This window comes from Coptis chinensis, chromosome 2 (genome assembly GCF_015680905.1).
Source record: "Coptis chinensis isolate HL-2020 chromosome 2, ASM1568090v1, whole genome shotgun sequence".
In the NCBI taxonomy this organism is placed as follows: Eukaryota; Viridiplantae; Streptophyta; class Magnoliopsida; order Ranunculales; family Ranunculaceae; genus Coptis; species Coptis chinensis.
In genome coordinates, this window is record NC_141457.1 from 49,456,292 (window position 1) to 49,528,380 (window position 72,089).

The 72,089-nt window shown below is 38.1% G+C and overlaps 3 protein-coding genes and 1 long non-coding RNA gene across 4 annotated transcripts; 1 reads left to right on the forward strand and 3 right to left on the reverse strand.

Annotated features, from left to right (window-relative positions):
- The first annotated feature begins 29,909 nt into the window (after window positions 1-29,909).
- LOC147516381 (uncharacterized) lies at window positions 29,910-31,008 on the forward strand. The gene is given in 3 exon segments (XM_086593247.1): window positions 29,910-29,936; window positions 30,149-30,346; window positions 30,348-31,008. Coding segments are annotated over 3 exon segments (642 nt in total). The 3' UTR covers window positions 30,765-31,008.
- A 7,965-nt stretch (window positions 31,009-38,973) lies between these two features.
- Window positions 38,974-39,489, reverse strand: LOC147516382 (uncharacterized). Its single transcript, XM_086593248.1, has one exon. It carries the CDS (start codon window positions 39,487-39,489, stop codon window positions 38,974-38,976), a length of 516 nt encoding a protein of 171 aa, XP_086449374.1.
- A 2,451-nt stretch (window positions 39,490-41,940) lies between these two features.
- On the reverse strand, window positions 41,941-42,837 carry LOC147516383 (uncharacterized). The gene has a single exon (XM_086593249.1). The coding sequence runs from the start codon at window positions 42,835-42,837 to the stop codon at window positions 41,941-41,943; it is 897 nt and encodes a 298-aa protein (XP_086449375.1).
- A 5,609-nt stretch (window positions 42,838-48,446) lies between these two features.
- Window positions 48,447-49,882, reverse strand: LOC147516384 (uncharacterized). Its single transcript, XR_015213646.1, has 2 exons — window positions 48,966-49,882; window positions 48,447-48,594 (listed from the first exon to the last, which is right to left on the reverse strand). It is a non-coding gene; the product is annotated as an uncharacterized LOC147516384 (long non-coding RNA).
- Window positions 49,883-72,089: the final 22,207 nt, after the last annotated feature.

Sequence of the window (72,089 nt, forward strand, 5' to 3'; positions counted from 1 at the left end):
ACCATTTTGGGGTAGGATATAAAGTCTACCTTATTTGTCCTAAACAAATAATTAGAAATCAATAACAAAAGTTTAGACTAATTTAGCAATAACATGAGCATCATTAACCCTCCACAAAAGGAAGGTTTTAGGTCATGATCATTGGATGGATAGTTCAGACTACTTTAAACTATAATGTATTAAGAACAAGAGAAGTAGAAAAGTAATCAGTGCTGATTTACCTAAAATATGAAGAGTTTATTCAAGAAACTAAAGTGTTCTTAGTGTTACAAGAGAAGAATTCTAGAACTTGGAAAAGAAAACATGAAAGTGAAAGTGCAAAAATGAGAGAAAAATGAAAAGTGAATGAAAATGTGGCTAAGCTCTTCACTCCCCAAATCAGCCCACACTTAAGCTTTTCCCCCCCCATTGAAATCACCTCCCACATTTATTACAAACCTATCTTCAAAACCAAATCATGCCAAAATTACACTATTTTGGATAACCATGCATTTAACCACATGCAAGGTGTCCATTTGTGCTAATCAATAATTTGGTACTTTTGTCTTGACATGCTCCATGATTGATGACTCATCTCTTCTTGTGGGCCCATAAGGTGGGTCCACGTGCTATGTCCATTGGTGGGCCCAGATGTCAATTTCTGCAAATTCTGTCCTGAGGTAGAGCTAGTCGTATTGATCATCTGGACAACTTACTTGCCGAAACCAGAGTCCAAGTTCAAGAGATATGAGCTCCGAAAGTTGAAGCTTTTGTTCCCCGACTTTATTAAGCTTCACATGACTGATTTGGAAGACTTCAGATATACATTGTTCCCGTGCTTTAGTACAAGTTTAACCAATATTTTCATGTCTAGTGCAAAAACCTGCAAAAGTATGAAAATATAATTATTTCATGATTATTAAACACATAATTAACCAAATTGATATGTCTCTATGGGGTTTAATATTACAGTTTTGGGTGCTTATCATCTAGGACGATGTGCTCTCCTACGTGAGTAAGTTTTATTCTTGCTAATACTAGTAGTGCTTGAACGCAGTATCATGCACTCTTAGCAAGACCCAAAAACTATCCTAACATGCACAAACGGTGCAATGTATGCTCAAGCAACCAAAATTCGTTTTTGCAAGTATGGAGTTTTGAAAACTTTGCTTTGGTCTATATTTTACTATGCCCTGTTCAAGGGAACAATTGGGCGCGATACTAGGATGGCTCTACTACACGTCTAAGAAGAGTAGGTGGTCACTTCACCAAGTGGTGTGCTAACAAGAATCTCACTCACGATGAATCTTGGGTAGGGGAGTGAGGAAGGTAGTTGGTCCATCGGAATCTGGTAACTGATTACTCTAAATACTCGTGGCTATATTTTTGTCTTTTTTTGGAAAAGCATGACTACTTTGGGTTCTAGTTGATTGATTTTAATTTATTTTTTTGGTGTAGGGCTTCAAGAATCAAGCAACATCAAATTTACCTACATTGGGGAATGACTTCCCAATGGTTGTTATGTGGCTCGGATTCAACCTTATGCGCGAATGTAAATTGCAGTGCGGAAATTAAATTTCAAACAATCACGTAAGCATGCTTGAACACACAAGGTATTCTCTTACTTGGGCTTCGAGGAGGTTTAGAATTTACCTCTCAAGCCAAGCTTACACGCTGCTTGAGGAGAAGGCGACGTCGGTTGGCACGTGATCTGAGAATCCGGCCCAACCTTTCGAGCTTTACCCTGTTTTAAGTTACAATAAAGGTCCACTTAAAAATCCCACAAGTTGGGTTTTTGATAATTAAACAACTTTGCCTTCAAGGGCCCAAAGCTTAAAACTAAACTAATTATATGTTAATCTAATAGATTAACTATAGTTAATTAGACTTAGAGTGTTGATTACCAAGTTGATTCAAAGTGTGTGAGCTATGATTCACAATTTGCCTCACATACTTGAACTTCCCAAGGCAATGAAAACTCTAATATCTTGGTAAGTATACAACTTCAACCAAGTTCAACTCATGTTCATCTACAAAAATCAATCAAAAACTATTTTTCCTAATTCTTTTTCGTTTTTCTTTTTATCTCTAACTATTACAAACAAGTTCCACTGGTTTATCCTTCTTTATTACAAAATCCAGGCTCTTAGATCAACTCAACATCGAAAAACATCTGGATCTAGAAAAAACTGGACTCCAGTGTGCTGAGGTGGCTAGGCGGCGCACAATGCCTAGTGCGGTTGCCCTTGCTTCGGCCAAGTTGCGTCGTCTTCTGGCAGCAATTTTAGCTCCTCTCCATATTTTCATTTATGAACCTGTTATTGCAAAAAAGTAAGTCAGTAGAGAAAAATAACGCAATAAAACAATGAAAAAAAAAAAAAAAAAAAAAAAAGGAAAAAGATGATAAGGATGCTTCCCTCCTTAGATGCTCAACCAAGCATTCTCTCTCTTTCAATCCATGACGGTGGTGCCATTTAAAGGTGTAGATAGTGTTAGTAACTTCAAAACATTGTAAGAAGTGAGGTTCATCCTAGATTGTTTAGAGTTTGAATGGTTGGGAGTTGAAGAAAGGAAGGTAGGATCTTAGTTAGGACAAGTTTTTGGTTCTAAGCTATAAAGAACATTAAAAACTAAAGTTGTTTTGAAGATTGGAAAGACATAAACTTGAAAGCAAATAAAAGAAAATGATTGATTGAATAAATAACACAAAGAAATAGATTGATTGATTGATTGAAAATGTAAAAACAAGAACAAGATTGAATTGAAAAACAAGAAAGTAAATGACTTCATTGAAAAACTAGACAAGAAAATAAATCCTACATGACACTAGATTAACTCTATGTGCATTCTCTCTCCCTAACTTTTAGATTATATACCCCTACTTTTGCCTTTTACTGATTTGCCCTTCTCCAGTACATTTGAGACACCTCACACTTCACACCTCACACTTCACTTTATGTTTTTGCTTTTCCTTTTGCTTTTTGATTTCTTCTTGACCAAGATAGGTTTTAGAGAAAGCCATATTTTGAGATAAGGGCCTCCATTTCTGGTTTTCTGAGTTGAGGCTTTTACCTTTGACTTTGACATTTGACTTTGACCGCTGACTTTGACTTTTTTCAACACTTTTTCATAGCAACTTCTAGTCTTCATAATAAGCATGATTAAGACTCCTTTTGGTGCTAAGAAGCAGCTATTATGATAAGTGGTCTGAATTTCTCTATAACCTGAAAAAAGTAATAAAAGCTATGAGTTGTCTTTTCATTAAGCGTAAGAAGGGATGTACTACAGTAATATAAGGGTAATAAAACGCACATTTGGGAGCTGATCAGTTACACCACCCACTAGTGTTTGATAATTAATAATTATGCTTAGATTGATGAACACTAGATATATGATGCGTGAATAGTAAATTATGGTGGGAAAATAGTAGATAAATACTCTCTAAATCATGTGAGATAAAGGGGAGTAGTCATGTTCACCAAACTCTAATTCGTACACTACTTGGATGCGTATCTAGATTGCAAATATGCTTCACTAATAAGAGTCAAAACAGTAGATATGAGGTGAAAATAATGAATTTAAATGATGAATAAAGGTATTAGAAGGGGTTTAATCTGCCACGTGATTTGATTGACTATTAATTAGTATCGAATCGCTTGTATTGATCCCTAGTGAAGACCAAGTCCTCTCGGATCGAGATTTCACTAGTAAGAGAGTGTAGCTCTACCATAAATCTTTTTGGTGGTGGCTCTATACTATAGTTCTCCATTATGAGCTTTATCTCTAGTTACTCATAACGAAGAACTTGATGTTCTTTTATGCAACACAATAAAAACTACTAACTACTCATCCTCACATGGCTTCATAAACCTCCTCTAATTGAGGTTTAGCCTAGTGTCATAGGAATCATTATACTAAAGCAATAAGAATGAGACATAATTGAAAGGACAATAATTAAAATTAAACTAAAGCTTTTGATTGATTGGGAATTAATGGTGGCTACAATTGCTAAACCTAATTATAAACTAAAAAAAACATAAACCTAAATTAAACTAAGGGTTTGCTAGAAGAGGTAAAGAAGGAGATGCAGTATTTAGCCTTAACCCTCTTTATATAGGAGAGGGTTAAGGTTACATTTTCGTGCATGAGCCAAAAAAGGGGACTTTGGGTCTCTAAAGTGAGCCCAAAGTCCATTAGGTTAAGTCTAAAAGGGCCACAACTATTGAAAATTACTTCTGTACCATTTTCGTTCACTGTTATAGCTTTGATTGGAGCAAGTCTAGGTCCATTGGAAAGATGATTCGGAGCCGGTCGTTTTGACATAAAGTAGGCCTAATTCTGAGGCCCGAGTCCAAAACTATGGCCTGTTGAAGTTCTATTAACTTTTCTGTCCTTTTTCTACCCGGATTGACTTTGACTTCCCAGGACTGAGCTTGAAAAAGGCTTTTCTCCATGATTCTTGGGCTTTAAATGTAGAACTTCCTTGGAAATTATCTTGACTCATTTTCCATGCAAAAGTGGTGTTTTATTCACCTAATCAACTTCAAGTCTTGAAATGCACAAAAACACGTAAACAGTACTAACTCTTATTTATTATAAACATAATTGGCTTAAATAGAGTACTATTAAGGGGTTTAAACTGCACTTTTGGGTGCTTATCAATGTCCAATCAGATAAACCCTCCTATTACGTCTTACACAGTAAATCCCCCAACACACATAACTGAAGCCACAGTCTGACTGGATTGGGTTCAATAAAGAGCCGACATGAAAATTGCCTAAGATAACTTGTTATGGTTTGTTTACAAACTTAGCTTTAAAAATCACTGATTTTGGGTACGAGTATCTTATAACATCTCTACATAGTTTTTAAAACTTGAGGATATAAAAATAAAAATTATAGGCTTCGGAGTAACCAAAATGATGCCGGATCAACGTATAATTTTATTCACTTGTAGAAACCCTCTATACGATTAGAGATACATTTAGATTGAGAAAAACAATTACTATAACACACACAAACACATTTCATATGTGCCAGTTTAGATAGTTGTTTACGTACTTTACATTTAGCACTTTTTAGTGTAATAATAATCATGCGTGCATGTTAGATTTCCTACATTATGTATATGTTTTCAAAAATAAATACAAAAACTCAAAAATTTCATAGTAGAATAATTACGTAGCTTACTAGTTAGATAACCCATTTATTTCTTGTTCTATATCAAACAACCCACGCTTCAAACTTATTTGGGGGTGGTACATTTTCATCACGAAGAACAGAGTACAGGTGTACTACCATTTTTGCTCATGTTTTTATGGCAATCTCTTTCCTTAGCTCTTCAAACTTTGAGGACAAAACATATTTCTATTTATGGGTGGTATAGTAACATTTTGCAAAAACTAGGCATTTCTTCTATTAGTTATAGTAGTATATTTCTTCCTTTCTTAAAAAAAATTCGAAAAAGACCACAAATATTTTTTTGTTTAGTATTAAAAGTCTTAACTTGTTTTCTTTTTCTATGATGAATAAATAGTCTAGAAATTTCATTATAGCAATAGAGTAAGGATTTGTTCTTCTAACTTAGACTAATATACGTACAATAGTTTATGCATCTTTTCATGAATGACATGCATAAGCATTTGATTGTATATAGTAGTGAGTTTACGAGACCAAGGTTAGAACAATTATGTTCCATATCCTGTGAGAATCTAGCCAAAAGCCTCATCTGAATGATTTTTGAGTGATGACACAAAGGATGCCCGGAAAGAAAGACCACACGTCCACTTGCTTGATCACCACGCCATATCCTAGGAGAGAATTTAGGTCCTTTGTGGATCGATATAGCCAAATAAACGTTAAAAATCCAAAAAGATAGTTTTTCCTCTAGTTACCACTTTTGAGCCTTCACAAATTTCTAAAACCCTTTTTATTCTTCGCCATCAATCCCTGACCCGTTATAACACATAATAAAAAGCTTACCTAGCTGACGAGTTGAGAATTGGATGAGTATAAGAAAAAGAAAAGAGAAGACCTCGTACAAAAACATAACATTTAGTTGCTTCGAAAGGAAAGAAAAGAAAAAAAAGACCCATCGAAAAAACCAAAACTCCAAAAAAATCAAAGGAGTCAAAAATTAAATCTCCTAAAAGTTCAAAATCAAAAGGAGTCGATATCAAAAACAAAAATAAAAAGAAACAAAAGCAAAGTTAGAACTCCTAAAATTGAAAATCATATGGAGGCAAAGGGCTAAAGAATGAATCACAATTCAGAAGCAAAGAACAAAACGAGGTTCTTCTCTACGTACAAGTATCTTGAAGACCCAATTTCTCAACTCATTAGATTTTGTTTTTCCCTTCCTTTTTCTTTCTAAACCATCATCCTAGCCCCATAACTCCAAATAAAAGACCTCTAGCTCGATTAGGAATAAGATGGTGTGATAGTAAGTGGCAAGTGTGATCAATCGACCCCAGTTTTCTTTTGACGTCATTCGTGTATGTGAGGAATATAAATGCCCACTGCATTTGAGAGAACGAAACTTGAGTGAATCTATCATGGAGTTTGTGTTTTAACACATCCCTGTGAGAACTCACCTTAAGGACGCTCTCCAAAAGTTTTGGAAACGACTCTGCTTTTGTATTTCATTGCTTATGTTTACATAATTATCTTTAGATAATTTAATTACTGTAAATATGTTCTTCTAAGTTCAAAGGAGCTTGTCCTGATTTCCCACTAATGAGATGTATAGACTTCTAAGAATAAATAAGGAGACAAGACCCTTTGTACTAGATAGAGGAAGTTTGTGAGTACTTTCTCTGGAAAACTCTCACGAGGCTTAAGCTCATTCATTAGGGAATTCCTAATGGTTTAAGGCCTTGTTGCATATGGTCAATGCAATCGCACTCCGCGAAACAAGAATTGGATAATAAATCGCACATTTATGATCTTAGTTTTCTATCTTATCTTTGCTTGAGGACAAGCAAAATTCTATTTAGGGGGTGGTTGATCAGCTCCTAAATGTGCATTTTATTACCTTTACATTACTACATTACAGCCCTTCTTACACATAATAAACAGACAATTCATATCTTTTACTATCTTTTATAGGTTACATGCCATTTCAGACCACCTATCATAAAAGATGCATATTAGCGCCAAAAGAAGCTTTATTAACGCTTTTTAGGAAGACTCAAGCTACTTTGAAAAAGTACTGGAAAAAGTCAAAAGTCAAAGAACTCAAACCCAGAAAACTGAAGGTCATGTCCTTAATTCAGAAGACTGGAGATGGATGGCCTTGTCACAAAAGAAGACTTGCTCAAGAAGATAGAGAAAAAGCAAAAGCAAAAGCATAAAGGAAAAGTAAAAAACAACATTGTGAGGTGTCTTGATTGTAGAGGGAGAGGGCAAATCAGTCATTGTAAAAGTAGGAGTATAAAAACAAAAAGTAAGGAGAGAAAACATTTTCCAATTTTTGGTTTGACAACCCAAAAATTGAGATCAACTTATAATGCTTTCTTAGGTAGATTTATTTTATTGCATTTTAATTTCTTGTATTGTTATTTCATTATTTCAATCTATCTTGTTTTATTGTTTTCTTGTTTTCAATCTTTCATTTCATTAAATTCAATCTTGTTTTCAATACTAGTTGTTTTCAATCTTTTCATTCCAATCAACTTGTCTCTACACTTCTTGGTATTCAATATCAAGAATATTAGTTGCACTCATTGAAGTTATCAATGAGTGTAACTTGGTGATAAAGCTATCTCCTTAATTTCCTCTTCATTCTTAATATTTTAATCCTACAAACTTCGTGTTTTCAATGCTTTCCTTTATTTAAACACTAGTCTTTCCATACTCATTAGGAATAGAAGAAAAATATGAATAGAAAAAGTTAAAAAGTTGTTGTTTTCACTTATCAATCATTCCTCTCATCTTAAGATTTAGGATGAACTTCAATCACAAATCACAACATCAAATACTCACCACTTTCTACTACTTCACGTCCTGACTGTATGAGTCAACATCAAATTCATAAGCACCAAAAGAAAGAAATTTGTGCACTTCATCGTCAGGAAAAGAGCTTGTTAAATACTCTTGTGCTAGACTGTCAACCATGCTAATCTCACTATTAGTGTAGCATCTGGAATTTGTTTCATTAATTTGGAAACATTTAGCTCGATAGAAAGATTTCCAAAAGACATAGTCATGGAACCATCCCGACAGTTTATGAGGGCATTTGCAGTTGCCAGGAAAGAACGCCCTAAGATGATATGAATGGAGTCACAGATAACTTCTGTATCCAGAATGACAAAATCGACTGGATAGTAAAAGTTTTTGACCTTTATGAGGACGGTTTCCACAATACCTTTGGGATACTTGATGGAGCGATCGACTAACTGCAGAGTCATGTTGGTAGGTTTGAGCTTATGCAAACCTAGTTGTTTGAACAGATAATATGGAAGTAAGTTCACACTGGCTCCTAGGTCTAGTAGCACAGCAACAATATACTTGTCTCCTAATGTGCATAAAATGGTGGGTCTACATGGGTCCTTGTATTTGACAATACCATTGGTTTCAGTAATGGAAGGGAACTGTTCGGTGAGGAACGCTTGTTGAGGAACATTAGTTCTCCTTCTAGTGGTGCACATATCTTTCAGAAACTTTGCATGTTTTGCCAATTGTTTGAGGGCATCGAGAAATGGTAAGTTGATGGTCAAATTCTTGAAAGTTTCTCTAATCTCATCAAAATTTTCATTAGGTTTGTTCTTTGCCAAACGTGTAGGAAACAGTGCCTTTGGTCAGAATTTGCCATATGGATCAACTTGCTCGTTTCCCTGTGTTGTGGATGGTGACTTGGTTAGAATTGGTGCTTCACACGTAGGTTCAACATCAGAAGCAGGTATATTCAAAGTTTCAGCTGCATTTGGTTGAATGTCCGACATACGTATTTGATTCTCTACGGTTTTGCCAGATCGAAGAGTGGTGATTGCATTCACCTCACCCTGGGGTGGATTACTTATACCTGGTGCATTGTTGATTTCAAAAGGCAGTGTTTCCAGGCTTAGGGTTTGGAACTGCTTGTCCAAGAAACACGCCTTTCTGACTCTTATCCTGTGCTAAAAGTTGAAGAGATTGCTGGATAAGCGTCAGGATTTGAGAATGTTGATTCATGTAAGCTAGGAAAGTCTCACTCGTCTTATCAGTGGAATGTTGCATAGGTGGTGCAACAGGAACTAGTTCACGGTTATTGTTAATAGCCGTAACTTTGATTGACTGGAACAAGGTTGCGGTTGTTTTGGTAGTTAGGATTTGAATTGCTTGGAAGCTGATTTTAACCTTGTTAGTACTACTGATTATTCCCTTGACGGTATGGAGTATAGTTGGTGGATGTTCTAACAGGCAAATTGACGAAACCTGGAGGACCATCTATTGTGTATTTGGTCGCCAAGCGAAGTTCGGATTCTGTCTCCAAGGTGTATTAGGGATGTTGAAAGCACAAGCTTCTTTAGATAGTTCTGAAGTGGAATCGTATAACAAGGGACAGTAAGCATCAGGATGGTCAAGACTTAGGCAAAGAAGACATGGGGAAGTGTTAACGTTTATGACATGTTTTGGTTTTTGATCGTTCACTTGAAGTGTGAGAGCATCAACCTTCTTAGTTAGGGATTCGATCAGGGTTTTTAATTCTGGATCAGATTTTACCTCAAACACAGATGTAGCTTTGGGAATCTGTGTTACCCAAATGGGTACCTCTTGTTGCTTGTTTTTCAAGAAAAGTGTATTACTCAGTAGCTCCTTTGTCCATGAAATAACCACCGTTCATGATATCAAGAGTTTCTTTTTGATGATCAGATAGACCATTAAAGAATGAATGGACAAGGACAGCGGTGTTGAGCTGATGATGGGGACATTCTAAAAGAAGATTGGTAAATCGAGTCCATGCTTCCGTAAAGGATTCATAAGGATGTTGGCGAAAGAATTGGATCTTCTAAAGCATTTCAATAGTTTTCTTCTAAGTGTAGAATTTGATCATGAATAACTGCACGAGTTTAGCCCATGTGTCGAGAGATTGTGGCATTTGACCTGCTAGCCAAATTGAAGCTTTATCAGCTAAGGTGAAAGGAAACAACCTTAGTAAGACTTGTTCATTGGAGACGGATGGATGTTGGAAAATGGTGGCTATATGCTGAATCCTACGAAAGTGATTATATGGCTTCTCATGGTCTAAACCATGATAAACAGGTAAAAATCCAAAAACGTTTGGCGGGATTCAAAAATCACCCTCAATGTCCTCGAGTTTGATGCAGGAAGAATGTCTTTCCTGTAAGGCAGTATAGAAGTATGTCCGGAAGGGGCTTCTCAGCTGGAGGAATTTCGTTTGCCATAACTAAGGGAGTTAATGGCGAATGTGGATTTTTGATGATGTATATTAACGGATGAAAAACTTTGTTGAGGTGATAACTTACGCAATTGTTTATCGTATTTTCTCCTACGATAAGTATGTTCAAATTCCTTACTATGACCAGGCCTTAATCTCATGCAAGCACAAAGTTTTAATCTGCGGCATAAAAGGAACGATTTTTTACATGTATTTTATCATTGACGTAAACATTAGAATTGAACAACGTAGGCCTCAACTGCTGCTAAAGATAGCAATAAAGCTAGGAATACGTGTGCATATACCAACAGTCAGGTCACAAGAGAGATATGAGGGAGGGTTTTCGTGCAAGCACTGTCATGTCGGGTTGAAAATAACCACTTTGAAAACCTGAGAATCACATAAAATAACTATTATGTAGGGCAAATACTTCTTGAGTTAATAACAAAAATTAATTTAATTAATCAACCCGTCAGCACCCTCCACACCGAGAAGTAGTAAGCCACGATAGTGTGGACGTTTACCATTCTACATTCATGGAAATACTTTTGGAATTAACTTAAAAATCAATTAATTAACCCGTCAGCACCCTACACACCGAGATGTAGCAAGCCACGATAGTATGCACGTTTACCATATCTACATTCGTGTAGAGGGGTTTTTCCTATTAGTTATACTTCTCATCAACTTAACAGCACACCACTCGTTAGAGTGGACACATGCCATCTACACAAGTAAAACTAAAATGCTGACCTTCTTTGGTCCTACAAATAATAGCAGTGACTCCGATGGGGAGGATACCATTACTTGCATCTAAGTGTATACCATTACTCAACTTCGTAGTCCATTATTTGTAATGAATCCTGTCAGATGGCGAAGTGAATCCATACATTAATAATTTCATATAGTTGTCCTTAAGAAGTTTGTTCTGGTAATCCGTAATTAGACTCATCCGATATGGAGGAAGGAACTAAAACCGACGCGCAAGTATAATTACATCACCAACAAACCAGTAATGGAGACCGTGGGATTTGTACGAAACCAAATTCCCGATCCCACTTATTTATTTAGATCTGAGGATCTTTCTATTTACTGGTCAGGCCTATGTCCATGTTATCTATTATTCATGTGGGATTAGTTTTTAACAAACATCCAAAAATAAAAACATGCATATAGAATAAGCAAATATGAACAATAAAATGGAAAATAAATTCCCAACTGTTATGGCCCATATTCATTGCTCCATCTTGTTCGCCGAATTCTTTTAGTTGCCTTCGCAAAATCCGACGGGTAATTTTTGTGCTTTATGTGAATGACATCTTACTCATTGGAAAGTGTTGTCAGACATAAGGGTATGGTTATCAAAGCAATTCGATATGAAGGACTTGGGAGAAGCGGGTCACATCCTTGGGATCAAAATTATAAAAGATTGCAAGAAAAGGATGTTGTGCTTATCTCAGGCTACCTATATTGATACTGTGTTGATTCATTCTAACATGCAAAACTCCAAGAAAGGTTTCTTGCCTTTCAAGCATGGAGTTCTCTATCAAAGAATATGTGTCCCAAGACACCAAAAGAGATAGAAGACATGAAAGCGGCTCCTTATGCTTCAGCTGTAGGAAGCTTAACGTACGCCATGTTATGCACGAGGCTAAACATCTGCTTTGCCGTTGGCATGGTTAGCAGATATCAGAAGAACCCAGGTCATGGGCACTGGACTACGGTAAAACATATTCTGAAGTATCTGAAAAGTATTGAGGATTAAATGTTAGTATACCATGCAGATAGTTTGGTTCCCTTAGGGTATACAGTCCACACTATCGTGAACTCCAAAAGTATTTCCACGAATGTAGAATGGTAAATGTCCACACTATCGTGGCTTACTACTTCTCGGTGTGGAGGGTGCTGAAGGTCAGATAGGGACAAGAGTAAGTCTATCTCAGGTTGTGTGTTTACCTTGTGAGGTGGAGCCATAGTATGGAGGAGTGTCAAGCAGAAATGCTTGTCTGACTCCACCATGGAAGCTGAATATGTGGTAGACACTAAGGCAGCCAAAGAATCAGTTTTGGGTCAGGAACTTCTTGTAAGCAAGTAAACACATTGAGTGCAAGTACGACCTAGAAAAGAGGAGATGTTTATGTTACCAAGATAGCATCAGAAGATAACCTAGCTGACCCCTTGACAGGCATGTTGAGGGGATGGGAATCAGATGTTTGGCAGCATAGCTTTAAATATAAGTGGGAGATTTGTTAGTAGTATATTAAAAAGCAATGCTTTGAGTATAAGTGGGAGATTGATAGGGTTATATACTAAAAGCATTACTTTTGTATTAACTCTAATTCTTTATATTTTGAATGAGAATCATATGGGCAAATGTTATGCATATTATATATGTTATTAGTTATATGCATGTGTCTAATACTTTATGTTGTAGATGAAATGGTGTGAACACACAGAAGATCATATTATCAGTACCTTATAAAGTATAAGTAATCCTTCACAACCTAGATGGATTTGGACAAACCATTGGTACAGTTGTAGTATAATCTGGTATTAGTCTATCTTGACTATAGGATTATACTAGCACACTTTGTGTATATTGAACAGGACCAAATGAGGTTGTTTCTCTTTATACTGACTATATAAGAGAACAAATGCCTCTGTTATTATGGATGCTTGTCCTCTTAATCCGGATATAATAACGGGCACTTACATGCATTGTACATTACTTTAAATCATCATTGAGTGAGATTCATTTGTGAAACAACAAACTCGATAGATTGGGTAATGACATTGTATGTAAGGTGTGCTGTTGATTATAGAAGGAATCCGTGACCCGCATGAAGTCGAGTTGATGATGTCCCCTTGAGGAGCTCAAAAAGATTGTCATGTAAACCCTGCAGGTGGATTTATTCCGACATGACAATGAGGTTGAGTGGTACTACTCAAGGACATAAGAAGTTGATTAATGTAGTTGTCAGTAACTTGACTTAATCAATGGACATTCGATATTTTAAACACAGGGAGATCAACGAGCATATAATATGGAGCCCATAAACGCTGACACGTAATTTGAGATTAGGGCGGTAGTGCAACAATGGCCTTTAGTGGAATAAGTCATTTATTGACGGACTTTGGCCGTGTGTTCTGGGTAAACATGGGAAGCCAAGCCCGTCAGGAGGCCCAACCCTAATTTCTCCTCATGGTCCCTGTTGTAGCATATAAATAGAATCCTTTTTCTCTTGGCCGAAATCACTATTCACTCTAGATTGAAAAGAGAGGCAAGGAAAGATAGATCCAAAATTGTATCTAGCTTTGTGGGAAAGAAGGGGGTTGGTAGATCGTTGCCCACACAACGTCAAATCTATTGAAAGGAATATAACAGAAGATCAAGGGGTTGATTGTTGATTCGGATTCTTAAAGCTTGGATTCTCAGAGATATCAAGAAGTTGATCTAAAGGTATGATTTTCTATCCAAAACCGTGAACCCTATTAATTCCGATGCGCGTGGGTTTTCGCGGTTTGTAGAAATTTGCATTATGAAATAACGGTTCCTACAGTTCCTAATTAGAGAACCTCAATATTTCAAGTTTCCTAGACACCATTAGAATATGTTTTTGATTTTTTGAATTGTTGATTTTTTTTTTTTTTTTTTTTTTTTTTAGTAAGATATTTATTTACAATTTATTTAGACAATAAATGCACAAGACATGCAAACATTGTTTTAATTAATTAATTAATTTTTATGATTTTTTTCTTAGTGAGGCACAAAATATATATAGGCAAGAAAAACACAAAGCATGCAATATATCGTACAATGCAAGTAATGCCAAAAACAGGTATCATGCAAACATGTTATAGGCAACTACACACTAATCATGCTACTTATAAGTTCCTATATACCAGAGGTCTGGGGCTCGAACCCTGCCAACATCAAAGAGTTACTGATGTCATTTAAAACAGGCTTACCAATCAAAAAATAAATAACAACTTAACACTAATCATGTGATATAAAAAGATTCACTAGAAGGCATGCGACGTATTACATACCTAATAAGATACTATACTAATAAACTACGAATGTATCGCATAAAAATTTGATTTCGTCAATATATACTAAGTGAGATTGTGAATGTCATAAAGAGAGCAGTTTCACCCTGAAGGGCTTAGAAACAACTTACCCAACTCGGATTTTAACCCTCGTTGGAATGTTCTCCTCTTTCTTGACAAAATCAAATTATTATACAAAACATTCCACTCATATGTGTATATAAATATTAACAGGTAAATTAGAATCACTCAAACGTATATATACATTAACATGCGTACACACGCCATTCATACATATATCTATCTGAACATGCAAATAATAGTCTATATCATGTTATTTTATACATACGAGATGTATCACAGGTTAATCATGCAAACATTATATGAAAAATTAGAACATGTGAGCGTCCCACAACTCTGCCAAAGAAACAAAGCGTTCGTTTCAATTCACGTGAACATTTTGAAGTCCTGATCGTACTAGAATAAACCAATACAGATGCAAGGTACCACGGACAGTACTGAAGTGTCACAGAACAGGAGGTTCTGGCACTGAAAATTTAACTAGGGAAGGCACAAAATAGTAGTGCACGCGAGCAAAGGGACAGGGTGCATGACTCTTATCTATAGCGATGGCGACTAAAGCACTTGCGCCTACGATCAAAGTAAGACTGCTACATCTCAGTTTTTCACAATGTGCTTATATTTGGTTGTAGGTTCTGTTCTAAGTCTGGGTTAGAGGTACCTGCATGCACTAAAAAATCACAGTACATGATCAGTAGCGAAACGCAAAGAAAACGAATGCAAACGAAACAAAAAGAAAAGAAATGTGAATGAAATCGAAGAGTAGGAGCAGGGGGGGGGCGTTCCCTTGGAACTATTCCAACTTGTAACGTAGGTTCCTTGATGCTTTAGGATGGCAGCGGCGCCATTTTATGTTCACTCTTTTGTATGTATACGATTATTTTTTATCATACACACGCTCAAACACGATTCATTCTACTTACTTTACTCACATGCACGTTGGAATATACTTCGAGCAAGAGTTTCGTTCCACTCCTAAAGGCTAGAATACTTGTTTGCAATCCACTGGAATTTACCACACTAGGGAACTTGTGAGAAGGATTTGATTAGTGGTTATTTTGACGACTCCACTATGTTGCTTGAAGTTCAAGTTACTAACACTTAAAAAAAAACCGATTTACGTAATACAAAAGAGATAGAGAGAAAAAAAAATGGTGGAAAGTTAAATCTACTCATATTAAACTATTTTCATAATTAAGAAGACCATCATGCTGTCTCTAATAAGTTTTAAGTTTATAGAAAAACCCGAAACAGACGCGAATGTTGATCCCTAACAACACGCACCTATCTCTAAGTGCATCCTTCTAGTATAAGAAATTGAATTGATATTTTATCTCTGAAATACCATTTCAATCCTTGGTTTTATTCCACACTAGTCGCTCAAATTTCAGAACCTAGATTCAGCAGAAGGTCATGCGAGCAACTAGCCCCAATGTAATCTGGGTCGCGCACGCGACCTTATCTAGAGCTTCAGACTCCAATTTTGGACGATCACTATCATTTTGTGATAGGTTGTTAAATACAACTTAAGTTCCTAAGCAATGATCTAGGTCTCTTTAAACGGAGTTTGATATTCACATGAGCGTCATTAACCGTCCACCAGGGAGGATTTTAGCTCATGTTCCTAAATCTATGAATTAAAGAGAATTAAATTGATATAAATAAAAGAGAATAACAAGGAAAATCCTAATTTTACAAGAAAGTATTTTTATTAGAATGTTTTATGAAAACTAGTGGTCCAAAGTTTAATTACAAACTTAGAACTAGAAAATGTAAACTTTCTAACTCTAGAGCAAAATGAAAACTAAAAACTAAGGAGTCAAAAGTTGTGTCTTGCCAATGAAGACTCCCTTTTTAAGCAAGAGATTGCTTGATTTCTCCTTGCTCCACGTGACCTCAACTACTTCCCTTTAATTCCAATCAAGACTTTTGTTGCCAAATAATTAGTCAATACTTGTTTGCCACCTAATTAATCAAGACTTTTTTATTTCCAATTAATTTTGTGCCACCTATCAAGACTTTTATGCCAAAGTGCAAAAAAATCTTTCATAGTTTCAATACAGCTTGACTTGTGTAGAAGCTTGACGTGTGAGCATGATCACCAAATTTTGTGGGTCCGCATAGTGGGTCCCTCATACTTTGACCAGTGGTGGGTTTAAAAGTTGACTTTTTACAAAGTCTTGCCTTTGAGTAGAGTTTGTCACACTGATCACTCTAATGGTTTATGTCGGGGCAAAAAGTTAACCCGACACTCCCGATGTAGTGGTGCTTTCGAAAGCTCGAAAGAGATGGGGATTAGGTTTCTTAAAGAAGAGAGACTGCACCAACGTTCTGGTTGCCTACGTACACAGTAAGGAATCCGGGATCAAGTCTCTTAAAACATAGTTTTGGAGGCTGCAGAAGCCTCCGTATATATAACAATCTCCTGCCTTGGCAACCAAGAAAGTGATTCTTGGAGATTGTCTTCCTTGATGAATCCTAGTATGATCTAATCTAAAATAGGATCATTCCCAAAGATTTCATTCTATCATTGTGCAAGATCTTATCGGATTGCACTAGGATTTCTCGTCTCCGTGAATCGGGTTACTGGATAAGAATCATCCGAACGGATTGGATCCATGAACTTGGGCCACCCGGATGTGCCCTGGACCTGTTGTGAACTCTGACAGATTAGGAGATCGGATGATCCAAAAGTGTTTATTTGACAGCCACCGGACTAATCCGCCGCTGGTCCCACTCCCGGTCCATGGTTCGAGCACGTTCTGGACCAAAATTATGATGTAGGGTACACACAATTTACTTGCCGGATTTGTAGTCCAAGTTCAGAAGATATGGGCTTCAAAAGTTTGGTGCTTTTCGGCATGTTGATCTTGTTCTGACCTGGAACTGTCCTGTTTGAGTCCCCGGGCTTTAGTCGGGCTTCATTAAGCCTAACGTGGGCTAAATCAGAATGCTTCATGTAGACACACTATTCCGTGCTTAAATACTGGCTTTATCCTTATTTTTACGTTCATCGCGAAAACCTATAGAAACACAAAAATACAATTAATTCATGATTATTAAACACATAATTAACCAAAATGTTATATATGTCTCTACGGGGTTTTATATTACAATTTTGGGTGCTTATCACCTGTACCCATAATTTTTTGGCATCACAATATGTTCTAGGGAGGTGTGTAGCTATGTAATTGTATCCCATTGATCAGCTCCCAAATGTGTGTTTTATTACTAGTATATTGTTGTATTACAGCCCTTCTTACGCTTAACGAAAAGACAACTCATAGCTTTTATTGCTTTTTTTCAGGTTAAGGAGTATTTCAGACCACTTATCATAAAAGTTGCGTCTTAACACCAAAAGGAGCCTTAATCATGCTTATTATGAAGACCAGAAGTTGTTATGAAAAAGTGCTGAAAAAGTCAAAGTCAATGATCAAAGTCAAAGGTTAAAGCCTTCAAATTAGAATACCAGAGATGGAGGCCCTTATCTCAAAATATGACATTCTCCCAAAACCTACCTTAGTCAAGAAGACATCAAAAAGCAAAAGCAAAAGTGAAGTGTGAGGTGTCTAACTTGTAATGGAGAAGGGCAAATCTGTAAAAGGCAAAAGTAGGAGTATATAACCCAAAAGTAAGGGAGAGAGAAACCATCCATTGTCTTAGAATCCAAACCATTTGGTTTGTTTAATTTCTTGTCTAGTTTTTCAATATTCAAGTTTTTACTTTATTGTTTGTTTTATTTCCTTTCATTCAAAGCTTGTTATTTACTTGTTCTTATTTCAATCAAAACTTGTTATTTACTTGTTCTTATTTCAATCTTAAATCTTGTCTTGTTGTTCTTATTTCAAGTTTTAATCAATCTTTCTTTCAATGTTTTCAAGTCATTTCAATACTAACAACTAAAGCTTTCAATGTTTTCATTAGCTTAAAACCAATCTAATCCATACAAGAGTCTACCTTTCTTCTTCACATCTCCCACACTCAAACTCTAAACAATTTAGGATGAACCTCACTTCTAAAACAAACTCTTTTGAAGTTACCACCACTTACTAAAGCTTCAAATGGCGCCACCATCATGGATTGAAGGAGTGAGAGTGATTGGTTGAGAATCTAAGAAGGGAGCATCATTCTCATCTCTTCATTTCTATTTTTTTTTTCAATTTTTTGTCATTTTATTTTATTGTTTTTCAGTACTGATCTACTTTCTTACAAATCAGGTTGCGGGACAACAAAGCAGGAAAGGAGCTAAAAACACAGCCAAAAGACGATCGAAGTTCACTGGCGCCAGCGGGCGACTGCGAGCTAGGTAGGGGCGACTGCCTAGTCACCTCCAGAGACGTGGGTCCAGTTTTTTGGCAGCTCCGTTGGTTTTTGACGAATAGTTGTACTCCGAGCCCAGATTTTGTTATAGAGTAGGAGAAGTCAGTGGAACTTGTTTGTAATAATTAGAGATACAAATAAGAGTTTATGACTATTTAGTACCATGTACTTTCACTTTTTTTCCTAAATGGTACATTTACTTTTTTTCTTGCCTATTTGTACCACGAACTCTCAATTTGTTTCAATTTAGTACCTCAGTCTCTTTTCCGTCTAATTTCACTACCGGTTTCGCTAACGGCGTTAGCGAGCTCACGTGAACAGTTTTTTTTTTTAATTTATTTTTTATTTTTTATTTTTGTTGTTGTTGTAATAATCTTTAATCAATATTAAAAATTTATGTGAACAGTGTTTTTTTATTTTTGGTTTGTAATAATCTTTAGAGGGCTTCTAGGGTGTGCAGGGTGCACCCAAATTTCGCATGCACAGAATTTTCAGCCACACATTTTGAAGGGCAAAACAGGAATAATCGGGTGAAGAAGTTTCAATTGCGGTCACTAAGCTACCCATTAAATCACTAAATGTAGCATACTCCTATTAAACTACTTGATATAGCATATACTTTAGTATCTAATAATAAATGACATATTGACTCTACTGAACTTCACATTGCGTCAATAAGCTACACATTAAACCACAAGTTGTAACATACTAACACTAAACAACTATATGTAGCATATAATTTAGTATCCAACAACAAATGAAATATCTCACAATAAAAATGAATTCAATTAATATTGCAAGCTGTTTGTGATGGCATTAGGTAGCTAATACTGTACTGCGCACAAGTGCATGTTATTTACCATTTTATTGTAGTAGAACATTTAAGTGCTTCAAAACTAGTGTTGAGATTAATAAGCAATCACTTAAAAGAAGTTTAACCATATGATAAAAGTCTGTGTTTAATTATATGATAAAACCATTGTATCTCAAATTATTTTTCCTAAAAAGTCTGTATACTACCTGAGATTACGTCTAATTAGTGCAACTTTGTTTTGTATGTCACTACATTATAGATTCTATATAGTAAAGAAAATTTATGTTAAAATGAGAATTATGGAGTTTTGATAGGTTACTTTCATACTTGTCATGTGTTCACAGTGTAAACATGTTACATCAGATTGTATCTTAACTGCTAGCATGACTGAACAGACATAGCAAAATGGGCTATTACTGAAAAAATTACAGCAAAATGAGCAAAAAGACACATATAAGTGCTTCAGTTTTAAAAAGTAGGCAAGCGCTTGTCAAGTGTTTCAAATGCATACATTGTGAGCATTATGGACTTGCAATCATAAAAATGTCAGATTACACCTTACAAGGCTAAAAGTTGCAATAACAAAAAGAGAAAAATGTTAGAATACATCTTACAAAGCTAAAACTGTGCAGAAGTTCAAAGTTAAACATTGCATTACACATTACATATTTCAATTTATATTTAGCTTTGAGAATTCAGACAGTCATTTTCAGGGTAACAATGGATTCTACAGTCAAACTGGTTATTTTTTTTTTCTTGATGTCATCTTCACTGCATCATAAAGCCATTGAAATTCCTCATAGCTCTTGCATTTTAAATACTTTTTTCCAACATTTAATCCATACTTTGTAGTCTTCACAGTCCTCCTCCCCTTATAATCTTTTGTATTGCATTCACAGTCTACCCAAGGGCACTCGTGCGTCCAATAAACTGGCATTCACATTTAAAACATTCGTTTGTTGATAAGCTTGATCCACAAAGTTTAACAGAAACAACTTCATCTAACCATTGCAAATGACTTCAACATGAATCATGCTGGCACTTCAAGTACTTCCTTCCTAGATTGCTTGTTGTTTGCAATATGCCCAACAATCGGATCTTATCATATGTAGCTTCTTTACAGGGAGAGTACATAAATTGGCACTTAATAGCTAAGTGTCCAAGTTAATCACAGACCTGACATGTACTTCTCAATTTGAAACTCATGAAGATAGCAACAATGAACAAATGTCTCAACAACTAATGCACAAATTAAACTTCTTAATAGGCTAGTTCAAACCAATAGCTCAACCAACTTCAATTATTCAAGAATTACTAATCCATGAAGGACGGAAAACCTTCACACAACCAACAAATTTTTTTCATACTCTTTATACTTGATAAACTATTTATCTCTGTTGACATTTCAAAGATCAAATTCTTCGTGCTCTTTATACTTGAGAAAATTCGAAGTGAAGAGTGAGACTCAGTAACTCCAAAAAAATTCTTATTTACCCCTAAAAGTTAATCAAACTTATGAATTTAAAGGGACATTACCTTCATTTTTACAAAATTAATGTGCTCTTATACTTGATTGGATCTTATGCAGTAGCAATAATAATTGAGAATTTATAAAAAAATAAAAAATAAAAAATAAATCGTACCCTAACCCTAGATGTCGATGCTGTTTATAAAAGAAGGAATATATATAAAGAAAAGAGGGGTTAGATTGTTAGAGCATACGGAGGGAACAAATGCTGCATTCACCAACTTCTATTAAAACACTAGATGTAGCATACTCTAATTAAGCCACTAGATATAGCATACTCATATCCCATTAACCAATTAGATGTAACATACTCATATTAAACCACTATATGTAGCATACTCCCATTAAATCACTATATATAGCATACTACTATTAAACCACTATATATAGTATACTCCCACCCATTAAACTACTATATGTAGTATACTTCTATTAAAACACTATATGTAGCATACTCCCATTAAAACACTATATTGTATTAAATTAGTATTGCAAGCTGAGTGATGACAAAGTGGTAGAGCTATATTGGAATAAAAGTCTTTTAGAGATTTACAAAGCCTACATCATAATGAAGGACCATAATGAAATATATCGATGATAATTTGAACGCCTAAATGCAGTCATAATTTGAATGTGAACACTCAAGTACCACACATACCTGTAATTTGAATGTGAACATTTAAGTACAAAATATAGTCGTAATTTCATTTAAAAACATAGCCGTAATTCAAAAACCAAACTACAATGTTTAGGCGTTAAAACACAAACTTCAACACTTAAATGAAACCCAAAAGTCAAACACCAAACTACAACAACGATTCTCATATTCTATTTATTGTATCACACACATGCTATTATGATTGAAAGAAGACGAGGGTTTTCTTTCAACCAAATATGATCAAAACACTAAGTGGTGACGAAAGAGATGAATAATGTAGAAAAGTAGTGAGAAAAGTGATGGTGATTGAGTGAATGATGAGACTGTACCTTTCGGTTGCCTACGTACCCAAATTATCGATGGCATCAAGTCTCAAGAACGTAGTTTGTATGAAAAATAGTTTTTTATTTATGTGAAGAGTAGAGACTTCTTGTATACCATTAGAACTGAAGTGAAAGAAAGACTTTATTGATCACCAAATCTTGAAAAGTGCAAAGATAATAACGGAAAAGAAACTATTGAACTGGAAACATACTAAAAAATTTTTGTTCGATTTTTCGTTCAACTTGTCTAATTTGTCCGCTCACTTAGTAAAATAATTTGTTACGACGAACAAGAAACGAACATTGTCGAGGCTGTCGGAAATAAACCAACAATGTTAAGGCCCTATTTTGCAAATGACCAATGTTTATGGATTGGATGATGCTTTATCACGGGAAGTTTGACCCATATCAAATATCATGTTTTGGACATGGCATACACTTCTCGAACAAACGCTTAACATCATTTGACATGTATGGCCACCAATATCATTAGGTCAATGCTATGTGAGCGAGACTTCGCCCTCGGGAGTGGTGTTCACATAGTCCTGAATGAATTTCTTTGAAGCTCAGCAAATTGTTCTTTCTGGCCAAACAACGAAGGATATGATTGAGACTTATGCCGTTACGATAGAGTTTTTGGTCATCAGGAATTCCGGAGCATCGTCAGCTGCATGATCGTCTTCGGTAGATACCGAGACATTATCAGTGCCAAGCTCGTTGGAATCATCTGACAACATAAGTGGTTAATCCAGTGTTGTTGTGACAGTGATGACTTGGTCTTCCATGGATAAGTATGCGACAAAATCAGGATGCCTTACATCATAATGCGGATACTGTACAATACTGATATATGTAAAATTTCATACAATTCGTTGAACTAAGTCCAAATAAACGTCTATTCTATTATTGCGAGCTGCATATTATCATTTAAAGTGGCTAGCGACTAACTTAGAATAATTAATCGAAACTTAGTCGCCCCCAGCTGAAGAGTTGTGCGTATACCGCAAATGACAGTTTCGTACTCGGCCATATTATTTGAAGCGTCAAAACCCAAATGTAGAGACCTCTAAATTATGTCTTCATTCAGCTTCAAGATGACAAAACCAAGACCGGAGCCAGACTTATTATGTGAACTATCGGTCTAAATCTAGCTAGCTATCAGCTGATATATCCGATAAGTATTTCAAGTCATCGCCCCCGGAAGGTAATGACAATTAGGGATCGACGTTTAATTTTCTCATCGAGTAATGTGTTCGACATAGGAATATCATCAATAAGAAAATCAGTCATTAGCAAAACCAAAGTTTGTCTCTGCTTAACTGTACGAGTGTCAGAGACAACGTTGTAAGCGCTAAGATAACTTTTCCATTCTGCGACTCGATTCGTAGACATTACGAAAAAACTTGCGCAACGGATATTGAGTATAAACTTCGACTATTCCTTCCTAGAAATAAGCTTAAGACGTCTGGCAGCATGAAACAAGGCCAGCCATTACAATTTTCTCAATGCATGAATGCCTTGATTCAGCTGATATAAGAGTCTTGCTAACAAAGAATATAAGACAACTATCGGCACTATGAAACGGCAATGGACAACTATGAATTGGATATGTTTCGCTGAGATTCGTGAAAAGTAATCATTGCGAAGTCCGTAAGTATCGTCTTGAACTCGTGGGTAACCATTGCGAACAACGAGAATCTAATCACCACCACGTAAACGATCCCATATGCAACTATGTTGTTGGCGTGTGTTACGTTGTGGTGTGACAAATACAACACTATTTTTGAGAACTCATGGATGACCGTACACTGTGAACAACAGGAATCTCATCCTCACCACGTAAACAATCCCACACACTACGATGTCATTGGCGTGTGTTATGTTGTGGTGTGATAGATTTTACATCATCTTCGAGAGGAATGGTTCATTTCAGACGACGTTTGTAATAATTGTTTTGTTTCCGTACACACTTGAACTATCGAAGAAGTGCTTCGCGAGACATTGGACTTACATTAGCCGCATCAAACGATGGAGAATCGTCAGAGGCAATAACTTTGTGCTGAATAATTTGGTACATCGGTGGAACGACAGTAGGGTCACATGCAACCTGTTGTTGAAAAAGAGTAAGAAGGATTAGTCCGTTATCGCCAACTTGACCTTGAACAGCATGTACGCGATGATTGACAGTAATTGTATTGAGAACTTAAGCTCTTCTAGTATTCATCATAATTTTTGCAGAACGTGATCGAGCGTGTTGAATAAGAACCGCAGACGGCGCCAATTATGTTTCAACCAAATATGATCAAAACACTAAGTGGTGACAAAAGAAATGAATAACATAGAAAATTGGTGAGAAAAGTGATGGCGATTGAGTGAATGATGAGATTGTATCTTTCAGTTGCCTACGTATCCAAATTATCGTTGGGATCAAGTCTCAAGAACGTAATTCTGTATGAAAAATAGTTTTTTATTTATGTGTAGAGTAGAGACTTCTTGTAGCTCAAGTAATTGTAATTAAATATAACTCTTGATGATAATTATCTTTTTGATAAGAAACGAATCTAGACATAAATTCATGTACGTAAGTGGCAAGCCATGTGGCTAGGGTTCAACCCTAGACACATGAGTTAAAGGGCATATACATTGATCTATGATATTGCAAATTAGGCTTTAGCCTTATTGATTAAACGAATAAAGTGGAGACTCTTACTAATGGACGTTTGCCATGTAGGTGGGGGTCGAAACAGGTTTCTCACATTGTGTGTTTCTGCATTTCGATTTACATTTCTTTTCATACTTGCTTTTTAGTATATGAGGCCTTAGTATATATGCTAATATTTGAAGTAGGGGCCTTTTTCAGATGAACACTTGTGCATTTGACTTTGTCATAATCCAATGTCAAGTTCATTTGACATGGGAAAAAAGTTAGTGGTCATGAATTCATAATCCAATGTCAAGTTCATATGTATTGCAATTTGACATTGTAATAAATTTAATGGACACAATGTCAAATTCAATTGACATTAGAGAAACGTTATTGGACATGAACTTACTCTTATTGGACACAATGTCAAGTTCATTTGATATTAAAAAAAATCAATGTCAAGTTCATTTGACATTGGGATAAAATTGCTGGACATAAACTTACTCAACTCAACGTAATGTCAAGTACATTTGACATTAGAATAAAGTTTTTTTTTTTTTTTTTTTTTTTTTTTCCAAATAAGCTAGGGTTCAGCCGACCCCCACCTGTATTAATTAACTTTTCCTTACATATATAGTTCCACTCTCATCCTCGTTTATAATGTTCTGTACAACAAAATCCAGAGGATGAGCAAAATGTACAGTAGAAAATTCAACATTTTCAACATTTCTATGTAAACTAGCAAAATAATCAGCTACCCTATTCAATTCTCGAAAAGCATGTGAAAAAGATATGAAACTGAATCCTTCCTTCTTCCTCTCAATAGCCGCCACTACATTTCGACAATACCAGGGAGGTTCCTCAATTTTGTTGATTGCATTGACAGCTCTTAGTGAGTCTGCTTCTATTTCAACCTCTACGTAGCCTTCTATCAGACATTGATCAAGAAAGACCTCTATAGCTTTCAGTTCCTAGAATATAACTAACACCATACCACCACTTCCACTAAATGCAGCCAAAACCCTGCCTTCATTATTTCTTATCACTCCTCCATGTCCCGGTCCATAGATATCTAAGGCACCATCTGTGTTTGCTTTCAATCTCGTACCTATCGGAGGAACCCATGCACAGTTCGTTTGCATCTGTTGCTTGAACTCACCACTAATGCCAATTCTGAGAAACAGTCCTCTTCCACTTTCACTATCTCTGAGTTCCGGTCTTAGCACTTGTAGATAGTTTCTCAAATCTCTTACCATCTTATTAAACACTGCCTCCGGAGGTTTTTCATTATGTCAAAAGCGTCTTGAATTACGTTCCTTCCATATATAATCCACTGACGTACATATGGACACCTTATAGATTTCCCCCACCTCAATATTTCTACACTGTTGAATTATCGAAAACCATTCCCTATTCGCATTGGAGGCATCAGTGTGAATTCCCAGTAACTGTTTCACCCTTCCAAAGAAATTCCTCGAATATTGGCACTCAAAAAATAAATGCGCTGAGTATTCCCTGCTTTCATTACAAAGACAGCACACCGAACTATTTAGGATCTTCTTATGCACTAGCCTGTCCTGTGTTGGTATGCTATTAGAAAAGAGCTGCCATGTGGAGAAGGAATGGCATGGCAGAACCCATTTTCCCCATACCATACTGCGCCAAGTTTTCTTTTCTCGTGCTCTGGTCAAAGCTTCGTAAGTGCTCTTGGAAATAAATTTGCCACTTTGATGGGGAGTCCAGACGATGAAGTCTTTGTTTAGGTGCGAATTGATTTGCACTTCATTGATTTCCTCCTTCAATCGTGTCGCCTGCAAATTTTGGACTTTTGAGTTCCATGTGCCATCGGAAATAAGGATATTTACTGTAGCATTCAGTTGAAAATCCCATGCTACTCTCGCCTCTACATCTTCGATCAAAGGAGATCTTGAACACCAAATATCATGCCATAAGAGAGTGTCTTCACCATTAGCAATTTCATATCTGATAAACTTTTTGGCTTCCTTCCTATTCTCCAAAATGTTTCTCCACGTCCATGAGCAGTCTTTTAGGATACTCATGGACCAGAAAAACTTTTCTTTAATGTGCTGCTGCCATGTCCAGTCGACCCAAACAATTTTTTCTCTTGTGACCACCTTAAAAATCAAACCACAGTAGGCTCCAATGTTCCACCTTTGTAAGTTCATGACTCCCAAACCCCCTTCCTCCTTAGACAGACAAACAGAACTCCAGCTAGCTTGGTAATGCCCTTTCTTCTCTATAAATCCAGTCCACAAAATTTTTGCACATATCTGTTGCACTTGTTCAAGAACCGTAGAAGGTAGAATGAAAGTTCTGGACCAATATGTATGGAAAGCAATAAGCACAGAGTTTATAACTTGTAATCTTCCTACATGAGACAACAGCTTTAACTTCCAGTTCGAAATCTTGCTAGTAACCTTCTCTACTAACCGCTGACATTCTCTAATCCCCAATCTTGCAGAGATGAGTGGAAGCCCCAGATATCTCACTGGCGGTTTAATCAATTATATTCCCATAATCTCCGCTAAAGCTTTTGCATCCGGTTGGCTAAGGCCTCCAACTAGTAAAGACGTTTTGTGAGTATTGATCTTTAATCCAGTTGCATCTCCAAAGATTTTTAATCCTTTTTTAACCGCTTTCACTGATGCCCTATCACCTTTACAAAACATAAGAACATCATTTGCAAAAGCTAAGTGGGACAATCTCACATTGCTACATTGGAATAAAGTTAGTAGATGCTATGTCAAGTTTATTTGACATTGGAAATATTAAATGTCAAGTTCATTTAACATAAGCAACATATAATGTCTTTTGTACCGTTGAGAGGTTGCATGTGTGACTTTATTTGTCATACTCCACTGCCATAAGCTATTTGGAGTGTCATATTCCTCTATTATGCCTATTATGTCTGATAAAAAAGCAATCATTATCTTAAGTGTGGCGAAACACTGTGTTGACTATTGTAGAAAGTCAATGCTCGTTGTCCTTCCTTTATAAAAACAAAACTTTCGTGCAAAACATTTAGAAACCCCATTACTTGTCGCACTCAAACCATGTCATATATTCTTAGTAATATGATATTCTTAGTCACATATTCAATAATATGATACTTTGAGTTACATATACTTCAATAATATAATACTCTAAATCACATATTCAATAATATAATACTTTGAGTTACATATACTTCAATAGTATGATACTCTAAATCACATATTCAATAATATGATATTCCAAGTTACATATACTTCAATAATATGATACTATTTGTCACATAATACTTCCATAATATGATATTCTAAGTCACATATACAAACTAATCTTTTTCAACTTTCAGAATATGAAGTGAATTTCTCATACTATTTATAGTAACATACTATACCAAATGGCATCACATGTAATACAATTGCAACATACATATGATACCACTTAGTAGAAATTTCTCTTTTATGTTGTTGTCATCAAATCTTAACTAAGAAAATAATACAAGTTTACAAGTCCTATGGTGTCTATACAAATTGTTCTAATAATTTGCATGTCATTGCTATAGGTTTACGCAATTTTCTCTTCAAATTTCACTCTTAAAAATTTGGAAACAAGTTGTAAATCAACAAAAATGAGAAAAGAGTGTTGTTAGGTATACCTGCTTGTGTAAGGATAGTTCCAAGCTTCGCTTAAGAAGGATAATTTCAAGAAGAATCTAAATTAATAACATACAAATTAAAGAATTGCTAAGAAAAAAATAATAGCTACATGACAAGCCCATAAAAATCTCCCATACTCCACATATCATTCAAAAGTCATCATTTTCTAGACCTTTGTAGCATTGCAAAAACAATCACCTATTAAGACGTTCAAAATAATGAAACACTATAAGTACTTAAACCCACATAAAACCCAAATTCTTGTTTCACATCCATGGGATTACCAGGTATGATAACTTGAGTCCATTCTTTGCATCAACAGATAATAAAGTATCACCATTGTTGCCAAGCAATCAGAGCAGCAATTAAACTTAGTCAATGGAATCATAACAACATTAATGTATACAACAAAGGCACTCAACTTCCTACTATTCCAAACAAGTCATACGTACATCAATAGAAAACTTTATTTGGGAATGAACAACTCACAATGTTGTTTTCAGGTGTCACGCCCTAAATTTCGTAATAACTGAATACCAAAGAAACGTGGCATCTACAGTCATTACGAAACTCAAGTCGTGATATAGGCCAACCAAGCAAAATCCAAATTGTACAAAGACAAAAAAACCTACAAAAATTTCAACATCTCTGTGTTTTCGACATTTCATAAACTTAAATTCTATCATAACCTAAAAATCATAACAATATATATATATATATATGGGATGGGATAGAGGCACAGTCACTGTAGCCACATTCTAGGCACAGTTGATCTAATCCACCGATCTGTTTCCAATAAACGAAATTTCAGCCCTCGGATATTTTTAGAGTTCTGAAAATCAAAATAACTCAATATAAAAGTCGATAATCTTGCGAAGGGTTTTCTCTCTCCTTCTCTCTCCCCAATTTGCTCCAAATGCCCAAACCAACACCTCCAACACAAAATCAAACAAAGATTCGAATCTGGCATGTGTACTTCTCCGTCTCGCATCCTCCAACAAACTTGTCAAATAGAAAAAGAATTGAAAACCCTCACTTTCTCTCCTCGTCTCCTTTAACAGGTATGAAGAAGCAGAAACACAACAAATGAGTTTAAAGGGTTCGATAAAGGTGATTTCTCGGGGGAGTAAGAAAAGGAAGAAGTGATTGATGGATTGTGTTCATCTTCTAAAGGATGTTAATTGTGTAGTAAGTGAGAGCTCGAGAGGTACCAATTTACTTTTTATTGTTTTATGACCTACCAAGTCTCTTGGTCTAGTAGTTGTCTATATCTTGATGCAGTAGGTTATTTCCTAATTTTTGACTTCCAAATAAATGAAACAGATTGACTGTGACCAGTTTACCAATATTATCATCTTGGGTTGCAACGATTTTTTTTTTCCTTCCTAGTATGTAGATATTTATCTTTTTCTTCCGCTTGCAGTGATGAGTTTCTAGAGAAGGAACATGCTGGTTCACCATCCGTTTCGATGGATTCCTGGATAGCCATGAAAGCTGTAATAAGAGTGCAAACCTTTCAGATTATTGTCTTGCAAGGCATTGTTGGGTCACTACCGTGGACTGCCATGGTGTTCTTTATAATGCGGTTCGAACTAATTGGTGAGCATAGATGTAAATTCAAATAAGTAGGGTCTTTACAATTTGGTTTGAACTAATAGTTTGTACCGTTAATCCAGCCTGATAAAATATTACGTTTTACTAATTGCAGGCTTTTAACAATAACAATGTGGTGGCCTCCCTCGCTTGTTCGCGAATTGGATGTGCTATGGGATCTTTTCTTGGTGGAGTAATAGCAGATAAGATGTCTCGCATTTATCCACACTCAGGTCGCATCATGTGTGCCCAGTTTAGTACCTTCATGGGCATACCATTTTCATGGTTCCTTCTGATTGTTATTCCACAGACAATAAATAAATAGCTGGTTCACCGTTGCCACAACCCTCTTCTTCATGGGACTTATGATTAGTTGGTGTGCCACTTGTGCAAATAATCCAATCTTCGCTGAGGTGGTTCCTACTAAGCATCGGACGATGATATATGCATTTGATCGTGCCTTCGAAGGATCCTTCTCATCATTTGCAGCCCCCATAGTTGGGATTCTTTCAGAGAAGATTTATGGGTATGATCCAAAGTTTGTGAATCCACTGTTTGGGTCCAAACAGGAGGCTTTTGCACTTTCAAGAGGTCTTTTCTCTGTGATGGCCCTGCCATTTGGCTTGTGCAGCCTGTTTTATAGCCCATTGTGTCTTACATATAAACGAGACCATGAGAGTGCTCGACTGGCAAGTTTGAAAGAGCAAGAGAGTATTCATGATACGAGGTGATTCTTTCTTTCCACTGGAAAAGCCTCTTTTGTAGACGAGTTGTTAATGGCAGAATTTTATGTTCAAGTTTCTTTTCTTCTTCGTTTTCTTTTTCTGCTTAAGAGTTTGCTTTACCTGCTCTCGGGGTAATTGTTGTAAAGGTGTTTAGCAAACCACTGATGGAATTTTTTTTAGTTTTTGTAACTTGTGACTTGTGAGGCAGAGTTGTAAATTGAAATATAATAAACTGACTTAATGACTAGCATCCTTGTTGTTGATTAAAGATACTGTCATCTTTATATTATGGGATCAAAAGAATTTATGTTAGGTCCTTGGTTGCTCGGGATCAGGGCAAAAGTCTTATATTAGAGCTATGGTTACACATTTTGTGTCTTTAGTTGCGATGGATGATATGCATCCTAGCTTATTTGCTTGTTCGCTTATTCTTTGGATGCAAGTTCTTGATTGCTTGTTAAGCCAACTATGCAAGAATATTGGAAAAGAATATTGTGTCCTAATACACAATTATTGCCTCCCTTCCGTGCTGCTATTTATACCTACTCCCAATACGAGACAAAACATAAAATCAGGTTTTTACGACGTATTTCTGTTGGAATGTGCTGCCATAACGTTTTACAGCATGCACACCAAAGCTGAATTTTATGGTCATTGTGAATTTGTCACCCACTTTGTTCCATGACTCGGAAAATAGGATTTTAGATTGACTTGCAAGCTCAAAAAAGTACAATTTCAAAATGCAGCAAATAGTTTTGATCTTGTTGTATGAGAATGGACTAAAAGATTGAAATGATGCAATAACGTATGTCATTCTCTAAACGGATCCTTGTTTGACATAAGAACAGTCTTTCCAACCAACATCACAAATAAGTTTGAAGTTACACTAGTATACATACACATCTTTCTCCCATAAATTTTTTCTCAAGAAATTTCACGGGGCCATGAATGCAAAAGAAACCCAAAAGTTGACCTTTAACCATTTTACAAACATTTAGACCTTGAAACAGGGAAAATGGGGGCGACTATTGCTAAACACGTGCACCGGATGAAGCGTGTCTATCCTACATACCCACCACTCATTGCCCTTCTAACATTTGGGTTGTCCCTCAAGACTGTAGCTGCATCATGATTAAGAGGATCCTCATAATTGGGTTCTAGCATAAAATCTGAGAAATGATCGAGGTCGGATAGCACCAAAGAACCGCACTACTACATAAAGGTCGATAGAACACTGTGGTCAATTGTAATAGAGCACCCTTTTTAATCAAATTTTGGACTGGTTCTACCATGGTGTGGTCTTTTCCATAAGGCATAAGAAGTTAAGAACACGTTTTAGTACCTAAGAATCGTGCTATTAAGACTATAGAACTCGATTTTGCAGGAAAACAGAGCCACACAACACATGCCGATTTAATCATAAAAAAATATTGATAGATATAGAAGGAGATCTTACAAAGAGGAAAATCATAAAAAATGAATACGAAAACATGATCCCTATTTGACTTTTGACTCCTTATGTTTTTCCACATATACTAGCATATTAAGGAATCGAGACTAAACTTACCATGTGATCCTACAGGTTTGGGTGTCTCTGCAACTCCAACCCATCAAACTAAAAAACGGGTAACAGTTCCACTGCATTTATGATTTATGCCGAGCTCTAGAAGATGTGGGATCTATAGCAAGAAACAATGTCAGACAAGTTGCATTATAGATGACACCCATCCTTTTTCCTGTAAAACCTCACAGAGGTACTACAGGGAAAGAGAACAGCAAGAAAAATCATTATACACAAACAATAGACTAAACAAACGGATGGTAAACCAGCATGTTCCTTCTCTAGAAACTCATCACTGCAAGCGGAAGAAAAAGATAAATATCTACATACTAGGAAGGAAAAAAAAAATCGTTGCAACCCAAGATGATAATATTGGTAAACTGGTCACAGTTAATCTATTTCATTTATTTGGAAGTCAAAAATTAGGAAATAACCTACTGCATCAAGATATAGACAACTACTAGACCAAGAGACTTGGTAGGTCATAAAAACAATAAAAAGTAAATTGGTACCTCTCAGAGCTCTCACTTACTACACAATTAACATCCTTTAGAAGATGAACACAATCCATCAATCACTTCTTCCTTTTCTTACTCCCTGAGAAATCACCTTTATCGAACCCTTTAAACTCATTTGTTGTGTCAACTGTTTCTGCTTCTTCATACCTATTAAAGGAGACGAGGAGAGAGAGTGAGGGTTTTCAATTCTTTTTCTATTTGACAAGTTTGTTGGAGGATGTGAGACGGAGAAGTACACATGCCAGATTCGAATCTTTGTTTGATTTTGTGTTGGAGGTGTTGGTTTGTGCATTTGGAGCAAATTGGGGAGAGAGAAGGAGAGAAAAAACCCTCCGCAAGATTATCGACTTTTATATTGAGTTATTTTGATTTTCAGAACTCTAAAAATATCCGAGGGCTGAAATTTCGTTTATTGGAAACAGATCGGTGGATTAGATCGACTGTGCCTAGAATGTGGCTACAGTGACTGTGCCTCTATCCCACCCCTATATATATATATATATATATATCTATCTCATTGCTTAACCTAACTACTCAACCATCTCAACGAATTCCAGAACAGTTAAGTAACCCTTACGTCTCAAGACAATGTAGTTTTTTCCTTCGGAAGGCATTAGTTTTTCTAGCGCGTCTAAAATCTACTAAAAACATTGTATAATTTACATAAGAACTGTTAGTTCCTCTATACAGTGTGAGGCATCCTTTTATCAAAGTTAACCAACAAATAAAAATAGATTTACCTTGTTAAAAAATCTTTATATGGTAATCCATCCTTATAAGAAGGTTAGTATACTACCATCCTGGAAAGCATATTTTAAACAAGTGAAACTAGTTAACATTTATAATAATTCAAACTTAACTACATATCCAAATTCATTATAATATTACACACAAATATCCTTAGCCACAACCACAATAGTCACTTCTACACACTGCTACGAGTGACAGATATATCCATGTGTCTCCCCGTATAACCCAATCTACTCTCGATAACAGGTATCCATCGTTGTCGGGATATCGACTAGGACCATAGAACCCTGAGAAGACAGGACCTATACATTCGTGCACTATATATCATATCTTAAATATTACAACTGCAACTCTTGGGCTAACAGCTACACTTGGGATAAAAATACATAATCGCACCTCGGGGAATACAACCATAGAATTTCCTAACCCTACACACCTTAGTGATCAAGTAAGGAATTTTACTACTCACTACACCCCAGAAGATTCACCCAAGGAATTTTCATACAATAAAATCAATCATTACATGACTTTCATATCAAATGAGTTGTGGCAGACTAGAGATTTACACACAAGCATACAATCATTTTCAAGGAACCAATGAATCATATCAAAATAAAACTAAAGTGAAACCAATTCCAATATCACTACAAGCTCCAATAGGGTATACCGTTTAATACCTAATAATAAATATCAAATAATACAAGCTTCATCATAGTATATCATTCAATACCCATTGTTCAATGTCCATATAAACTTTATCTATTTCAATTTTCGTATCTTGGAACCCCTAAGTTCCCATAGTAACACCACCACTAATAAATATTAAATTTCCACAAAATCCAAGTGTGATTGCCATCACATATAACTATAATACCACATGACCACTGTTTAGATTAAACAGTTCAAAAGCATACAACAATACTATTTACGTACATCAAGACAAGTAGTTCCTCTTACTTTCGGAGCCACACAGGATACTTTCTCATTTAAGTAGAGTCATATAGTTTCTTGACTCGTACGTAAAACACAAATTCATTTACAGATACTGCATTCATTGCACGCATATATCAGTCGCAAAAAATAAATATATAATATGTACTATATCAGTTGCACCTTTACATAAGGATGCCTACGTATATAATCTTTCAAGATTAGAAGCAAGCCCTTACATAGCTCTTAACCAAAAACATAATTTCCATGCAAAACCATGCTCAAAAGAATCATCATTCCCATTTAATATATATAACATATCATATTCGGAACCTTATATGTTCCCTAGGCATATCCACCACTAGCACAGTACAAACATTCCCAACAAGTTAAATGAACAATCATTATCAATCATTTGTCTTATTTCAATTTTAGAATTTGTTTTAGAGTTCCTATCGGAACCCTAGATACAAGGCAACCTCCATAACATATACATACCAAATCCAAACAAGATAACTCACCAAGTATTAACGTAAAATAAAACAATTTAAATATTAATATCATAACATTTACACTTAAAGAAACCAACAACTTAGATCATCTCCAAACTAATAAAATAAGTTCCAATTATTGTCACTATAAAATAAATGAAGTTCCAACACTAATGATGCACAATGAACATATAAGTCAAATTACTCAAAAACGAATTCTACTCTATCTTAAGGTCACCAAAAACTATCTTATGAACCATGTCATTCCAAAATAAAAACCACTATCTAAAAGTAGGTTACAAATAGTGTACAAAACATCCAAGAATGATTGAAGAAGATCTTAGTTCATTTCTAGAAATATTCCTCAAAATAGGTTTATGCACCTAGAAAGAGGACATAATAGGTTTTCTAGCCAACTTGTCAAAGCAATAACTTTCCCTACATTCATCCAAATGACACGCATCTTGATTATTTAGAAACTAGGTTATATAGACTTACTTTTTCTTGTAGAATCGAAATCCCAATCTCAGTCCATCTAAAAGAAAACTTGAAAACGGTAAAAATCTTGATTTTCAGCAAACTTGATTTCTGACGGGCTATCTTCCGAATGACATAACTCTTTCCACAGGTATCCAAAAGCAACGAAACTTTTTGCGTTGAAAAGCTAACACACATAACTTACTTTCTTATGTTTTACAAAAAAATTCAATCTCATTCTAAATATGCTAAAACTAGGCTTGAACACAATGCGCAGAAACTGATTTCTGTCGCACTATTTTCTGCCAACCAAACTTTGCAATACCGTATCTATCTCCACAGGACTCTAAATGTGTCGAGGATAATTGGGTTAACAAGTCAGCATGCTGGTATGGTAGGTAGTGTATTCACCACCACACACTACCTACCAGCACACACCACCACACTACCTACCACACACACACTGGCCACCTGCAAACCACCACCACATACTAACTAACTACACACCACCACCCTAACTCCCCCGCAAATCCAACTCTAACTGTGTCCAAAATGGAGTTCGAAGTCAACTCATAGCTGTTGCTCCTAACTAAATTGCAACATATCATAAGTTGACCGAGTATTACACAACAAGAAGAAGACTAATAATTCTAAAAGTTTTAGCTAATTATTTCGCATCACATTATAAAATAGTTTTACTTGCCTATCTTAAACTCCAACACATAATCATCTGAAGAAGCATTCCTAGTCCTCTAAATATATTGAGCAGTCAGTAAATCAAATTAGGTTATTAAACTACCACCATTGTGTCCTTGAATTGAGTTCAAGTTCCTAGACATCCATCATTTATCCAAAGCTTTTTATGTAGTTCCGCATGTAATTCAATTCTGCCACCAATGTTGTTGTCCACTAAGGAATTAGCTTCTCCTTACACCAAGTAGGAGGTGCTCCTTTTGAGTTGGCTCCAAGTAGGAGGTGGCAAATACTAAGACAAGTATGTCCATACACTAAACACGCAAATACTATGATACAAGGAATAACAATTTAAACAAACATGATTGCTAGCTTATTAATCTAAGCTAAACTATAATTCTCCAGCAAATTCAGAAAGTTAGCTTGCGCCCAGCCATGTAACCCAAATTTATTAAGCCAAAACATATTGTACCCAAGTATAAATAAGTTGCCAAATTGCACTTAAGCAAATTGCGAGTCCTTACACATGATAGGCATTCATGAGCAATGCATTCACTGGCTTGTGATTACCAAATACAACTCTCATCATATTCCATTGCATAATCCTTCCATATAATTTCATTTTAAGAAACGAAACAGCTGAATTAACATTCATGGAATTGATATATATATATATATATATATATATATATATATATATATAAAGTAAGACGGGAAAGATGTGCAACCTTTAAAACAAGCTCTTTTGATGTTTGAGTTGCTATTGTAATACTGCATTGAACAACGAGAGTCATTATCTCTTTAATTGCCCTCTCTATTGTACCCGGGACAATATTGTTGGAAAACATTGTGTCACTAACTTAACATTCCCCAACTATAGTACTAGTTAAAAGTACTTTTCTAAAACACCAGTTAAAAGTAAAGTCAATGAAAAGTTTCAAACCTCTGAAAGTGCATATGAAGGCCTAACACACTAATAATATTAGCTCGGAGGTATGGAATCAGTGTTGGTAGCTGAGGGAGAAAAAAAATCTTTAACAAAAAGAAACCCAACATAAATTATCATACAATAGTGCATAAGGTGATAATTATAGAAGACCTGACTCACAAAAAATGACGATTGAGATAGGGTTTGCTGTGAAAGTCCCTGACCAGAAGGAAGCCTCTCAGAAATGTTTAAGGGAACCATTTTGTCCTCATGAACCAAAACCCCAGGAGCTAAATGAAGTGGAGCAGTGTACTACATCCCCCAAACAGGTTTGCAATAACACAGATCAGAGAATTATACAAAAACCTTAAATATCGAACACTAATTTGAACAAACAAACCTAAAATAATAATTGTGAATGACTAACAGGATGTCACTGAGTTGCAACCTAAAGTAGCATCTCAACTTGACTTAAAGAAACGGTCCCAGAGTTGACTTCAGAAATGTTCTTTGGCTGGGAAGCCCCAATATCTTTGTTGGAAAAATCAGGATTTCCTTCGACTTCCCTAACCCGATCTTTAAGAAGTTGAGTTTGTTTTACATCTTTGATCTTTCATACATCGAGGTTCTTAAATAGAACCTAAAATAGAAAGAGAAAATGGAAAATAGATAATTGCATGTGACAACAAACTTTAGTCATAAACTTTGAAACCAAAATTCAAAAGAAAAATATAAATATACCTCAATATCAAACTTGAGATTCATTTTCAGATTTGGTAGTGCACAAATTTCAGAAAGCAAACCAAGAATGCCCATGGTCCAAGGATTGGGAGACTGATATGCAGCAATACTTCGGCATGGTTCCAGTACCTGCATCACAAGTACTTGGACATAAAAATAAAGCAATGAAATAACTAAAAGCAGATGAATCTAGTTCACAGCAATAATCAACCCATTCTCATATGCCTAAGACAATCCAATTAAGATGCCATTAGAATCTTAAATAGTTATTACCCTACAAATAACACTAATAAAAAAATATGCCCTTCGATCTATTTTTGGGACTCTGTAACTAAAAAGGAATTAAAAACTGACACATACCTCAATTATTAACACTTTTGGGTCAATTTCATGAGTATGATGTACTTGATTTTTTCCAATTGCAAATTTTCCAAGCCAGCTTCCAAGTTTTTTCAGCAAAGAATGTTCTTCCAAGCTCGACTTTATAAGCTCAGAACTTAAAAGCACCTGTTAGAAGGGGAAGAAAAACAATAAAATAATAATAATAATACTAACGTACTTTTTCATCACTAACTATGAAATTAATTAAATGCGGTAAAGGGGAAGCTAGAAGAGGTACCTTGCAGCTCTCATAAGTAGCTTTTAAAATCTCCTTATTCAATGTTGTTATTCATTGCTATTGAATTGACCTTATCCCATAACTTTAAGTATAGATCGTGAAAATTAAGCTTAATGCTTGCTCTGACAGAGACAAAAGAGAGTGTAAATCGACTGCCGGAGCACCAAAAATAAAAATGAGAGAGAGAAAGAGAGAGAGAGGACCTAGAACAGTGGAAACTGAAATATTTAGTGGGCGAAGTGGAGAGAGAGTAAATCCTTAGCTAAAAGCACGGTCTCTAAAATTTTTTGGAGGAAACTGACATTTGGGCGGCATACTTAAATTTTTCACCGAAATATCAGGCGGGAAAATAACGGCCTTGGAAACAACCACTCGTACAGTTAGGGCTGTCAATGGTTTCGATAATCTGATAACCGACCCGAACCAAACCAATAAAAAATGGTTTGGGATTTAGTAATTTTTTTTTAGAATATAAGCTAGGGTTAGACTGACCCTCACCTGCATTAATTAACCAAGTCTTACATAAGTGGTACCTAGAGCATCCTCTTCTATGAGTCTATGCAAATCTCTATCTAGAGGAGGTATAAACACTACTAAATCATTACAGATAGAAGTCTTAAGTCCTGTAAGTAAGTCTGCCGGCTTATTCGCTTCCCTCAAAACAAGCGAAAAAGAACAATAGCTGAGTTTTGCAGCTAGCTTTGCTGTCAGAGCCTCCAAATTCGAACATGTCCATGGTGGTTTTGCAATCTTTGTGATGATTTTCACTGTTGTAAGGGAGTTAGATTCGACTTCCACCTTGTTATATCCTAGTTCATAGCATAGCTCGAGCCCTATCACAATTGCCTTCAGCTCCTGATAGATTACCGATTGCATGTCACCACTACCCGTATAAGCTGCCAACACTTTGCCATGACTGTTTCTGATGACACCTCCATGGCCAGTTCCCTCATCCTTCAATGCACCATCTGCATTTAATTTTACCTTCCCTTCCTCCAGTGAAATCCACTTGAACTGTCGCATCTTTACTGCTCTGAACTTGAGCTCTATACCCAGTGACTGACATAGCTTTCTAGCTTCTAGCGAATCTTCGATATCAGATGCTTGAGTCTGAATGTACCTCTTTATTTCTGTGATGATTTTTCTCAAGACCACTATCGCTGGTCTAGCCTTACTATTAAATCATCTCCCATTTCTTTCTTTCCATATCCCATCCACTGCCACACAAATGTAGACCTTATAAATATCTGCCACTACACTGGAACCTTTACATAATCGCAGCAGCGAGGACCATTCTCTATTTGAACTTCTTCCATCAGTCATAATCCCCAGAGCTATTTTTATTCCATTGAAAATCTCTCGCGAATATGCGCATTCAAAGTAGAGATGATTTGAAAATTCTCTACTTTGATTACACAAGAAGCAGGAGGAGAAAGAGAGGATCTTTTTGTGCACTAGCCTATCTGTTATAGAACAGCTGCCAGGTTGTAAAAGAGTGTCTGGGTATAACCAACCTGCCCCACACAAGTCTCTGCTATCTTACTTTTTCTCCTTTTCTCCTCAAAGCTTCATATGCACTTTTTGATGTGAACTTCCCGCTTTGGTGAAGCTTCAACACCACTCGATCCTGCTCTAGATGTTTATTGATTCTTGTATTCAAGATATCCTCTCTCAGACTATCATATTGGATGTTTTGTACCACTTCATTCCAACCACCTTCTGATAAGAGTTGATCCACTGTGGCATTGATTGGAAGCTGGATTTCAGCTACTGCTTGTGCATTGAGCAAGAGAGGGCTACTAGTACACCAGAGATCGTGCCATACAAGCATGTCTCTACCATTAGAGATCGAATATAGAATAAAGTTTCGCGCTTCTTTTCTGCTCTGTGGAATGTTTCTCCATGACCATGAGCAATCTTGCGGGATTGTCATAGTCCACAAGTATTTATGAGCCAGTAGATTCTTCCATACCCATTCAACCCAAATACTACTTTCCTTAGTAGCTACTTTGAATACTAAACCACAATAAGCTCCTTTATTCCATGCCTCCATATTCATGATCCCCAATCCACCTTCTTCCTTTGTCTTACAAATGGTTATTAGGCTCGCTTGATGCACGCATCTCTTTACATTAGTTCCACTCCACAGAAAAGTCGCACATATTTTTTCCACATGTTTTAGAACTATTTTTGGTAGAATGAATGTTCTGGCCCAATAAATATGTAGTGAACTAAGCACTGACAATATGAGTTGCAGTCTACCTGCATGAGAGAGAAGCTTAGCTTTCCAGTCCTTGATTCTGCTTGTCACTTTGTCTATCAGAGGTTGACATTCTCTGATTCCAAGCCTAGCGGAGATGAGAGGGAGTCGTAGGTATCGTACTGGAGGAGTTACGAGTTTAATACCTAGAATCTGAGCCAAAACCAAACCATCCTATTGTCCCATAGCACCAGTCATAATAGTAGTCTTCTGCGAACTTATTTGTAGCCTAGTAGCTACGCTAAATTCCACCAAACACTCTCTGAGAGCGTATATAGAGTTCACTTCCCCTTTACAGAAAATTAAAACATCATCCGCAAAAGCCAGATGTGTGAGTTTATTCCTCTTGCATTTAGAATGGAATTGGATTAGCTTATTTTCCACAGTCTCTCGAATTAGGCAGCCAAGAACTTCCATTATGAGCACAGCCAAATATGGAGACATGGGGTCCCCCTGCCTTAAGCCTTTTCCTTCGAGAAAAAAACCTTCAGGCGAGCCATTTATGAGGACAGAATAAGTAGATGAGCTTAGGCAGGAAATGGAATCTTTCCAGCATGTAGAAGATGGCCTGCCAACTCACCATATCATAGTCCTTCCTGATATCCAGTTTTATTGAGCATCTGGGGGTACCGTTTCTTCTATCATATCCTCTCAGTACTTCATGGGACAAAAGGATATTGTCCAGTATAGATCTCTCTGGGATGAACGATGACTGATTGTCATGTACTAGCTCAAGTAACACTATCTTCAACCTATTAGTGATGACTTTGGAAACACATTTGTATATCGTGTTACACATAGCAATCGGTATGAAATCTTCAACTTTAGATGGGAAACCACTTTTGGGATCAGACATAGAAATGTCGCATTTGTACCCCGGGGAATTTTGTTTGTTCTAAAAACATTTTTGATGGCATTCACAACATCCACCCCTACTGTACCCCAGCAAAATTTGAAAAAGAATGGGTTATACCCATCAGGTCTCGGCACCTTATGTTTTCCATCTCAAACAAGGCTTCTCTGATTTCTGTGTCAGTCACCTCAGCTTCCAACACCGTACTCAGTTCTGAACCAATAGTGTTTTTGACATTCAGCTTCATGAAGAATTCTCTATCACTAACTGGTGGTGCTGTAACCCCCAACATCTGAGTGAAATATTTCACTATGCTCTGTGTTATTTCTGCCTGACCATGCACTGTTTCCCCGCTATCATTCTATATGGCCCATATTCCTTTCCTGGCTGCCTTTTCTTTCAAGGAGTTGAAGAAAAAACTCGAACATCTATCCCCTTCTGTCATCCATTGCTCTTCCAATTTTTTGTCCAAATCGATTGCTTCAGCTCTTGCCAGCTCAATATATTTCTGCATAGCCTGCTTTTCACATAATCCCAAACCCACATCAGATGGATTATTCTGGAGGTTAATCTGTGCGTCACTTAGCTGCTGCCTTGCGGCTATAACTCTCTCATGTAAGTTTGAGAAGTTTTTCTTGGCCCACGGTTTGATCCTCTCCTTCAGTAGCTTGAGTTTTTGGATAAGAACATACATAGGATTTGCATATATCCTTGTATTCCAAACTTCTTCTAGGATATTTTTGAACTCCGGTTGATAAACCCAAAAGTTACAAAATCTAAAGGGAATCGGGGACCGACTATAATCATTCCATGTGAGGAGCATGGGTGAATGATCGGAAACTCCCTGAGGTAAGAATTCAGCCCCTGAGTTTGGATATTTATTTAGCCACAAGCTGTTAACTAGGCATCTATCTATTCTTGACATAATACTAGCAGCACCAACAGATTTATTCCACCATCTATAAAAGAATCCGCTAGAATTAATATCCGTTAACCCAGCATTCTGGAGACAGAGTATAAAGTCCTGGGCTTCTCTGGGGTGCATAGGATCACCTCCTATTCTTTCATTTGCAGTCCTGATATTGTTAAAATCTTCCGCTACATACCAAGGTTTCGTAATTGATCCATGCAGCCTTATCACATCTTTCCACAATGCTAACCTTTCTTGAGAAGAATTGCTCGCATACACCACTGTCAGAAAAAACTCTTCCGCCTTTGGTAGATATTCAACTCTACAATGAATGAATTGCTCAGTCATATCAATTTTATGTACCTTCACCACAAAAGGATCCCATCATATCCAAATTCTGCCTGACAAAGCTCTGTCATAGTTATTTTCATGATCCCATGTTGGACAACAAACACTCCGTATGCCATCATACTTCTCCTTCTTCCCTTTTGTTTTGAGTATCCCATACAAACATAACTTCTTCTCAACTCTCACCTTATTTATTTCCTTTGCTTTCAAGATGTCATTTGCTCCTCGCACATTCCAAACACTTATAGGGCCTATCATTAGTGATGATGTTTTTTGTTCTTTGCTCCTTTGGGTCTCCCCTTGTTTTTGCTTCCTTGTTGTTTTTTTCCACTGGCTGCTTGGTTTTGTTTACCTTGACTTCGAGTCACAACTCCACCTTTAGCGAGCGTTTGAGTCTCTTCAGTCAATGGAATCAGATTTTTGTCTTTGAAGTAAACAGTTTCTTCTTCAGACACTCCCCAAGTCTTGTACTTTCACTGATATTGTTATATTCCTCGTGCTCCTCCTCATAGCACAACAAAGGATTAAATCCTATTGCTTGTTCAATGCCCTGTGTGATCTCCTCATATGGTACTAGAGCATTGTCGTATTCTCCCACTTCCATCTCTGATAGACTTTCCCTGTTCTCATTGATCACCCCTCTATTCTGCTCCTGTGCCATTTCTACATCAATTTCAGGTTCTTGTACCTCTGTATCTTTTCCATTTTCACTAGCTGACCGTGTCCAAAGCCCCTGTTCTATTTCACTAATCTCATCCATGTGTTCCCGATTCATATCACCACTGTGCTCAGTTCCTCTATCAGCTTCGCCATTTTTTGCTACAACTACACTGACCACTATACAACTCTATGTTCTGACCTCAGTGCTAACTACCTCCTCTATAACTGGCAGCATCTCAGCACCTTGTCCCATTTCTATGCCATTGTCTGGAATCCTTGTTACCATTTCCTCACTGGTGTTACTATTTCTCAACTCCTCTCTATCGGATGGTAGTTCCTCAAGGACCTGCCTTACTGCAGCTTCAGCAAGGCTTGTTATTTCTTCCCCTATTTCATTCCTTAGCGTGCTACTCTCAGGTATAGTGATAGAATTATCCTCCATCACCTCCTTCTGTCTTACATCTTCTCTTATGGTGCCTTTCCTCGAACACCCTGCAGTCTTGTGGCCAAACTTCCTGCAGCAGTCACACAACTTTGGTATCCAGACATATTCCACCGTAATCATTCTAATGTCATTGCCACCCATATCTATATCAAAGGTGTCAGGTAACTCTGAATTAATCTCTACTAACACACTTACTCTGGCAAAAGCCAGTCTTTTCCTTGAAGCAGTGGTTTCATCTATCCTCTGAGGTTCCCCTAATCTACTTGCTAGAAACCCCAAACCTTCCCCAGTCCACAAATCCTTTGGCACATTGTATAAGTTTACCCAAATCGGAATCGCCTTGACTGTATTTTTATCTTTTCAACATCTTGATTCCATTGGGTGGCTATAAAACACTTCCCTGCCATGTAAATTTGTGCCATTTCTAGAACCTTTCTCTTGTCTTCTTCATTGGTAAACTTGAAGTAGAAAAGATTTGCATCCGCAACCATCTCATAATCCCCCTTTGTTTTCCATATTTTCTTGAGGAATTCTCTGACCACCGGGTATGGTAGTTTTTGTTCCAAAAAGAACCCAACAACATAGTCTTTCCATATATTCTGGCCCTTATTAATTAACTCTTCTGGAACTTGTGCAACCCCCTCAACTATATTTAGATTGACATGTTTAAGCCCAGTTTCGAGTGTACCTCCTTTATCACCTTGAAATAGTGTGTTCCAGTTGCGTGCTTGTCCTCCTGGGTTAGCTCCATTTGCTCCTTGAGAACAATCTCTATCCACTGTTGGAGAAAGGTTTTGTGTCTGTGCAGCTGTGTTTGCGGTTTGAAGAGGTGGGAAGTTTTGGAGATTCAGAACATGTGAACTTATATTGCATACAAAGTTTTTTCCACTAAAGAACTCTCACTATGTATCAATGGAGGATTTTACCTTAAATGGGAAAAAAACATAAGCATGAACAGGATAAGAAACTTGACTAAGGGTTTATTTTTCCTATTCTAGGAAAAAAAAGGAGCACAAGATCTTGAATTAGATTATGTTATGTTGCAACCGTTTTCCACAAGGATGGTCCCCATGGAAGCAAAACAAGAAAACTTCAGGTCCATATGCACTATTATTGATGTTTTGGACTATCAAGAAAACTATCAGGATTTAGTAATTTTGTTTACCCACTACCGACCCGAAATCGAACCGAACCGATAAGATATTGGTTTGGTTTCGGATTTGTCCTCCACCGAACCGATATGAATCCGAACCGATAAGATGGCATTTTTGTAATATTTATGATTAATTTTGTATATGTTTATTAATTGTGTGGCTAAAATTAATTGCTTTAATTTATGATTTAATTGATTTTATAGTTTTCGGTTCGAGTCGGTTCGGTTTCAGTTTACAATATATCTTATCGGTTCGGTTCGGTTTCAAGTTCACAATTTTCTTATTGGTTTGGTTTGGTTTCGGGTTCCCAATTTTCTTATCGGTTCAGGTTTGAATTTTCCAGAACCCGACCCAAACCAATCCATTGACAGCCCTAGTCGTAGTAGAACAAAGGCTAGCTACTAACGATGGTTTTCAGAATCGGATTGGGTCATAATGGTCCCGGTTTAAACTACTGGTTCAAATAAAATCCAGCTAGTTCTTTGTTAAGTAAACTCGGCTAGGTTGAATAAAAAAAAACATAAGAACATCTCTAGGTGGAGGTATCACATGCATATTTGCCTTCACTATTCGGAATTTCGCAAAAAAACATCTCTAGGTGGAGGCAAATGCGGAGGTATAACACCTGTCTAGCCGCATCCATGGATGCAAATTTGCGGTTTTAGATGTAGATGCGGCGCGACAGTGACAATATCGCACGCCATTTCCAATATCATGTGGGGGTTTTTTTTTTTTACTTATTCAATTTGGCGCGACAGCAAGAATGTAGCGAGTTTTTTTTTTTTTTTTACTTTTTTCAAATTGGGGCGACAGTGGTAATGTCACGCGACAATATCAATGTCGTGCATGGTAAACCCTGCTCCAAAGTTACAGTTGTTATTTGCCTCCATCTAGAGTTGGTCAAAATATGCAAATACTTGCCTCAAATTTCAGCCTCAAACATACAAGTGATACTTCCACCACTTAGAGACGCTCTAAGGTTAGTAAAGGAAAGGATTTATTTTGGTTGAGTCAACTTGGATGGGTTTGAGTAAAACCCACCAAATTGAACCGATTTTTTAACCAAGTTATGTTTGAACCACCAAGTTTACCAGTTTTTAAGTTGAACCAGTCGGTTCAAACCGGTCATGAAACCAGATTCTATGTTAAACTGGTTCAACATTAAAATGTCAACCTAGATACCTTCGACTCTGGTTCAAAACCGGTCGAGTCGTAAAACCCTACTAACCCTCGTTAATGGGCCCTTATGGGTCGTTTGTTTTTTAAAAAAATTGGTGTAGTGGAGACATGATCACATTTTGCTGTTGTTAGATTAAGCTTTACATAAAAAAATTTGAGTTGGCAAAAGATAGCTTCAAGATCGCCAAATGGTTCGGTGAGTTGAGAGACTTGATTGCCATATCATAATCGATGTAGATCTCAATATTTTTGCCAATTTGGTATATTTGACAACGATATTACATATTCGTAGGACGATTAAACATGACAAAATAATATTTTTGCATTGAAATACATGGCACCAGGCCATCCCAAAGTTTAATCAGTATAACCTCGCATTGGCTTTTGTGTGGATGCTTTCTTTGAATATTAATTCCCCATGCATAAAGTATGTAAAACGTGGGGATAATCTAAGCAGTATTTCTCTAGAGATGGCCACAAATTGTTGGGGAAACGATACCAATCAAATCCCCTTCTCAAGATAGCTTGTATATGAACACTTAACTACTCCAATCTAGGTCTAACTTTTCACTACCACCAATCAAACCAACCAACCCTACTTTCTAAGAAATCAACAACTATCATAAACAAGTAATAATAAAGCAAATAAAGTAAAGCATATCGCAACACAAAGATGTACCCTGGTTCAACCAATCGTGCATACTTCCACAAGAGCAATGATTTTATAAGAAAGGGTTAGAGAAGAATTACAGTGCTCTTCTCTCATCTCTCAAACTCACTAAAATCTCTATTCTCTCTCTTTATAAAGTAAAGGGTTGGGTTTCTCTCTTGAGTGAATCTCTCTCTCTCTCTCTCTCAAGGTTTTCTCTCACTCTTTGGTGGCTCTATTGCTTTTTCTCTCTTTCTTTATGTTCCCTTATATAGTGGGTACAAAAAACATATTAGGAGAACATACCGCAAAAAACACTTTGCGATCCTACCTGCAAAGAACAATTTACAGTCCTGCCGCAAAGAACACTTTGCGGTCAATGTCTTAGCGTACCCAATTCCCATTTTCCAACATTATGGTGAGGGATACCCAACAACGTCGAGTCAAATGCAATAAATCACATTACATACATCGAATAGAATAGGTGTTCATGACCTCAATCAATAGTCACACCACAACAATCACCTATAAATAGGAGAACCATACTACTTGGCTTGATTTTGATCCATATTTATCGGATGAGTAAGCAATCACCTATATCACTTGAAATGGAACCCCCAGCACAGTATTGTATTCGACACACATCCAAATAAATTGGTCAATTGTTACATACGTACGTTGTAATATTAATTTCATTATACTTTATCAAGCTTACTAGCTTAAAAATTACAATACTCGTAACTCTTGAGAATAAACAATGGCTCCGCTTATGTCTCAATGGTCAATTGTCTCCTATTATTTGTTAGTATTTACAAATAAACATTGTTCCACACGTTCCACAGATGGAAAACATTTGAATCTACTGATTGGTAGATTTGTAATTAATAGTTGTGAAGACCTGAGTTGACAGCTATGATAAATATGGAATGTTTGGCTCAAGCTAGATCTTGGAATAGCTATTACCGATTGCTATAATGTGACAATTGTGACAGGCTAAGATGATTGGTTGATCTGAGAAGGTATTGCTTACCTCCGTTTGCGAAGTACGACCTAAATCTGATGAATATAATTGGATTGTACACGACTACATGGGGAAATTTGTTGAATATGTTGCCATGTGTCATATTGTGATTGGATAATGAATTATTTGTAAATATATGTGCTTGATACAAATCACATTAAAATGAATACTACAACATCTAAACACAAATCATTTTTTTCAAATTTTTGACATAACCTCCTTAGTATTTTTAAGGTTTTTAAGAATATGAAACCTGTCATAATGCATTTTTTAACCTAATCCAATCATTTTACAATGAATCCAACAAAAACAAGGAAAGCATAAATATTTTCCAGTCATTATGGTAAAAATATATAATAATGTTCACTCAGAAGACGTTATTATTACATAAGGAAACTACATGAAAGGCTACACGTAGGGTGCAATATGTTCCAATCTTAATGTACACAATACGAAGAATATAGTATGTCGAATCAAATACCAAAATCCATTCATAAAACATGACTTAAATGGATACATTTTATTTCTTCTTCATTTAAATCATATACAAACGCATTCCCCGGTGCATTTAACTAATTAACAAGTGAAGGTAAAAGATCCGCATTAAGCGGCTTCAGCGTTAGTTTTTGTATCATTTTCCTCAAAAGTCCTGGAATTCAAAAAATAATAAAGAAAAATTAGTGCTATAAAAGATGTAGAAAAGCATTATGCTCTATAAAATTCAAGTCATTAAAAGAACTTTAAAGAACATTCATACTAATATTACACGAATATATGCAAATGCCACTTTCGAAAGAAAAGCTTAAATTTCAAGGATAATAAGCCTAGCACATTTTCAAAACACGAATAAAATTAAAGTTTATGCAAACACCAAAAGAGAAGTAAAAGATCAAACCATTTATTTTACTATCAAGAAACTCAAGCGTACCATACTAACATGTAGTTTTGATTTCAGCAAGCACACATAAACAATGAATATGTTTTATCCTAAGAACACCGGAACAAATAGAATTTATTTACCTATGGAAAATAGATAGATGTAAATCACTTTTCTGCCACTACAAATACTTTCTTATCTAGTGCAAGGTACTTTGGAGCTTGCCTCCAGGGATTATGAGGGCGTCAGAAGGGTCTACCCCTTCAAAAGCTTGCTGAGATAAAAGATGGGATGCAAATCTTATGTAATATAAACAACTCACTATATATCATTGACAGTCACCTTTAGATATAAACCAATAAAAGTAGCATTCTTTAATTTCTCACTCGCCTTTTCTCATTGGTATCAATGTCCTTAGAGTAGAACTTATGGATATACGACATTTGTGGTACAATTTTTTGCATTTGGTGGAAGAAACACGGATATTCTTTTTGAAGAAGTACATTTGGACAGTACATGGTACTTTTTGGGACATAAACATACATAAACATACACACAATCTTTGATGGTCATATATGCATCGCCCTGCTTGTGAAACCAAGTGTTGGTGATCTACACAATTAATAATCTCGAGCTAAGCTCTAAACTCACGATTTCCCTATAACAACCAATTTTTAGCTATTTTATAGCCATATAAACTAATTCTTTTAGAATTTATATGTACACATAACCGAATCCACCTTCACTATAAAAATACATAGCATGTCAAGCCTCTACAATACCAGAACACTCAAACCCTAGGTGGTAGCAAAAGGAAGTTTCAATCTCCATAGAAAAATAAGAGAAAGGAAAAAAGAAAAAATAACACCCAATGTTAAAAAACCAAAGTTTGAAAAATGATTGATCTTTTCTGATGTTATACATGGAGCACCCCTTATCTTTTGCAATGGCTACTGAGATGTCAACAATTATAACTTTAATAAAGAACACCCTACCTTTTTCCAAAACATGAACAATCACCATACCTAACTTCATACCTCACTTCTAAAATGTAAAGTTAGATCAAATTATTGATCTTTTCAATTAATGTGTTTAAAGAGACCCATGTATATGGCCTTATGGATACACCCGTAGATGAAGTTCCATAAATCCAGCTCTGACATAATTTCTATTCAAATATCTAACAAGATAACAGATTTGTAGGGTGAACTCAAAAGTGAAATCTCTACAACAAAAAGATTCCCTTCGAAGATAACTGGTATATTCCTTCTTTTTAGTTCTTTTTTGGGTGTGATTGTTCATTTCAATCTATCTATGACTTTCTTTCTGTTGTGTAGGACGTATTTTGAAGGCCTTAAAAAAATTCATTCATGAGATGTAGTGATCTTATCATATTCTACTATTCTAGTCTTTAACTCTTAAAAGGCTTGCCATCTGTGTGTGCAGGTATGAGAAAAAGTTGAATGGATAACAAGTTATAACCAGGACACCATCATAATCAAGTACTATGATGTAGACCAAACCAGCTTTAATACTTCTTGAAGAAATATTTAACAATGAATCAAATCAATTTTGGGTTCGATCAACTTTTCTATTCACTCAAAGAGAAGACCATATTCTGGTTCTAAGATATGACTGCGGTTCAAACAATTTTTCTATTCTTCAGTGACACAAAAGAAAATAGAACAGAAAAAGGAAAATTTCTGGGAGCGGCAGATGCTAACCTTAAGGTAATGAAGTTCTTTACCATCTCTATTATATATATGAATACTTGTCACAGTCCAACAATTATTGATTTATCACTGGGTTAACTACAAAATGAAAACTCCAACATAGGATATCAATTAATTATATGCAACAGAACACATATAATCAAGGCAAAGGCCTAAAATCAAAATGTATGAACCTAAAAGATCTCTTACAAGAAACTATTCTCTCTTTCTCTCTCTTTTTTTTCTACCTCTCCTCTCTTTCTTGTTCTACTGTTCCTTTTATATCCCCCCTCCTCTCCTCTTAGCCGCTTATCTCCTTTCATATCCCACGGTTAGCTTCTGCACACCTGTCTTGTTAGGGTTTTGCTGCCCCTGTCCCCTACTTCCCATCTCTTACTTCTTATATTGCTTCCACTTTGACCCTCACGCCTCCCTGGTCGTCTATCCACACGTGGGGGGTACCCTAGGGTTTTGCGGTCATGATCTGGTGTTCCGCATCTCACTTACCTTGTGCTACTACGCCTCTGCATGCATTCCAATTCCTTGGCCCAAAATAGGCCAATACAGATGCCTCCTCTAGGCCCTCAGATCTCAATGGGTCCGTGGGCTGAGACCTCCCAGCTGGCTGCCTAGAGAGCTGTCCCAACTGATGCTCTTACTCCATGATTTCCTCCACCATTCTCGATTACACTTCTGCCTCGAGCTCCGAGTTCTTGTGCAGGTGTCCTTGGGCCCGTTTTTTAAGGGGCACTACTATCCCCTCTATGTGTCGGGGAATTTTCTCTCCACGAACCTCCTTCTTGAAGTGTCCTTAAGGCAGTTTCATTTCCTCCGAAGAGGTCAGCTCGGTCAGTTGTTTGCCTTGCTGGTTTGATGCCTCCTGTGTTGACATATCTTTCTTTCTGTGTTCCAGGTTGGGTTCCAGATTCGCGATCGCATATATACATTGGCGTCTCTTCTGAAATTTTCTCTCAGCTCCACAACCTGGGGAGTAAACAGTGCAAGGTCCTCGGTATCGATCCTAACAAGGGTAGTCCGCTCTTTCTGGACCCCTCCCTCAAAAACATTGGCCAGTATAAAGGCCCCTTATATCGACTACTGCCGCCCAAAGAACGGAAACCCAAACATTCTCTTCCCAAGACCCGTAAGGTGAAGCGCCTTGTTCACCGCTCTTTCGGCTATACTACCAAAATCTCTCATTCCCAAGCGTTTGCTAAGAAAGCAGCTGCCGCCGCCGCCCAAGCATCTCCCATTGGTTCTCCTTCTGATGCACCTGACTGCATTCCCCGATCGTATTCCTCTATCACTGACTCGGAGGACGACTTCTCCAACCCCGTTACAAATACCGCTACCATGGACGTGTCTAAGCTCAAACTTTGGGACAACAATTCTGATGGTGATGCCCCTACTGAAGCTGCCGCCAAAGGCCCTCCTGCCAAAAAGGCTAGGGTCTCCGCTCCCCCCGCCTCATCCAGTGAAGCCCGACCAGGATCACCGCAGCCTGTGGCTCCACCGCGCCGCTCTAGGAAAGATGTTGTTTCCATTGGCCCTCTACTTGCGGGGCCAGTGGAAATCTGGCACCCGCAATTCAAGGCCAGGGATCGGGACGTCACCACCCGTGATTCTGCGCTGCACAATCCAGCCATGGCCGCGTCCCTGTCCTTTAGCTCCCATCTCCCTAGGGACCAATCTTATGGGGATTCTGTTCCTTTGCCTCCCACAGGGCCGCGATCTATACAGGCTGGGAAAGAGTATGTGTTTCCCCTCTCCTTTCTCTCTCTTGACTTTTTCTTTTCATTCTTCTTTGACCTTGTCTTTCTCTCCAGCTGAGCCTCGATGTCAGATACGATATCCGCAGCCTTACCAGCACCCTGGAAGCCCTAGATTCTGCAAAGAACGAGATCCATGGTCCAGAGGGGTGGAAGGTAAAGTACGCACAACTCGAGAAGGAGAGAGACGAAGCCCGCCTCACAACGCTCAAATTTCAGAAAGACTCCCAGCGCGCTGAGCAAGCCTACAAAAACTATGTGGCCAGCGTCACCTCATAGCTGGAGAACCAGAAGGAGGCGGATAGGGTCACTACGCAAGCCACCTTAGAGAAATCACTGGTGGACGCCGCTGAGCATTTCAAGGCCTTGGCCTCCAAGAAGATAGCCAGGGAGCTGAAGCAGCAGCTAGAGGCCCTGGTAGCAGATGGCCGCCTCCTGCCCCCTTAGACTCCTGCTCCGGTGACTCCCGAATCTTCGGCTCCTCCTCTATTAGATGAGCTGGTCACTGCTGTCCAGTCTGGGGTGTTGACTTCCCCTATTGATGTTAATGTGACCGCTGCCCAAGAGGATAGCGGGCAGAAGTCCACAGATCTGTTTGACAGTCCCCAGTGACCATCTTTTCTGTGTTTTGTAATTTTGCCCCGTTTCTGGGTTTTGTACTTTTACTGTTGGCCTAGTATTTCTGGGTATTCCCAGCAGGGCCCTTACAGATATGGTTTCTGTAAAACCCTTGTTATGATTATGTCTCCTTTTTGGCGTGTATATCAAGTTCTACTTAGCGCATCGCCGCCACATTCTTGTTATGTAATGATACCGCGCCAGCACTGGCTTGCCTATCATGTGCCATCTCCCATGCAACCCCATTTGCCCCCAAGTTGGGCTCGGGGATGCCTGGGCAACACCGCTGACCCCCGAATGGTATGTTGGCCCTAACGTCTGCTGCCATGGAGATGTTGGGGGTGACCCAGGTTGCCCCCAAGTTACTTATGGAGATGTTGGGGGCAGGCCAGCTTAGCCCCCAAGTTGAATTCGGGCAGCATCGTCCACGACTTTGGAGATGTTGGGAGCAACCCAGGTTGCCCCCAAGTTAAACATGGAGATGTCAGGGGCAGGTCATTTTAGCCCCCAAGTTGAATTCGGGTCGCATCGTCTGCGACCATGGAGATGTTGGGAGCAAACCAGGTTGCCCCCAAGTTGAATATGGAGATGTTGGGGGGCAGGTCAATTTAGCCCCCAAGTTGAATTCGGGCCACGTCGTCCGCGACCTTGGAGATGTTGGGAGCAACCCAGGTTGCCCCCAAGTTGAACATGGAGATGTCGGGGGCAGATTAGTTTAGCCCCAAAGTTGAATTCGGGCCACATTGTCCGTAGCCATGGAGATGTTGGGAGCAACCTAGGTTGCCCCCAAGTTGAACATGGAGATGTCGGGGGCAGGTCAGTTTAGCCCCCAAGTTGAATCCGGGCAGCATTGTCCGCGACCATGGAGATGTTGGGAGCAAATCAGGTTGCCCCCAAGTTGAATATAGAGATGTTGGGGGCAGGTCAATTTAGCCCCCAAGTTGAATTCGGGCCGCATCGTCCGCGGCCTTGGAGATATTGGGAGCAACCCAGGTTGCCCCCAAGTTGAATATGGAGATGTTGGGGGCAGGTCAGCTTAGTCCCCAAGTTGGATTCGGGCCGCATCATCCGCGGCCATGGAGATGTTGGGAGCAACCCAGGTTTGCCCCCAAGTTGGACATGGAGATGTTAGGAGCAACTCAGGGTGCCCCTTAGTTGAATATGGAGATGTCGGGTGCAGGTCAGCTTAGCTCCCAAGCTGAAGGAGAATCTCATTGCCCGCGGTCTTTGGCTTAATCCATATGCAAATGAACAAGCACAAATCAAACAGAGGAAAATTTCTATCACTTTCATTTACATTTCCAAAGGCACAAAATATCATTACAGAGTTTTGCACAAGGCTACTCATGGAACTTTTTCAATATCCTGAAATTCCATGGTCAATTGATGTCCTCTCCCAGAGAGGTCCGCAATCTATAGGCCCCGGTTGCCCCGGCCTCCACCACGATGTATGGTCCCTCCTAGTTTGGACCCAGTTTTCCATCTGTCTCCTTCTTGGTGGCTGGGGTGACCCGCCGCAGAACCAGATCACCAACACTAAATTTCTGCTGCTTCACCCTCTTGTTGTATTGGCTCTGCAACCTACTGTGGTATTCTTCCAATTTTAGGCGCGCGGTATCTCTCCTTTCCTCTGTAAGATTCAGTTCCCCGGCCAATACTGTACCATTAACTCCTGTCTCAACGGCTTTGGTTCTGGTCGTCGCAGCCATCATTTCTACAGGGATCACGACCTCCACTCCATAAGCCATAGCGAAAGGCGACTTCCCAGTAGACGTCTGCAGAGTCGTGCGGTACGCCTAGAGTACCATGTGCAACTCCTCCGTCCAAGATCCTTGCGCTCCTCCAACTTCTTCTTCAAATTATCCAATATGATTTTGTTGGAGGACTCTGCCTACCCATTCCCCTCTCGGTTATACGGGGTCGAGAATCCTTGCTTCACTCCGAATGCCTGGAGGAATGCTTTCACTTTTCCCCCGGTAAACTGGGTCCCGTTATCCGCGATGACAGTATGTGGGAGTCCGAACCTACAGATGATATTTTCCTACAGGAACTTTCTCACTTGTTCTTCATTCACCTGTTGCAGAGCTACACCCTCAACCCATTTTGTAAAATAATCTGTCGCGGCCAACATGAACCTTCTTTTGCCGCTTGCCATGGGCAGGGGTCTGACGATATCCAATGCCCACATAGCAAAGGGCCACAGACTATATACCTGGTGCAAGGGTTCCGCAGGTGCATGTATCAGTGGTGCGAAACTCTGACATTTTTGGAACCTCTTGGCATATTCGGTAGCATCCCTCTTCATGTGAGGCCAGAAATATTCCTGCGCTAGCAGCCGATGCACCATTGTTCTCCCGGCCGAATGGCTCCCACAATCTCTTTCATGAACCACCCCCAACACCTCTTGCACCTACTGCGGTCCAAGGCATTTCAGCAACGGTCTGCAGACACTGCACCTATACAAGTCTCCATCCAGCAAGGTGTACCTCTATGACATCTATTCCATTCTTCTCCTTTCTCTCTTGTCCTCTATCTGTGTCCCTGTCAAATAACTCTTAATGGGCTCCATCCACCCTGGTTCGTGGTCAAGAGTTAACCATACCTCTCCCCCCTCTGCGGTGCTCGGTTTGCTTAGTACCCTGACCTCTATGGATCTGCCTTCAATTCTAGGAAGTACCGCGGCTACATATGCCAACGCATCGGTATGTCTGTTCTCGCCCCGGCCTAGATGAGCAAATCTAATTCTCTCGAACATGTCTGCCCTTTTCTTTAATACCTCTAAGTATTTTGCCATCCTTAGATATCGAGTCATGAACCCTCCGTTGCCCTGACATATTACCAAGTTCGAATCTAAATACACCGTCAGCTCCCTGACCCCCAGATCCCTGGCCAAGTCTAAACCTGCTATTACTGCCTCATACTCAAACTCATTGTTCAACGCAGACCCAATTTCATTGATAACTCCAGTCGTGTATTCTCAGGAGTGACCAACTCCACCCCGATTCCATTCCTTGTATCGGTAGCGGACCCATCTGCAAAGACTCTCCAACCATTCCTTATGTCCCAAGGGTTTAGCGGGTCGTGGTTTTGATCCACCTCCTACTCCATAATCATCTCTTCCCCTTAGGTGGGGTCCTCAGCTGGGAACTCGGCCATGGCTTGCGCCTTTTCAGTGGTCCTGGCTTGGTATTCAATGTCATATAAACTCAATATCACGACCCATGTTAGCATTCGGCCTGACTTCTCTGCCTTCAGAGCCTGTTTCAGTGGCAAATTGGTCACCACGACCACGGAGTTAGCCTCAAAATATGGCCTCAACTTCAACGCCGAAAAGACCAGAGCCAAAGCAAACTTTTCAATCCTATTGTACTTGGTCTCAGCGTCTAGCATGGTCTTGCTTTGGAAGTACACCGGTCTCTCTGCCTTGTCAACCACCCTGATTAGCACTAAACTGATCGCATGCTCCGACACCCCCAAGTATAAATGCAGCTTCTCTCCCTGTCTTGGCGGCAATAATATTGGTGCCTTCCCCAAATACTCTTTTAATTCCTGGAAAGCTTTTTCACATGCCACGGTCTACTGAAAGTTAGTCGTTCCCCTCAACAGTAGGTATAGAGGACGACATTTATCGGAGGACTTTGATATGAACATGTTGAGTGCTGCGACCCTCCCGGCCAGTCTCTGCACTTCTTTCACATTCTGTGGTGACAGCATTTCCAACAAAGCCCTTATCTGATTCAGGTTCGTCTCTATTCCGCCGTAAGTGACAATGTATCCCAAAAACTTCCCGGATGTCACCCCGAATGTGCACTTCTCGAGGTTCAGCATCAGTTTGTGTCTCTGCAATATCAAAAATGTCTCACTTAACCCTGCCAAATGCTCATCCTCAGTCATAGTCTTCTCTACCATGTCATCTATATAAATCTCCATTCCCTTTCTGATCTTGCTTTCGAACATTTTCTCCCCCACCCGCTGAAATATCGCCCCCACATTTTTCAGCCCAAAAGGCATTCTGGTATAACAGTATGTTCCCCCTTCCACTATGAACGCGGTTTTCTCTTGGTCAGGGTCATACATCATCACCTGATTGTAGCCCATTGATGCATCCATGAACAAGAAAACCTTGAACTCCGCGGTTCGGTCCACCAACTCATCTATCCGCGGCATGGGGTAGTAATCCTTCGGGCACTCCTTGTTGACGTTTGTAAAATCCACACACATTCTCACCTTCCCATTCTTTTTGGGGACCTCTACTATGTTGGACAGCCACTCAGTAAACTTACATTCGCGGATGATACTAGCATCTTTCAGCTTCTTCACCTCATCCCTAATTCCTTGCGGGTACTGCGGTTTCACACTCCTCATCTTCTGTTGTACCAACCAAGCCCCTTCTCTCATATGTAATCTATGGCATGTGAACTCCGGATCTAGCCCTGCCAAATCCTCGATGGTCCATGCAAACACATCACTGTTCTCAGTCAATAAGGCGACTAACCTCACCTTCCAACTTCCTGACAAACTTGTTCCCACATTCACAAACTTCTCTTCATCCGCAACTCCTATATTTACTATCTCAATCTCATCCATTGTCTTGGCACTGACAAGTGACTCCTTCTCGCCAGCCCCGGTCTGTAATTGCTATGCGGACTTGTCGCCCTTCTCAGCTGCCTCCTTTTCTGGAGCGCGGATTAGCCCTTTCACCATAACCTGCTGAATGATTTGGGCCGCGACCTAATTGCCTCTATTCTCATATATTCCACCGTTAGTTGGGAAGCGGATCATCTGATAGTAGGTGGATGGGATGGCCTTCATCTCATGAATCCATTTTATGCCCAAGATCGCGTTATACTGGGAGTTGGTATCTACTATCATAAACTGGGTAATCACTGTCACTAGCCCTGCGGTCATTGGTAACAACAATTCCCCTAGCGGCTCCGTCATGCTACCGTTGAAGCCGAATAAGTTGGTTTGGGGGTGCTTCATCTGCTTACTATCAATGCCCATCTCTTCCATCGCGCCCTTAAATAATAAATCCACTGAGCTTCTGCAGTCTATTAGGACCCGTTTCACCATGTAATTCCCCATAGTGATAGTGATTACCAGCGCATCCCCGTGAGGCGCGGCCACCGACTCCAAATCTCTTAGAGTGAACTCTATCCTGCCGTTCCCTTTGCTGAGGCTTGGGACAGGCCTCGGGCCACTCAGAATCTCCTTCACCTGTTGCAAATTGGTGGTCCTCCGCATCTTATCGTGGTGTGCATTCCTCCCTAACGTTTCCCCACTGAATATCACGTTTATCGTGCCAAGGATCCTGGCCGTGGCTGGGGCTCTTTCTGCCGGCAGTGCCTCTTTGATGAACTCCTTCAACTTTCCTCTCCCAATTATTCTCTCTACCACCTACTGCAGTGCAAAGCATTCATTAGTAGCATGATTCCGGACCTGGTGATACGCACAAAATGGCTTTCCTTCTATTTCCCTGGGCGCCCCCCGCAGTGCTTCATAGTACTGCTGCTCACGTATCAACGACAAGATCTCTTCCAACGTTTTGTTCAGCGGAGTAAGCTCCATTTCACGATAAGGTTTTCTTTCCCTATACTCCCTTCAGGACTGTTCCCTGACTTTTTCTGCTTTCTGTGTTTCTCCTCTGTGGTTTCCCCCTTCTCGCGCCACGGTCCTTTCTCTGTCTCTCCTGTCCTCTACTCCCACGGCATGTACCGACTTCTCCGGTTTCTTGTGTTCCTTACCCGTCCTCTGCAAAATATCCTCGTGCCTTATATACCTCTCTACCTTCAGGTATAATGTGCAACGTAGTAACCTCAATCTTTGACACTGACTCATGGACCCTGGTCCCTGCTTCAAACCATGTTGGAACGCAATGACCGCGGTGCGCTCATCCAAGTTTTCCACCCACAGTGTCTCTTCTTTGAACCGACACAAGAAATCCCTCAACGTTTCGGTGGGCTTTTGCTTGACATTAAAGAGATCCGCAACATCCACTACTCTCTTCCTTTGATGGATGAAGTGATTTACAAAAGCTTGCTCCAACTCCTCGAACTTTTGTATACTCCGCGACTCCAACCAGTAATACCAGTCGGATGCTCCCCCTTTTAGATTGGCAGAAAACATCATGCAATGGAGGCCATCATACTTCGCCTCTTGCCATAGCGGCATTTGCTGCCTAAAGTGATGCAAATGGTCCGCCGGATCTCCTTTTCTGTCGTACCTCTTGAACCGTGGTTGAGTGAATCTCTTAGGTACCTCGGAATTCCAGATAGAGTCGGCAAGTGGATTATGATTCAGGCTATCCACCACCTTCTTAGCTACGCCCTGTTTCTCCTTTTTTACCGCGCGGTTAGCCTCTCTGTCTCTTTTGATCATCGTCTACACCATTTCCATGGTAATACCTCCTGCATTATTCGCCCCATGTTCCTGATGCAGTTCCTCACTTTGTACTTCCACTTCACTACCCGTAGGTACCGTTGTTTCCTCTCTCCCCTGAGTGTCTTCTCTTTCTCTCCTCAACTCCTCATTCTGTTCTCTGAGTCTACCTACTTCCTCTTGAAGCAACCTAGTTGCCTCCGCCACCGAATCCTCAACCTCCTCTTCCTCCATCTCTATGTTTTCCACACTCGCAGTTTCATTCTGAACGTCCTCCTCCCTCCTAGGTCTTCCTCTACCTCGTCCTCTACCTCCTCCCTTTTTAGCTGGAGCCATGTTTCGCAACTTCCCCTTCTCTCTAGATCGTGGGTTAATTTCGTCCCCATAGACGGCGCTAAATGTATGAACCTAAAAGATCTCTTACAAGAAACTATTCTCTCTCTCTCTCTCTCTCTCTCTCTCTTTCTTGTTCTACTGTTCCTTTTATATCTCCCCTCCTCTCTTCTCAGCCGCTTATCTCCTTTCCCATCCCATGGTCAGCTTCAGCACACCTGTCTTGTTAGGGTTCCACAACCCATATCCCCTACTTCCCATCTCTTCCTTCTTATATTGCTTCCACTTTGACCCTTACGCCTCCCTGGTCGTCTGTCCACATGTGGGCCCCCCTACCCTAAGGTTTCTCGATCATGATTTGGTGTTCTGCGTCTCACTTCCCTTGTGCTACTACGGCTCTGCATGCGTGCCAACTCCTTGGCCTAAAATAGCCTGATACACAAAACAAACAAAGATATGAAAAAAAAAAAAAAAAAAAAACTAAATAAAAATGTAGAACTACACTTGAGGAGTCTGGACATGCTTTGATAATTTGTTGATACAAGATTAGAAAAACATATGGACCCAAAACATATACGACCACCAACAGTAATTGATTTATTACTGAGATAATATCAATAGAAATTCTCACACAGATGAATGAAATTTCAATAGAACGTATGTAATCAAAACGAACGAAGATATGAAACGCGGAACCAAAGAAAACATAAATCATGCATGTAGAACTCTACTTGAGGAGTCTGAACATGCATTGATAGTTTGTTGACACAAGATAAAGAAAACATGTACGACTAATGCAAAGACAAATATGCTTACATTTCTACTAAATTTCCTATAAAAATTAAGTTTGTTATTGTCAAGAATTTACAGTAAAAAGAATGGTCTTACTTCTTCTGAGCTGCAGCAAAAATTAGTTCATTGTGTAAGAAAACCACATCTCTCATAGTTTCCCTACATGAAATTTTCAAATAAACAAGTTAAAATAGGCTTGGGAACATGATTAAGCACACCATAAATGACTAGAAATCATACAACAAAAGCTATAAGAAGACTCATTCTATGTTGTACATAACAACCCACCACCTCTCTCTCTTGGAGGAATTGTGATCATCTTGTAGAAGTAAACAGGATGACACTATATGTTGAGTATTTGACTATATAGGCTGTAGTTAGGAGCCTTCAACTTGTACGTGGAATTAACAGGGAGATATCACAACAATCACTCTTGTGATATATACCACTGATAACATGAAAACTAAGGGAAACATCCAAACCTCAGATATAAAGTATAACTAGTACACCAAATGATATCACAAACACCCATCATTCAAATTCATCAAATAAACACACCCAAATCTTCAAAATTATTACATATAAACACTTACAAGCTAAGTTTTAACAGGGTGGTCATTTGGATGAACTTCATTACATCTCAACCGCACTATAAACATTTTAATCCACACTTAAAATGTAATGAAACAACAATCATTACTGGCATTATAACAACTAATCTCACACTTAAAATAAATTACCAAAACCATCTGACACACAAACATCATTGAAAAAAAAAAAAAAAAAAAACATATAAAACAAAACAACCTTCCTTAAATCTTCTACAAAGACTGCATTGTTAAAATATGTTTAAACTATTGTAACTAATTTCATTAGCTTACGGATCCAAGAACATGTAAAATCATTGCTCATTTCCTAAGTTCTTTACAAGTACTTATATTCAAGACATAGCTCCAAAATTTTCCTATTAGCATCCACATGTGACCTCAATATGTCCTTCACCCAAAAACTACCACGGGTCATAAAATACCCAAACGCCCACTTCTACTTGAACTGAAATAAATCATTAATATCTGAATCCTACCTAAAGCAATAAACTTTCCACTCATTCTCAAGTGGAGTTTTTTTCGCTAGTGTTGGCTAACAAATAATGGGCATCATGAACAACTCAATAGCAACAACGAAATAAATTACCAATCCTAATTCGCCATGTTTATTTCCCCTTTAACCCACCCACAACTGAAAATTTGCAAATTATTTACAATTGTTTAACGATACATAAAACTGTTAACAAAGCCACTGAACTAAAAAAACACACCATAATTAAATAAATCCATAATTCTAGGTCAAACAAACAATTGTAAAAAAAAATTGAGCATAAAGATGCGAAATTGAGAGTGGAATAGAAATCAAACGAGACAAACTTACCTGTTTTTTTTAGAAGAAAACTAGCTTTCTTTCCCCTTGGAAATATAGTTGTGTGTGTGGGAAACAAATAAGAGGGTTTCTAGGGTGCGTAAGGTGCACCCAAATTTTCGGCCTTGTCTTTTTTGTTTTGGACATTAAAGAGTTTTTGGAGAGAGTTCGCTCTGAGAGAGAGAGTTTAGGGAAGAGGGAGCCTTTACGTTTTTACCCTCACTATTGTTGTTGGCTAAAACTTAAACACCCAGTCACAAATCTTAAAATGAGTGGTTCACAGTCTTGCGCACAGATGCACCCTATGCACACTAGCTTTTCGATAATCTTTAATCAGTCTTAAAAATTTACGTGAATAGTTTTTTTTTTTTTTTTTTTTTTTTTTTTTTTTTTTTTTTTGTAATAATCTTAAAAATTTATGTTAATAGTTTTTTTTTTTAAAGAATTAAAGATTATTACAAAAAAAACACACACACACACATTGTTCACGTAAATTTTTAAGATTGATTAAAGATTATTACACTAAAAAAAACACTGTTCACATAAATTTTTAAGATTGATTAAAGATTATTACAAAAAAAAAAAAAAAAATCACTGTTCATGTGAGCTCGCTAACGCCGTTAGTGAAACCGTTAGTGAAATTGGATGGAAAAGAGATTGAGGTACTAAATTGAAACAAATTGAGAGTTCGTGGTACAAATAGGCGAGAAAAAAAAGTACAGGTACTATTTAGGAAAAAAAATGAAAGTATGTGGTACTAAATAGTCATAAACTCTAAAAAGAAAAACGAAAAAAAAATTAGGAAAAATTGGTTTTTGATTGATTCTCTATGATGAATATGAGTTAAACTTGGTTTAAGTTATATACTTACCAAGAGATTATAGTTTTAATTGCTTTGAGAAGTTCAAGTGTGTGAGGCAAGTTGTGGATCATAGCACACACACTATGAATCAACTTGGTAATCAACACTCTAAGTCTATTTGACTCTAATTAATCTAGGTTATCAATCTAAACTAGTTAATTTATTAGATTAGTATAATATTAATTTAGTTTAAAGTTTGGGCCCTTGAAGGCAAAGTTGTATAAATTATCAAAAACCCAACTTCTGGGCTTTTTAAGTGGGCCTTTATTGTAACTTAAAATAGGATAAAGCTTGAAAGGTTGGGCCTAATTCTCAGATCACGCACCAACCAACGTTGCTTTCTCCTCAAGCAGCGTGTAAGCATGGCTTGAGAGGTAAATTCTAAACCTCCTCGAAGCCCAAGTAAGAGGATAGCTTGTGTGTTCAAGCATGCTTACATGATTGTTTGAAATTTACTTTTTGCACTGCAATTTACCTTCGCACATAAAGCTGAACCTGAGCCACATAACAACCATTAGGAAGTCATTACCCAATGTAGGTAAATTGGACGTTGCTTGATTCTTGAAAGCCCTAGACAAAAAAAAAAGAATTAAAATCAATCAACTAGAGCCCAAAGTAGTCATGCTCCTCCAGAAAATGACAAAATAGCCACGAGGATTTAGAGTAATCAATTACCAGATTCCGGAAGACCAACTACCTTCCTCACTCCCCTCCCCCAGATTCATCGTGAGTGAGATTCTTGGTAGCACACCACTTGGTGAAGTGACTGCCTACTATTCTAAGACGTGTAGTAGAGCCATCATAGTCTCGCGCCCAGCTGTTCCTCTGAACAGGGCATAGTAAAATATAGACCGAAAGCAAAGTATTCAAAACTCCATACTTACAAAAATGAATTTCGAATTCTTGAGCATACATTGCACCATTTGCGCATGTTAGGATAGTTTTGGAGTCTTGCTAAAAGTGTAAGATACTGCATTCAGGCACTTCTAGTATTAGCAAGAATAAAACTTACTCACGTAGGAGAGCTCGTCTCCCTAGACAATCTCCTGTTTCTTGTTCTCCATCTCATAAGATGGCTGACGAAGTAGTGCAAGCTGGAGAGCCTCTCTTTAACTTCTACACACCTTTGCAAGATGGGCCTCCATCTAGTATACGACTCACACCGCTCACGAGCGATTTTTGAATTCCACCGAACGTGTTCAATCTTCTACCCATCTTCCACGGGTTAGAACACGAGTTACTGTACGAGCATCTACTCTGGATACATGAAGTATGTAATACTTTTCATCATCCGAGCGTCACCAACGATCAGGTTAAGCTATGAGTGTTTCCTTTCACTATAGCTTGTAAGAGTCATGCTTGGCTTCTTTCACAGAAGGTCGATTCTTTCAATAAATGGGGAAAAGTTGTGTTCTCCTTCATGAAGAAGTACTTTCCGCCGAAGAAAATAGAAGAGATAAGAAGCAAGATACAGTTCTTCAGACAGAATCCGAGTGAGACATTTTCCAATGCATGGGATAGATTCTCCAACCTACTCCCTTCATGTCCTCACCATAAACTAGGAAAATCCACTCTTGTCCAATGTTTCTTCAAAGGCCTTCTCCCATAACACAAAGTAACCCTCAACATCACGAGTAATGATAATTTTTGGATAGAGGTGCAACTGAAGCCTTAACCTTTCTTAAAAACCAAGCTGAAAAGAGTACCCATTGGGGCGACATAAACAATTCCATAACAACCCAACCCAGTACATCTAAGACTAGTATTTTTTAGGTGAAATCAGATCTAGAAATCAAAACCTTAATCGAAACCCTCACAAGAAAGAAAGATGCCCTGACAACCAAACAAAAAGACGAAACCCCTCATCCTGTCATGAATGTAAATACCTCACCATGCAATTTCTGTCTAAGCTCAAATCATATAGATGCCACTTGTCCCTTGATCACAAACCTATCATCACTTCAGCCAAAAGAAGTATGTGCTTTCAATGTACCAAATGCACCATAGAGACAACATCCAAACTTTGCATGGACCAACATTCCACAAAACCAAACACCACCAGGTTTCAACAAACCAACAAATACATTCAGACAAGGACAAGGACAAGGTACCTATAACAATCAGAATAGAGTATTGGTTACATCCCAATTTAACCAGAACTATCAAAACCCACCTATCAATAACCAAAAAGACCTAGTTCCAGTTACACCATCAACTAGTGTCCAAATAGATAAGCCCACCGAAATAATGATATCTGTCATGCAACAGCAAACCCAAATCCTAGCATCCATGCAACAATCTCTGAACTTGTTAGCCCAAGATTAAACCCATAAAAGTTTATTGCCAAGCCAAAAAGTTCAAAACCTTAAAACCTAAGAGATTAAGGTAGTCACAACATTGCGATCTGGCAAAACTGTTGACAACAAAGTAGTATTACCAAAAGACCCTACACCTGTTGAGGTAACCATTCCAGTACCAGAACTGGAAATTGAAAACCAAATACCTCCACATATCCCTAGCAATGTTCCAGTCCCTAAACCATCAATTCCTCAACCTAACCCAGTTAGATAATACAAACCAAAGGCACCTTTTCCAACTCGCCTAATGACACACAAGGAGGATGAAATTTTTTGATGAAATCAGAGAAACATTCAAAAGTCTAACCATAAACCATAAACCATAAACCTGCCATTTCAAAAGTCCACAAGCTTACACCTACCACCATGACATTGCAATTAGCCGACCGACCCAAAGGGAGTTGTTGAAAATGTGCTTGTCAAGGCTAAGGATTTTTACTACCCTGTTGATTTCGTCATCCTCAACACCGAAATAGCTCATGATTTCATACCCATCATTCTAGGGCGCCTATTCTTGGTGCCCTCATAAATTACCGTAATGGATCTATGACCATGTCTTTCGGAAACCTATCAGTAGAAGTCAATGTTTTCAAGATGATGCAATAGCAGATGGACGAAGAGTTGGATGACAAAGTTAGTATGATAGATAGTGTAGTACAAGAGTACTGTGATCGGACTTTCCTAGAAAATGAGGCGCATCAGTTCTTATCCTTCAGAGATTCAGAGTTTGATATGGATCAGTATAAAGATGATACCTCGGTAACTTTTTAATCAATTCCCATATGCACTTCAGATGATGAGTTACTTGAACATAAAGAGACATCACCAGCCCAGGTGTTTTCAATGGAAGAATAGAATCTTGTAGATATATTGTTACCCACAACACCTACTCCTGCTCTTAAGCCTCTCCCTCCTGACCTAAAATATATCTATCTTGATACCGATGGTACACATCCCATCATCATTTCATCCCAGTTATCAAAAAAGGAAGAAGAGCATTTAATTAGACTGATTCAAGAACACCGTTTTGCCATTGGTTGGTCTCTTGATGATATAAAAAGAATTTATCCAAAAATTTGTACCCACTAGATTCATCTAGAAGAGAATGCCAAAACCTCTAGAGAGCCATAGTGTAGGTTAAATCCAGCTATGAAAGAGGTAGTAAGGGTGGAGATCTTAAGATTACTGGATGCTGGAATCATTTACCCCATATCTGACAGTGAATGGGTCAGCCCTATTCATGTGGTACCAAAAACATCTGGGATTACAATGGTCCGTAATGAGAAAGAAAAGTTAATACCAGCACGTGTTCCCATCATGTGGAGGATTTGTATTGATTATCGAAAGCTGAATGGCGTCACAAGAAAAGATCATTTTCCCCTATCATTTGTAGATCAGATGCTTAAACGTTTAGCAGGACATGCTTATTACTGTTTCTTGGATGGGTATTCAGGGTACTTTCAGATTTTAATTGATGAAGCATATCAAGAAAAGACTATCTTCACTTGCCCTTTTAAAACATATGCTTATGCGCGTATGCCCTTCAGTATCTGCAATGCACCTGCCACATTTCAACGCTGCATGCTACACATTTTCAGTGATATGGTAGAAAGATTCATGGAAGTGTTTATGGATGATTTTTCCCTCTATGGAGATTCTTTCGACGATCGCTTATCCAACTTTATCCAAAGTATTGGCACGTTGTCAGGAAAAGAATCTGGTCCTTAATTGGGAAAAATGTCACTTCATGGTAAAAAAGGGAATAGTGTTGTGTCACATTGTGTCTAAAAATGGTATAGAAGTAGATAAAGCTAAAATAGACAAAATTTCTACTCTACCAATTCTACAAAACAACCGTGACATACGAGCCTTCCTAGGCCATGTTGGATTTTATCGAAGATTCATCCAAGATTTCTCAAAATTGCTAAACCTTTAACTAATCTTCTTATAAAAGATGCAGCCTTTAAATTTAACTCAGAATGCATGCAGGATTTTGAAAAGCTGAAAACCACCTTAATAACTGCACCTATAATTCAACCTCCTGATTGGTCAAAACCATTGAGCTCATGTGTGACACCAGCGACTATGTTGTTGGCGTTGTTCTAGGTCAAAAACATGATAAAAGACCTACAGTTGTTTACTATGCAAATGAGACACTAAATGAGGCTCAACGGATACGACCACTGAAAAGGAATTCTTAGCCATTGTCTATGCTTTAGACAAATTTTGTCCCTATTTAATAGGTTCAAAAACCTTAATCTACACTGATCATGCAGCACTTAGGTACCTTCTCGCAAAAAAGGATGCTAAGCAGAGGTTGATCCGATGGATTCTCCTCCTGCAAGAATTCACTTTGGAGATAAAAGAATATACGGGTAATAAAACGCACATTTGGGAGCTGATCACCTGTCTAGGTTAACTAATGATAGTGACAATGATTCCGAACCCATTTTAGATTCTTTTCCTGATGAGCACCTTTACGCAATCCTCTCTAGACCCTGGTATGCTGATATTGTGAATTATCCGGTGACTGAAGAGACTCCGCCATTGTGGAGTAGAAATCAGAGGAAGAAGTTCCTGGCTCAAGTAAAGTACTATCATTGGGATGACCCATATCTTTTCAAATACTGCCCAGATCATATCATCAGACGTTGCATTCCAGAAAGGGAACAATCTGCTGTTCTTTCCTTTTGCCACGAGCAGGCTTGTGGAGGGCATTTTAGAGCCAATAAAAGTGCTGCTAAGGTCTTACAATGTGGATTCTGCTAGTCAACACTCTTTCATGATGCATTTCTTCATTGCAAGGCATGTGCTCATTGCCAACATCTCAGTTGTATTTCTGTACGTAACATGATGCCTTTAAATCCCATTCTCATAGTGGAGATTTTCAACGTCTGGGGCATCGATTTCATGGGACCTTCCCAACTTCTAATGGTTTCATCTACATCCTAGTATTCGTAGACTATGTATCTAAATGGATGGAGGTCATACCATGCCGTAACAATTATAACAAAACAGTCATCGGGTTTATAAAAGAAAACATTTTCTCAAGATTCGGTGTTCCAAAAGCTATCATTAGTGATGGTGGATCACATTTTTGCAATCGAGCTTCTGAACATATCATGAAAAAATATGGAGTGACCCACAAGGTTGCAACTCCATACCATCCTCAAACAAGTGGTCAAGTAGAAGTCTCTAATAGAGAGATTAAACGTATCTTGGAGAAAATAGTTAATCCAAATAGGAAAGACTGGTCTCTCCGTCTGAACGATGCGTTATGGGCATACATAACTGTTTTTAAAACACTTATAAAGATATCCCCCTATAGGCTTATCTTTGGAAAACCTAGTCATTTGCCAGTTGAACTAGAGCATCGTGCCCTATGGGCAATAAAAACCCTTAATTATAATCTCGATACGGCAGGTGAAAAGCGTAAACTACAAATAAACGAGCTTGAAGAGATTCGAAATGATGCTTATGACCTTTCAAAAGATTACAAAACCAACATGAAAAGGATTCATGACAAGCATATTTTACGAAAACAATTCGAAGTTGGTCAAAAAGTTTTGCTCTATAACTCTATATTGTATCTTTTTCTAGGAAAGCTGAATACTTGATGGACTGGTCCTTTTAATATAACTGAACTCACCCCTTATGGGACTATTACTTTAAAGAACCATAAGGACAACGGTACCTTCAAAGTCAATAGTCAGTACCTCAAACATTTTCATGAGTTACGGTCTACAAATGTGGAAGAAATCCTTCTCCAAGATCCCATGTACGAGGATTGACTCCTCTTTTTCGATGTATTCCTTTCCCATTCCATTCCATCTTTTCCTTTTAAGGGGATACATCAATAAGGTAACTGGACGTCTCCACTTGGAGGGTGTCGTTGTAAGTGTCGGAGCCTTAGTCCATAGTATATCTCGCATATTCTTTGTAAAACACTTTTTACTCGTCGTTGGAGTAAGTGTGAACCTGTGGAGCCAGTATACAATTTTTCTTTTATTTATTTTACACTTCTTTTTCAAAAATATTTGTTTTCTTTGTATTGTTAATGATGGATTCTCAATACATCAATAGTTAAGTAATTTTTCAAAACAGGCAATAGATTTTACACGAACGAACCCCTAGAACAATGGAATCTATGGGTGGTTTGAGATCAGCTTTGCTTACTAAGGGTCGCCTATATCACCGAGTTATTCGCCTGGGTTAGGACATTTCATGTCTCGCGCAGTAAACCCCCTAACTCGCGTAGCTGAAGCTCTGTCTGTCTAGATTGGGTTCACCATAGTGCCAACACAAAAGTTGTCTAAGATTACCTGTTATGATTTGTTTTCAAGTAGCACAATCTAGAATCACAACTTTTGAAGTACGAGTTTCTTAAAACATCTCTCCATAGTTTTCAAAACTAGAGGATATAAAAATGAAAGTTATGCGCCCGGAGTAACCAAAATGATACCGGATTAACGTATAATTTTATCTTCTTGGAAAAACCTCTAAATGGATAGAGATATATTTTGAATGAGAAAACCAAAAAAAAAAAAAAAATACGAGGCGTCTCCAAACGAGAATTAAACAAATAGAGTAACCCAAAGTGATACTATTCTCTGTTTAATTTTATCTTTTACCTCCACCTCTCTATTTTGTCTCGAGAATCTGACGTTAATAGACTAAATTTTTTTCAAATTTTCAAAATTTTCCTTTTTTAAAAATCTTTCCCCTCTCGTTTAAATCTTTTCCCCTTCTAAATCTCTCTCATTTTTGAAAAAAAATTCAAAAATATATTCTGTAGCAAACAAAAACCCTCCACCTAGCAAGACTAGATGGATCAGTTTCAATGATTTTGTGCAAGTATTTCCTAGAGAACTGTAGTTTAAAAGATGGACACATATACCGAAAATCATTTTGGTTTAGGTAAGAGTTCATACGCACGTAAGAGACGAGCTATGAGAGAAGGCTGGTGCTTGAATTGTCAAACACCAACTTGCCCCAGTCTTCAACCTTATAATAATTTTGTTTATAAAGTATACATGTGTTATCCCCCAGTGCATTACGGTCGGTTTAAGATAGTAATCCAGCCATCTGGTTAGGATTGACTCACGTTTTCAAAAACTCCCAAGTCTTGGGGATCTGACTTAAAACGACCCATCTTTTTAAAATTTTAGTCAAACTTATTCAAAACCCAAAAAAATTAATTAAAATTTTCCTTTTGTTATCTGTACATATTTCTATATAATTCCTGTACAGTTCTTTCCATCATCTGTTTTTCATTCATCATTGGATATGAGTGTACCCTATAACGTTATGTTGCATTTTTTATGATGATTGTTTTGGTACCTCACGGGTCAAGATCGGGCGAGTAATGAAGCGCGGAACAACTCTTGAAGTTGGCAAGGCATTGAGGACAAGATCAGAATTTCCTGATTTCATTTAGGCTTGGGCCAAAATTTCAATTTCATTAAAGAGGCATGTGCCATCAAACTATTTAGACCACACGACCTCCCACATTCCTTTTTCTTCCTCACGAAAATCCCCAATCCTAGCCACCTAATTCAACTCACGACCGCCCCCTTCTAACACGCAACCGCCCCTACACCTATTCACACCACCACTCCAAATTTTTACAGCCTACCCCATTTTCAATCCCCATTCCAACAAGAAACCCCAATTTCATCAATTCCTAATCTAAATAGCTCGATTTCTTAAAATCGTGCAAGAGCAAAATTTTCAAGACCTCTTCTATTTCGATCTGTTTTAAGTGCATTTCAGGGCTGAGATAAGAAGAAGAGGGTTTTGTTGGAAGGTGCAACTTATTCACCCTCTCTTACTCTTTCATTTTATAACTGCATACTTAGAGGGGAGGATGACCGCATCACGGTTGTCAAGGATGGTCGCCCGTTGGAGCTCACCAAGGAGGTGGTGAGTGGAGTTCTGGGGATTCCTCTGAAGGTTTATTTTCAGATGGAACAGTCCCCTGACGACAAGACCATCGATATGATGATGGTAGAGACACTTCTTGACGGTGTTAAAATCCCCAAGTTTCACTGCGCGTTTCAGAGCTCGCTACGAATGAACCAACTAGCAGTATCTTAGTGGACAGCCTACAACCTGCTAGGCTCAGCCAAGCCTTCAGATATAGGTAAAGTGATGCTTCATCTTTTATGGATTCTTTAAGAGCAGAAAAAGTAGTTTATGCATCGTCTCCTTTATCTTTGAGCAGCTCTGCAAATCGAAGAAGTCAACCGCCCCTCTACCAATGCTAGTCACCAAGAACATGCAGCACTGGGGGTTCCAGGCCACAAACGCCCTAGTGGAGGTCAAGGACACTACCGCATGTCCTATCTATGCCCACTGTGTCCAGAAGTCATGGCGTCTACCTAAAGCCAGAGTCGCTGAGTAAGCATGCCCGACCCAGACGGTGGATTACTTCGCTGAAGATGCCACTCGACAGTTCACTCAGCCCATGGACGAAATTCACTTCCTCCATGGAGGCCAGAGGATTCTGCAGTCGTACCTCCACTAGCTCAGGGAAACTCAGGGTAACATTATAGAGGAACAGTGGACCATCAGAGAGGAGCAGCGGTCCTTCCAGCAGGAGCAACAACGTTTTCAGTTCAGTGTTACTAGAACATTGCAGAGCATCAGAGACGCGCTCTCACATAGTGATAGACATGCCAGGTCCCGACGTCAGCAGGGAGAAGGATCTTCTAGACGTCGAGACGAGTCACGCACAGATTCTGACTAGGATTCCTAGTGTCCGTATAGTTGGATTTATTTATTTTTCTTTTTTTTTCTTACGTGTATGACGTAGTATAAGTTTAATTATATGCTTAATATTATTTGCTTGTTTTATTTTGTTTTGCTTTTGTGGTGGAATTTGGTATATGAGTAGAAGGTAAAAGAGATACATCATGCCAAAATTTTCCATTTTTCTTTCATGCATTTCATACATGTGTTCAAAAGTACAAAAAATCAAAAAGATTTTATAGTAGAATAAATAATTTTAGTATAATAAACCATGTATTTC

Bases quoted from the DNA above. Each gene is read 5' to 3' on its own strand.
- LOC147516382 (XM_086593248.1), bottom strand. From the start codon at position 39,489: ATGCGACAGTTCAAGTGGATTTCACTGGAGGAAGGGAAGGTAAAATTA.
- LOC147516383 (XM_086593249.1), bottom strand. From the start codon at position 42,837: ATGACTGAGCAATTCATTCATTGTAGAGTTGAATATCTACCAAAGGCG.